The sequence below is a fragment of the Phyllostomus hastatus genome, unplaced genomic scaffold, assembly GCF_019186645.2.
Source record: "Phyllostomus hastatus isolate PE091 unplaced genomic scaffold, TTU_PhHast_1.1 phas_scaffold_12, whole genome shotgun sequence".
Classification (NCBI taxonomy): domain Eukaryota; kingdom Metazoa; phylum Chordata; class Mammalia; order Chiroptera; family Phyllostomidae; genus Phyllostomus; species Phyllostomus hastatus.
In genome coordinates, this window is record NW_025334007.1 from 3460469 (window position 1) to 3532557 (window position 72089).

Below are 72089 nucleotides of genomic sequence, written 5' to 3' on the forward strand. Positions count from 1 at the left end.
TGCCTTCACACATGCTCATTTTATTTTCTACTTTATTATTTTTAAGATGCAAGCAAAACATTCATTATAAAAGATAAAATCCTCAGAGAAGCAAAAAGAGAGGGGAAGGATTTTTTTTTCAAATAACATCTTTTAAAGTTAATTACTGTTAATTTTTGGTGGCTACCCTAATGTAGATAAACATTTTTCTTAATAACCTTGCTTATAACATAATTGAGTGGAAAATAACTTTTTTCCTACACTTTTCTCATAATTTTATTTTTTTTAAAGATTTACTCTCTTTTGTAGAAAAGGTAATATACACTATAGAAGTTTCAAAAATTACCAAAGGGTATGCAGCGTCTTCCATACACTCCCAAAGACAAACATTATTCAATATCTTGTTTTTTTACTTACAATAGAGCTTGGAGATCTATTACATTTCAGTTCCCTGAAATTTTCTATACTTTTGCAAGGTGGCAAGAACTATTAAAGTCAAACATATCTTTTTTCAAGTAAGACTAATTTAAACAAACAATTGAAGAGACCCTCATGCCTTTTGAATGATACTCAGAACTTCTAATATCAGGAGGCACAGAGAATGGGGATTAGGCAAAGAGCAAGAGCTATGGAGTGGATGCTAGGGAACTGACCAGAGGTTGAGGGATGGTAGGGGAGGAGTTGCTCAATTGTAGCTGGGAAGAGAGAAGCCTGGCCAGAATGGGAGTGGTCAAGTCGCTGACCAGAGATAAGAAAGGAAAGAAAAATTCATGGGAAGAGTGAGAAAAATACTATTGAAACCCAGAAGAATCTTTGGTTTTGTTTTACTTTGTATGTGGAAAGGCGAAATTTCTGCCTAGTGACAATCCTAGTGTATGCTTCATAGCACATCTTCACAGCCTGTCTATCCCAGTCACTGTCCTAGTGCGTTGTCTTGTCTCTTGCTATCCTCTTTTCCACCTCAGGACTGCCCTGATGTGAAGGGACTCTCAAGGCCCTTCCGGAACTGCTCTGTGTGGCTCTGCTTGAGGTGACTTCTTTACCATGTGTGGGACAGATGCTAGGAGGGCATTAACTTCCTCATCCCCTGAGGGTCTTTTCCTGCTCTCTCAAGGGTTCCAGAACCCTCACTCAGTACCTTTGCTAGCACCAGAGCTTCTGCTGTTCAGAGATCCTCTGCTCTTTGCCTAGAGGTGGGAAGTCTTGAGAATTAATGGCTGCTCCCTACTTTCGAAAGGAACAGGTTTTCTGTCAACCTTCTGAGGTGCCCAGGTTATACTTTGTGTTATAATCCTTGGGCTCAGGCAGGGATTTGTACTTACCTCCAGTGATAGCCATCAAGTTGAGTTGGAGCAATGGGTTGGTCTCCTTTAGCAAAGTAGGGAATTTGTATTGTGTAATGCCTAAAACAGTTCTTAGGCTCTGTGTTAAAAAATATATTGAGTAGATAGAGATGAGTAGAAAGAAGAAATGAGCAGATAGAAATGTGACCAGGTTCCCAGGCCAGCACAGAAAGGTTAATTTAAGCAGAATGGGGGTAGAATCAGTGTTAAGGGAACTATAGATGAGACCCACTAGGTGTAGCAATACTTCCAAGGGAAATGTCTTCAGAGGTTCCTGACCCCTTGAGGCAGCTTTAAATGGGATGGTAGGTATTTCCAGTGCCAAGCTCTGGGTAGAGTCCATCTGGACAGGGACTGGAATTCTAGGATTGGGGAATAGGGATTCTAATGAGGAGTGGGAAGGCCTTAGGAGGGAGAAACCCACTTTGGGTTTGGAGCTAGTGGTTGAAGTGGGCATGAGGGTGTTGATGAGCCCTGGGAAAGGAAGGTTCCCACAGAGAGGACAGGTTGGTTGTCTTCTTTTCTCATCTGTATCACCACAGAGGCTCGTGTGTGTGATAAGCAGAGACTGAAACCTCTGGGTGGGGAGAGGAATGAGAGAGAGGAGGAGGAACAACAGCTGAAAAGCTTGGAGTCCTTGGTTATAGATGGGGTTTTTGTCTTCCTTTCTTTCTTGCTGGTAGATGTTGTTGCCCACCAAGTGACGTTTTTCCTGCCCCTGAATTCCCTTCCCTTCTTGCAGAGACTCGCCACCCTTCTTTGACTTGGGAAAGGCAAAAAGGTGCTATCAGAACTTGGGAACAGAGAGTGAGAAAAGTGGAGGTGTGGCAGGGAAGTAGAGTCAGCGTCAGACAGCAGGTGCTACAGTAGGTGAGGGGGAGAGGACAGGAAAGGAACCCTAGGGTTCAGAAGGTGGCAGTTTCCTGAACACACATGGAAGAGCCAGGTGAAGAGCCTGTTTGCATTTTTCTGGAAGTCATAGGTCAACTCGAATAACATTTCTTTCTAGATGAGGAGTCTCCCAGGGGCTGGAGAAAAGGGGTTCCACTTAGGAAAAAGGGCTCTTGTCTTGGAAGTTAATCTAAAAACTCATGTTAGTGGATTAACAGTACCACTGCCACTATTTCTAGAAAAAGAAAATGCACCCTATTTCTTTTTTAGAAAAAGAAAAAGAAGACTAATGCTTGTGGTGGTAGATGGTGAAGGAAATGGTTCTGTTGGCACACTCATGATCGTTTCAGTGCCCTGCTCTCCTCCAGCAGCAGGTGTGCTCTTCGACGGGTGTGTGTCATGTGCTCAGGATGACATAGACCACATCATTTTCCCATCTGCAAGACTTGGCCACCACATCCTGATCTTGAAAATCTGAAGTGTAAACTGAATGATGCTCCTTCCAACGCTCTATTCTTAGTGATGTATGTGAATTAACTTCCTGCCTAAATTTCCACACACTTAGGAAGGTGTTTCCCACACAGGCTTTTGCGTCTCCTTGAGGAAATGAAACAAACCAAGGCCTTTTGGTCACATGGTACTTTGTACGCAAATTGGCAAAAGCATCTGTTTCATGTATTTAAGTATTTCTTTTAGTCAAGTCATGATTATAAGCACGGTGTGTGTGTGTGTGTGTGTGTGTGTGTGTGTGTGTGTGTGTGTGTATAAATAATTTTAGGTTTCTCATTAAGGAATATTTTGGCAAAATGATTTTGAAGTCTTCTTAGGTTAAAATCCTAGCTCCCTAGTTATTAGCTCTGCATCCTTGGGAAAGCTAGGTAACCTCTTTGTGTCTCTTTCCTCATGTTAAAACAGGGCTAACATAGGCCTGGTTGAGAGGATTAAATGAGTAAATACACTTAAGATTCTCAGAACACTTTTTAGTGCACAATAAGTGCTCGTTAAGTCTTAGTAGCTGCTATTTAAACCCAAAACAGTTCAATGCAAGGAAAATGGCTTGGTGTAGTGGCAGCTTAACATCAGTAAGATATAGATTTGCATCTGTAAGTCCAGGTCCTTGCTTGAGTTAGAAAATTATTTAACCTTTTTGAGCTTCAGTTCTACTTCGTGAATGTTACTGTGAGGCTTAAATAAGACAATGACACATAAATAACCCACATGTGATAGATATTCTAGTCTCAGCAATACATATGTAAATGAATGCTAAACTTGTCTCATGCAACTCCCTCACTAAGGCAGCTCTATGCGGTCAGCAGTTCTCAAAGCATGGTTCCTAAGACTTTTTCAGGAAGTCCATGAGGTAAACACCATTTTCATAATACCTTCAAGGCGCTATTTGCCTTTTTCACTGCATTAACATTTGCACTGATGGTGCAAAAGCAAGAAAAAAACATTGTGGCTCTGTAACACAAATCGAGGCATTGGCACCAGACTGTATTAGTAGTCATTTGATTCTTTACCACCACACAATCACAACAATAAAATGCCTATGTAATCTAAGAATGTCCTTGATAAAGCAGCAAAATAACATTAGTTTTATTAAATCTTGGTCCTTGAGTATCCTTGAAAAAAGATTCTGTGTACTGAAATGTGAAGTACACATAAAACACTCTTGGTACATATGGTAGAATTGATGCCTCCGGCAAAAGCACTGGGATGATTGAGCTGTGAGTGGAATTAGCAGATATTCTCATGAAACACAATGTCTACTTGGAAGGACAATGGCCCGATACACTATGGCTATTTCGAGAATTGGGATTTTGACAGACATCTTAAAAATGAAGGAAGGGAGTGTCTCACTTTGATGAAAACAATTGACAATATATGTTGTCAATGATAAAATTGAAGTTTCCAAATGAAAATGAAAATTTGGAAAAACTTGATCTACTCTTAAGATCTTGACAGCTCCCAACACTGAAATACTTTTCTGATGAGATTCATCATGACATTAACAAATGTGATTTTTTTGATAATACAATATGAAATGTGTCAGCATTTGGAAGGGCTGCATAACTCAGAGAGATTTATTTGATCAGATCACTGGGGAGGAGTGGGGAGGGGGCTGTAGGTGGAAGTTGCCCGAGGCGATGGTAAATAGTCTACACCATTGGCTGAGAAGCTGAATGCCTCCAGAGCACATGGAATTATGGGCCAGAAGATTTAAAATAAAAGGAGGGCAGAGACTGGCTCTTGGGCTCTCTTCCTTGAGGATGCCTGGATGATCGTGGTGCAGCTGCCTGAATTTGCCAAACGACAGTATTTTGGATGGGAGAAGGAACTCTGCCAGCAGCCTAGGATTGGGTGGCCTGGCAGAAGATGGTTATTCTTCATTGGGCATTTTAGAGAGGGCAGGCTCTGAGGCAGAAGCCTGTCATTCTTCCAGAATTGTGTAGCTTTTTAATCTTATGTTGTTTTAGTGTGTAAACTAATCCTATAGAAAAAAGATAACTGGAAACTATCAGGGGGAATGATAAGGGAACTCAGGAGTTAATTATTTTGGCCTTGATTGATAGGTGTAAGTGATTAAAGTTGTAACTAAAGAACTGAGGATTTTAGTCTTAGTTGATAGGCTTAGGTGATTAAAGCTATAATTAAAGAGTTAAAGAGTTTAGCCTTAATTGATAGGCTTACATGACTAATGCATGTGGAAAGCTGTTATTCCAAAATTGTGTAGCTTTTGAATAAAGACTCCTTTACTTTATCACCAAGCTCTTGCCTCTGGAACTTTGACAGGAAGGTTTCAGCAGGCAGCAGGACCCCACATGTTCTGTAACAAGTGAATCAGTAATTTTTCTAATGATGAATACATAATACTATAAAATTACACATGAGTAAAAGATACATTGAAAGTACAAGGTAGATCAATGGATTTTAATATAAGTTCATTGATATGGTTTCAGATTCCACATTACAAACAACCTTTAAGAAATTATTGTTTGAGCTTTGGTGTTGTGTCAAAGAATATCCACAATTATCTGAAAGCCTATTAAAATAGTTTCTCCTTTCCAGCTGCATATTTCTGAGAGGTTGCATTTTCTTCATATACTTTAAATTGAAGTTTTCAGCCCAAACAACATACCCCAATAGAGTAAACACAGAACCTAGCTGTCTGTCTTCTACAAGCCAACATTAAAGAGATTTATAAAAATAGAAAACGATTTTATTCTTCTCATTAGTGCTTTTAGAAAATATTTTTTCTTAAAAACTGTTATTCATATTACTAATGTGTCTATCATTGGGATTTTTAAATGACTTTAAAGTATTAAAATTTTTCTTAGTTTTAATTTATATTATGGAAAATATCCTCATAACCCACCAAAACAAAAGTTCTTTGGCATCCACCATAATTTTATGTGTGTAAAAGTTTTGCACAATATCAATGTGTAAACACATCAATGCACAAACAAACAAAAACCCAAAACCCCAAAACACAAATGCCTGGCCCCACCATAGATAAGTTAAATCAGAATCTATGGGTTTAGAGTCTGGGCATTAATACACACGTGTATATATTTTCAAAATCTCCAGGTAGTACTAGTGTACATACAGGGTTGAAAAACTATTGCCCTAGTGTAGTGTTTTCCAACCTTGCCCAATCATAAACAATCGTCTGAGACATTTGTTAAATATAGCAGTCCTAGTTGCCACCCTAGATCTAATGAACCAAATCTCTAGGGCAAGTGGCTGGAAAATGTGCCTTTTTAGTTTTTTAAAGATTTTATTTATTTTTAGACAGAGAGGAAGGGAGGGAGAAAGAGAGGGAGAGAAACACCAATGTGCAAAAGAAACACAGATTGGTTACCTCTTGTACGCCCCCGACCGGAACTGAACCCGCAGACTAGGCATGTGGCCTGACCGAGAACTGAACTGGTAACCTTTTGGTCTGTGGGAGTATGCGCTACCCACTGAGCCACAGCAACCAGAGCAAATCTTCCATTTTAATAACCATCTCAGGTGATTCTTAAAATGAGACAACTTTTGGGAAAAAATGTACCATTCTCTTCCTAACCCACTCATTCTTGATGGGAGTTAGGGCACTCATCAGTAACAAAGTCATTACTCAACTACCTTCAACCCACAAAGTTTAGAGTACAGATCTTAAAACTTTCCCTGGGAAATCACCTTTTAATGGAAGATTTTGCATGCAGAAATGACTTTAAAATGTAAAGGAATAAACACAAAGTAGTTGATTATGTACTATTCTTGTATGGAGGGACATTTCTCCCAGGCCACTCAAATTTCACACAGTCTTGTGGGAAGTAACTTTATAAATTTGGATTGAGTGAGTGTTCAGAGGGACTTATTTCAGAGGACTTGCAAGAACCAGTTTTTCTGGATTGTCTTGTATCCAGGATAAAAGCTTTGTAAATACAATTTTATTTCCTCATGAATTATAAGAAGGCAAATAGATCCAAGGAGGGTTTCAAATGAATTACCTTGGAGTGCAGACTAGAAAGTGGTTTATAGGAATCACAGTGGAGAAGTGAAACTTGCCTGAAGAGAATATACCCTCAAATTCCTACTTTTTATCTTTGGGTGAAACAGGAAGAAGGCTCTGCCAGTATTAAATAGTAATTTCCTGTCTGCAGCACCACAGTTATTCTTTTTCCTGATCAGAGAAATGGAGAAATCACTGAACTACACAAGTGAGTGGAGGTAGAGATTGAGATTTACTAGTTCTTATGGTCTAACTGCTTAATGACTGGCTATAATAAATGCTCAATAATAGTAGTGATCACTTGTCTAGAGCTCAGTGGGAAAAATGTACAAAATATTAATACTTCTATATAGATACTTCTTTCATGGAATGTGTTCAACAAGGCTGGCAGTGAAAATTTGTAAAAACCTATAAGAAAAACTTAGTTCTGCCAGAAAAGATAAACATATAGCTGAAAACAGCATTTTCCTCTGGGGAATGGAAATGAGGGAGGAGACTTTTTCCTTCATAGCTCTCTACTAGCATGTTTTTAAACCATGAACAACTAGTTTATAGACCTTTTTAAATAACAAGTTTAAATTTTGAATTACATGATCATACAAGTGAAGAATTTGAAGTGACCATGGAGACCCCTCTCTCCCCAACAAGAGCAACTCTCAAAATAGTTCCAACTTCCTCTTCACTGTTATTTGCAAGTGGTAGTTGTTGGAATGCCTACAATTCTCATCTTCTATCAAGACACAGAATCTTTTGAACATGGGCCATGTGATTTGCTTCGATGAATGGGATGTTAGCAAATGTGATACAAGCAGAGGCTTGGAATACACAGATCCACTGGGGCCTTCCACCTTGGTGCCCTTATCACTTGTCTAGCTTGCTGATGACAAACTCCCATTAATCTTATAACCAATCACTGGACACATTAGCAAGGCCACCAAATGCCAGTCAGCCCCCATCTGACTCTCCAACTGACTGCATACATATGAGCAATCCCAGATGAGGTCGTACCAGCCTCGCCCAGACCAGAAGAACACGCCCACAGAATGGTGAACTGAATAAATGTTTGTTATTTTAAATCACAAAGTTTTGGTATGGTTTATTATTCAGTAATTGGTAACTTGATACAGTCTCCAAATTAAGAATTCTCTGCTCCATTCTAATAGGTCCAATCAATCTCCATGAAAAACCATTGTTCATGTGTCTTTGTTCATACCCTTTCCTAAATGAACTACATTCCTTGTCTTCACTCTTTATCCAACACCTATCTCTTTTCTTTGAAGGTTATCTTCAGTTCTCCACCTCTCCATGACCAAGACTTTTCTAAACTCTTGAAATACGCTTTATATCTGTTAAGTATGCCAGTGCTAGTTTAAAAATACTATTAGAAATATTTCTATAATTTAACACAACAGAAATTAATGAGAGTTAATCCAAAGTGATTTTACAGAAATATGTTGTTGATTAATTTTTCCTTTCAAATTTTATTACTATTTAACTCAATAGTCTATACTTCTTCGATACTTGCACAACATTTAAAAACTGTTATTTATCTTCTTATGTACAGAGGTGGGCAAAAGTAGGTTCATAGTTGTGAGTATGCAAAATTATTTATTAATTATTATATTATTTATTTGTATTACAACTGTAAACCTACTTTGGCCTACCCTGTATATGTCCAATTCCTACCATTATACTACTATTGACTTCCAAAGGGTGGAAGCTCTTCCTCATGTCTCTCAAAGTGCCTTGTACAGGACCTTGTATAGAGGTCTGTCCAGAAGGTGTCCATCCATGTAATATGAAAATAGAGACATTTACTGAAGAAGATACATAGGACAACGATGTCTCAGTCCCCTTCAAAGTAGGCACCTTGGGACCTCACACAGTTCTCCCACTCACCATCAGATGGCCCATTGTATTTTCCTGAATCTTATCAGCGGTCTGAAATCTTTCCCTTTCAAAGGTGATTTTAGTTTTGGGAAAAGCCAGAGTCACAAGGCACCAAATCTGGGCTGTAGGGGGACTGAGTCACCAGGGTGATTTGATGTTCGGCCAAAAAACTCTCCACGAGATGTGATGCATGAGCAGGTGTGTTGTTGTGATGAAGCTGCCAATCACCAGCTGCTCATAGCTGCATCTTTCTGAATCATCTGAATAGTTTCCACAGAGAAATGTTCAAGCTCAAGGCAAAATTTTGTGCAGATTCATGGATCTACTTGGTCAGTCATATTGAATGTGACGGCCACACAGTACACATGCTCACTCAACAGCATCTACCACTGTCACTGACTAGTATAGTGAAGTCATAATTGTTCACGCATGCGCATTCCACTCCACTCTCCTTGGCTGCCAGGTTACATCGATGTTGTGCAAACTGTTCTCGTTACATTAACAATGGCTGGACTTTTTCCAGGCAGATCTCTTATAATGCATAGAGAATAGTGTTCTAGGTTTGTTTTGTTTTTGTTTTTGTTTTGGATTCAGAAAAACCTGGGTCCATATGCTTGGCACTTAATGTGTGACTTTGGGCAAAAGAATTAACTTTTCTGAAAGCCAAACATTTTCTATTTTTAAAAATCATACTTCATAGGATTATTTTGAGGATTAAGTGACATAAATAACACATTCTAGTCCACACTGCCCACACAGTAGGTATACTCTACATAAAAACTTTTGCTATGAATAAAGCCTCATGTTAAGAGGCAAAACACAGGTGCATTAAGACCTGGCTACTGAAAGTGTGGTCCCATACAGATGGGTAGCACTGTCACCCCTTGGAAAACTGCTAGAAAACTAGAATGTCAGGCCCCACCGCAGACCTACTGAATCTGGATTTTAATAAGATTCCTAGGTGATTCATCTGCATGCCAAAGTTCAAGAAGCACTGCCTTTAAAAAACAAAGCAAGCCAAGAGACCTGTACATTGATTTGACATGATATCTAGGCAATAAAGCATTCACATCCCATGGATTAGATTCTCATGTAGTTTCATTATTTAATGGGAACTTCTGATAATGAACCCTGAAAAGAAAGCCTGCATCATTACACACATCATGTAATTCCTCCAAGGGAGTTGGTAGAAAAGATTTCTTTCTTTTTCTGAACTTCAAAACCAGTGAATTATTTTTTACTAAATGTGAATATAAGGAACTTGTGGTCTTAAAACTTATTTTGAAAAGCTTTTTTTTTCCATTGGCCTCAAAATGCTTCTTTTCATCGCTAGGAGTTAAAGAGCAAGGGAAAGAGTTACAAAGAATAGAAATTACTTCGTTGTTGCAAACGGTACCTGTAAATAGAAGTTGCTTAAACACCTAGCTCTTAAATCTATTGATACCATACAATATACACATTGCTTGACATTTACTCTACAGGCACAGGAATCAAAGGACGGTTTGATATGGCCAGTAGGAGACAGTGGTGGAAAACTTCTATGCCAGAAGTCTCTCCACAAAGGGAGGAAATTTGGAAACTTAAGGGCTCACTATTTTCACTTCCCTGTTGATTTGTGAAATAATGTTATTTGGACTGAAGTTTTAGTTTCTTATCCTTAGTTCTCATGTGTCCCTGGTTACTTTTATAGACATGAGTCAGTACAGTGGCATGATAAAAATAGAATCAGGGGGAAAAATTAAGAAGAATCATTCCAAAGAGAATGTCAATTTTTAAAAATCTGGAACTTGCCTTGGTTGGTATGGCTCAGTGGATTGAATGCCAGCCTGTGAACTGAAAGGTTGTCAGCTTGATTCCGAGTCAGGACACATGCCTGGGTTGCAGGCCAGGTCTCCAGTAAAGGGTGTGCAAGAGGCAACCACACATTGATGTTTCTCTCCCTATCTTTTTCCCTCCCTTCCCCTCTCTCTAAAAATAAATAAATAAAATCTTGAAAAAGTTATGTGCTTGGGACATGAGTACTCATCACGACCCACACATTTAAAAAAAGTCTGGAACTTTCTCTGGGGTGGTAGAAACTTCTTCTTGGCTTTGGAGTATGTAGTTCTTCCTTTAGAAATCTACCCAAACTGCGCAGTCTGGTGGGATTAGAGCTCAAAAGATTATTCAGATTTATTTTTTCTAGGCCCTTTTATCTTTTGGGCCAGGGTCTTTTAAGAGCTGTTCAGTTGGCTCTCATGAAGTATCCTATGGACTTCTAACCACTGCTTGGTGATAGAAACTCACATTTTTATTAAAAGCATGGGTGTAGAGCAGTGTTGCACCAGTAGAAACTGCCTTGGGCCTTTGCCCCCCAAACCACTGTCCTAAATTAGTCAGGCTAGGAGAGAAAGATGAATTTGAGGAGCCACTATCAACTTTGGACTGAAGTTATACTATGCTCATTCTTTGTATTATAGCTCAGATTATCAAAAATATAGAAAAGAGGATACTAAGGGGAAAGTCCACCTCATATCAAAATCAAGTTTTACCCTATTAACTAATATATTCTTTTCATTTAACTCAGTCTTTTAGGTAGGCACAAATAAGAAGGGATACTGAGAGATTCAACTTTCCTTTTGTCTTCTTTCTTTTAAAAATCTGAAAGGCAGACAAAAGAAAGGATAAAGAGATAGATTTGGGTTTAGGATAAAAACTGATGCATGAAAATCGAGATTGTTCACAGATTTGGTTGAGTCTTTGGCCTCCTGGTCTTAATAGAAATACATTCTTATGAGGTTAAAGCACAGTAAAAACTAGGTAAAGAACTGTGAAGACTAGGTAAACATACAACATCAGTAAAATAGAAATTCTCAGTTGCTCAATTAAGGAACAAAACTAAGTTTTTTCTCTCCCAAGACCAATTTCTAAGAGAGGAAGTGGAGCATTATCTTGACTTGAGAAGGAAATGTCTCTGTTCCTAAGACCTGAGCATCAGATGGCAGGGAGAGATAATGGACTAACAGAGAAAAATGTAACACTAGGAAAGAAGGGGAAAGGTGTGTAAAAATGGGCAAAAGAAAACAAACAAACAAGGACTTGTAGCAAAGCTCTGTCAAATGTTTCCAGAGGTAATTTATTTTAGAGTTAATAAGAGAGATTTGAGTTTTGGTGTTAGAAATTTTTGCTAGATCATTAAGGCAGAGAATGTCAAGTATAGCAAAGACTGACAATTAGAAAGCAGAAACTAAAATAGTTCATGGGATTGTTATTTCCTCAAGTATTTTGGTACTTGCCTTGCTCTGGCACTTGCCTTTGGTACTTGCTCTGATTAATGCTAACTACAGGGTAACAACCAACAAGGATGAGCTATGCTGTACACTATACATGACCTTCAAATGCAATATAAGGGATTAAATTCAATTTGCTTCTTTAATTTACATCATACTTCAATTTTGAGTTATTTTTCAACTGGAAAAATTTCAAAAATGCTTCAGAAACTTCACAAATGCAGTAATCATATTATTTGATGCCAAATGAAAATCTCTAAGGTGGAAAATGAGAGTTATTCAAGAGCAAACAGTATATATTACAATTAATTATATTCTAAGTAACAAAATCTCTAGTGCACAACAAGCCATTACAGCTTCATAGGAAATCACAATGTTGTAGTTAATAAAGCAATTATAATCTGTCATCCCTTCCTCAAGATAAGCAGTACTGCCCTGGAGCTTACCTTATGGATTTTTTTTTTTTTTGGTATAAATTAGACCTACTGAAGTATCACTAAGACTCTTAAATGTCATATTAATTTTACTCTGAGGAATATGTAACATGTTCCTAAACTCCAGTATGTTCAAGTTAACTTTTATAGAGTATCAATTAAAATTAATCTTCTGCAGAGGAAATGCATTAAAATTTTCTATATAATACTATAATTGTGTCTGCAGGAAATAGCGATTATGGAAATGATTAAGATAAACTGTGAAAGGTGAGTATGGGAAAATGGAATTGTATTTTTAAAGATGTTATAAGTTAACATTATTGTGAAAAAGTTTATTTTTGAAAAGACTTTATTTATTTTATTTTTTAGAGAGAGAGGAAGGGAGGGAGAAAGAGAGGGAGAGAAACATCAATGTGCGATTGCCTCTTGCACACCCCTAATGGGCGCCCAGCCTGCAACTCAGGCATGTGCCATGACTGGGAATCAAACCAGAGACCCCTTAGTTAGCAGGCTGGTACTCAGTCCACTGAGCCACACCAGCCAGGGCAAAGTTTATTTTTATACCATTATGTACTGTTGTATAGGCACTAGAGCTTTTGCTTTGCTCACTTTTCCTACAGGTACAGTTATAAACTATTCCGGTTTGTTGAGTCAACTTGGCAAGCATTGGTGACTAATTTTACAGATCAGGGATAAGGTGAAATTAGAGAAGACTTCACCATACTGAGCTTGGGTAATGCTATAAAGATAAGTAAGGCTGTAAATTTGGGGGTCAAAAGATTAAATTTTTAGTGTCGCAGGTTCGATTCCCAGTCAGGGCACATGCCTGGGTTGCAGGCCATGACCCCCAGCAACCGCACATTGATGTTTCTCTCTGTATCTCTTTCTCCCTCCCTACCCTCTCTAGAAATAAAAATAAATAAAATCTTTAAAAAAAGATTAAATTTTAAAAAAGAAATTATATGAGCTTTGCATATGTGAAACAGTCAAATATTCACAAATGAGAATTTGAAAATAATACTAGAAGATGCCAATATTGGAGGTACAGATTCACAGACCATCCAGAGAAGACATACAAGGTATGGAAAATGATGGGTTCACTAATAATATACTAGGGCAAAAAAGTAAAAATTTCAGTTTTAGGAAATAGAAAGTTGATAGGAAATCAATGACAGAGCTTGGAAAGGTGGAAGTGGGGAGGCAGGAGAATAACTATCAGTGTACAATGACACAAAATCCACTGGGTGGTGGGAGGGAAACCTTCCTAAAGGAAGGGCTGCATCAATAAAAATTGGGTAAATACATTATTACTGGACTATCCATGCATTGGAAGTCTACGTAGTTATCAAAAAGGTTGAGGTCAATCTGCATGTAATGACATTTAAAAATTTTTTTATTGAATTTATTCAGGTGATATTGGTTACTAAAATTATATAGGTTTCAGGGTTCTATAATACATCATTTGTATGCTGTATTGTGTGTTTGCCACCCAAAGTCATTTCCTTCTATGACCATTTACCCCCCCCCCCCCCTTTACCCTCTTCTATCTCTCCCCAGCTCCCTTTCCCTCTGGTAATCACCATATTGTTATCTGTGTCTATGAGGTTTTTTTTCTTAATCCCTTCATCTTTTACACCCCAACCCCTCTCCCCCCTAAGAATCTGACATTGAAAAATCGATACAAGAGAGACAAGGGACAAAATAGTATATATTGTATCCTAACACTTATATACAAAAAAGATATACTTTTTGAATTGATACACAAGAAACTGACAATCATAATTGCCTCTGGGGAGGGGACCTGAGAGCTGGAGATCAGATAAAGGAGAGAGGTTTAATTTGCACTGCATACATTTTTGTTCCATTTATACTTTTTATCTGTATACAAATCTTAAAAAATAAATTATTGAAAAGAGAAGAGATTAGTGACCAGTGTAAACTGCTATGGAGATATGAAACAAGTTATAGATGGAGATAAAAATTGTTAGACTTAATGACTAAGGGGCCTTGGTATCTTTGAAAAAGTAGGTTTAGTTGAGTCATTTGATATTTTGAGAGAAAACTGTATTATAAGTGGCCAGAGAGCACAGTTTAGGAAGACAAAGGATTTTTCCTGACATAGTTGAGGTTTGATGGAATAAATTTGTGAACCAATCAGTTGTGTATATATACATATATGCATATATATTTAATATATACACATATACCTTTCTCTAGTTATGGGAAAGGCAATAACGGATTTTATCTGGGACTGGCAACTGGCAAGTATGATGTGACAGAGAGAGAACTGTTGAGGAATTTGAGAGTGCTGGTAAGAGCACTTGAAGGTGAGTAGAGGGTAGACTGGGTAGAGAAAATATAGTGAGGATTGGGGGTAAGCTAAGTATGGGTGACATCACAATGGAAATAGCTTGAAAAATTTTGACATCAGTAAAGGTAATTGAATAATAGGAATTACATGAATTTAGAGGCACAGAAATCAAGGCAATAATTGTATCCAACAGATTAATACAAAATCATGTAAGTTTTCAGCTACAAAGAACAAAATTCTGTTTTATTACAGCCAGGAATACTATACTACATAGCAATACATACTTGGCTATGGTTGAACCTACATGAGAATGAAATAAAACAATATTTGGCCCTGAAATTGCTACAACCTTTAGCTAACAGCTAAGATCTTGATGGGCTACAAAAGTCTGGAAACAGACCTGGGCCTGATTTTATAGGATTATAGCTGCAAATAAACCTGCTCCTTGGGCAATGAGTCTGGTTATTCTTACAGTAGCAGGTCAAGTGAGATTCAGCACTAATTGAGAAACTGTCTGTATTATGGCTTATAAGTGGGAATCTGCCTTTTCAACAGAATCTAAGTAATATTCCATGCAATAATACAGAAAATCCTGAAAGACTCCAACAGAAGTAAAAATACTAGTACACTTTAAAGATACAGCTTTTAAAAAAATCCTCACCTGAGGACATTTATTTTAATTGCTTTTAGAGAGAGAGGAAGGGTGAGGGAGGGAGAGAGAGAGAGAAAGAGAGAAAGAGAGAGAGACATTGATGTGAGAGGGAAACATTGATCGGTTGCCTTCTCATATGTGCACCAACCGGGGACCAAACTCACAACCTGGGTATATGCCCTGAGTGGGAATCAAATCTGTGGCCTTTAGGTCTAAGGGACATTGCTCCAACCAACTGTGCCACACCACAGAGCAGATACAGCTTTTTAAGATGTCATAGAACAAAGGTAAACAAAACAAACCCATTAAGTGGAAATGTTGATGTATCAACAATATATCAACAATGTTGAGTTGGGGTGTTGAACTTAGCTTTGATCAGTTAGGCAGAAAAAGAATAAAATTAGATATTATCTGGGCAAGGTTATTTGTTGATTTACTTGAGGCAATCAAGGTAAGTTCTCAGAACTCTAAACATTTTTCTGCTTTTGAGCAACAAAAACTGACTTGTCTGTCCTCCGAAAAGGACATAGATTACAATATATTTGGGCTGGAGACTCAAATAAAGTTAAGTATTACTTGTTGTAAAAAGATTGAAGAGAAAAAAAAAAGATTGAAGAGGAGAGAAGGCTCCCAAACTCATTTTATGAGGCCAGAATTATCCTAATTCCAAAATGAGACAAAAGCATTACCCCCAAAAATATTATGGGCCAATATCTCTGATGAACCTAGATGCAAAAATCTTTGACAAAGTATTAGCAAATCAAATTGAACAATACATTAAAAAGATCATACACCACAGTCAAGTGGGATTTGTTCCCAGGGTACAAGGTTGGTTCAATATCTGTAAATCAATTAACATGATATACTACATAAAGAGAATGAAGATTGAAACTCATATGATTATATCAATAGGAGCAGAAAAAAATTGACAAAATCCAGCAACTAATTATGATAAAAAACTCTCAGCAAAGTGGGAGTAGAGGGAACATATCTCAATATAATAAAGTTCATACACGACAAATCCATAGCTAACATACTCAATGGTGAAAGGCTAAAAGCATTTTCCTTAAGATCAGGAACAACACAAAGATGTCTACTTGTGCCATTTTTACTCATCATGGAAAGGAGTAAGTGAACCTATCATTATTTGCAGAAGACTTGATACTGTATATAGAGAACCTTAAAGATTTCACCAAAAAACTATTGAAACTATAAATGACTTTAGTAAAGTAGCAGATAAATAATTAATATTCAGAAGTGAGTGCATTTTTATATGCCAATAATGAACTCTTAGGAAGAGAAATTAAGAAAACAATCTCATTTACAACTGCATGAAAAAACTACAACTTGTAATAAATATAACCAAGCAGGCGAAGGACCTGCATTAGGAAAACCATAAGAAAGAAACAGAATATACAAATATATAAATGGAAGCATACACCATGCTCATGGATTAGAAAAATTAACATTGTTAAAATGCCCATATAACCTAAAGCAATCTATAGATGCAATACAATTACTATCAAAATACCAATGGTATATTCTCTGAACTAAAACAAATAATCCTAAAATTTATTTGGAACCACAAAAGACCCTGAATAGCCAAACTAAACTTGAGAAAGAAGAACAAAGTTGGAGGTATTGTGCTACCTGATATCAAACTATACTATAAGGCTACTATAATCAAAACAACATGGTACTAGACTAAAAAGAGACACATAGATCCATGGAACATAGTAGACAGCCCAGTAATAAACCCATGCCTAATATAGTCAACTAACCTACAACAAAGGAGGCAAAAATACACAATGGGATAAAGACAGTGTATTCAATAGATGGTACTGAGAAAACTGGCAAAAATTTGAAACTACACCATTTTCTTACATCATCTACAAGAATAAACTAAAAATGGATTAAAGACTTAAATGTGACACTTGAAACCATAAAACTCCTCGAAGAGAACATAGGCAGTTAACTCTCTGAAATTACTCTTATTAATATATTTTGACTACATCTTCACGGGCAAGGGAAACAAAAGCAAAAATAAACAAATGGAACTACATCAAACTGAAAAGTCTTTGCACAGCAAAGCAAACCATCCACAACACAAAAAGGCAACCTACTGAATGGTAGAACATATTTGCCAATGATACATATGATAAAGGGTTAATATCCAAAAAATACAAAGAACTCATACAACTTAACACCAAAAAACCAAACAATCCAATTAAAAACTGAGAAGAGGATCTGAATAGATATTTCTCCAAAGAGGACATACAGATGGCCAATAGATAAAAAAAAGTGCTCAACATCACTAATCACCAGTGAAATGCAAATTAAAATCACAATGAGGTATCACCTTACACTTGCCAGAATTGTTATCATTAATAAATTGACACACAACAAGTGCTGGTAAGGATGTGGAAAAGGGGAACCCTCATGCACTGTTGGTGGGAATGCAGACTGGTGCAGCCACTGTGGAAAGCAGTATGGAGGTTCCTCATAAAATTAATAATAGAACTATCATATGACCCAGCAATCCCACTTCTGGGTATTTACTCAAAGAAATCCAAAACATTAATGTGAAAAGATATAGCCACACTTATGTTCATTGCAGCATGATTTACAATAACCCAGAAGTGAAAGCAACACAAGTGCTCATAAATAGATGAGTGGATCAAAAAGCAGCAGTACATATTATTATATAATGGAATATTACTCAGCAATAAAAAAGAACAAAATCTTACCATTTGCAACAACATGGATGGACCTAGAGGGTAATATGCTAAGTGTAATGTCAGACACAAAAGGATAAATATCATATGATTTCACTTATATGTGGAATCTAAAAAACTACATAAATGAACAAACAAAACAGAAACACATTCATATACACAGAGAACAAACTGATGGTTGCCAGATGGCAGGGGAGTTTGCGGGGCTGGGTGGAAAAGGTGAAGGAGTTAAGAAGTACAAATTGGTAGTTACAAAATAGTCATGGGGATGTAAAATACAGCTTAGAGAATATAGTCAATAATATTGTAATAATTATGTATGGTGCCAGAAGGTTACTGGAAATATCAGGGGGTCACTTCTTAAGTTATCTAAATGTCTAATCACTATCCTGTAAACTTGAAACTAGTATATTGAATGTCAACTGTAATTAAAAATAAAAATGGAATAAAATAAGACTTAAAAATAATAATAGTTAATCTTCCTTTTTAAAAAAGATTTTATTTATTTATTTCCAGAGAGAGGGGAAGGGAGGGAGAAAGAGAGGGAAAGAACCATCAATGTGTGGTTGCTTCTCACACACCCTATACTGAGGACCTGGCCTGCAACCCAGGCATGTGCCCTGACTGGGAATTGAACTGGAGACCCTTTGGTTCACAGGCAGGTACTCGATCCACTGAGCCATACCAGTCAGTGCAACATATGACTTATAACACAAGTTTTTAAGTTGAAAAAGTAATACATACACATAGTAGAAATTTCAAAAAGTGTAGAGTATAAAGTAAGATTCATTCTCGAAAGGCAATTGCTTATTTCAAGTTTTTTGTCTGTGTATACCTGTAGAAATATTCTAATTATAAGCAAATATATAGATTTCTTCCATATATATGCTTTTAAAAATACAAATTGGAGCATGTTATATTCTTGCTAAAGAATGTATATTGGAAATCTTTTATCATTTGATGTTAAATTACCTCACTCTAACAATAGGGATATTCTTTCATTTGTTTAGCCAATATCCTATCTGTGAATTTTTTCCAGTTGCTTACTTCCTTAATGCAGCAACAAATATATTTTCATATGTGCACAGGTGCAAACGTATCACATGGATAAATTTATAGAAATGAAATTGTTGGGTTAAGGGGTATGAATATTAAAAAAACTTTGACAGATACTGGGAAATTGCTCTAAAAATGTTTACAATTTCACCAACAGTATATGAGAGTGCCTGTTTCTCCAAAACCTGGCCACAAAACATATTACTGAATTTTTTCACCTTTGCTAATTTGAGAGAGAAAACCATCTTAACTTGCATTTCAAAAAATGTATGAGTACAATTGAGAAATAATACTTCTTAAATATTATATTTAGTGATGAAACCAAGAATTTTCTAAGTCGTATCTGACTTTGGCTTTTTTTTGGGAGAGGGGTCCCAGAGAATTTAGTTATAGGAGTAAATTTATATTGACAGCGTTCTTACATAATGTGTAGTAATAAACTGTTTTAACAAGAGACAGTTTCATAGATAGGTTTCATTTTTTGAAAAAGGGGAAGAAACACCATTCTGTGGCTCGATGTGGGTTTGTCAGTTATTGCCAACCCCCTTTCCGGGACTTCCCACTGTTCTTTAGAACAAATCAGATGAGCAAAAACAACTCTTTTTCCATTGGATCGTTTATAAAGAAAATGGAAATGCAACAAGCAGCTTAGCTTCTTGGTTTTTAGGAGTGAAAGCTATACTCACTCACCAAAGGCTTGCAAACATTTCTGGATAAAGCGCTGGCTGTCTTATTCATCTCTGTATGGTCAATCGTTGTGTTTCTGCAGGACCGAAGGAGCAGATTGGTTAGTGAAGGTAAGAAAAAGGAGGCAACAGGCCCTGCAACTGCTAACTTTTTCTGCCATCTCTCTTCTCACCCTTACTTAGTTCCTTTAACGTCAGAACTCAGATTTAATCTTATGACATGTAAAATGCTTTTTTAAGTTTACCAAATCAGAGGTGAGTGGGAGTTTAAGTGAACATTCAACGGAACTGGTCATTAAGAGAAGTTAAGTCAAACACTTCTTTCTCTTATCTCCTCATGTTCACATTTGGGGCATTTCTAAAATATTTTTTTAACCCTCCAAATTGACTGGTCTGATCAAATATTTGTTGTGAAATTTATTCATTCCTTGTTCACTAATTCCTACACAGGTTTAGCTTCTGTGTTTTTAAAAGAAGGTCCACTGTACTCCCATAAAAAATAAAAAAATAAAGAAGGCTGAAAAACCTAGGCGGAATTTTGCAGGGACAGCACAACACTTGAGTTCAGTTACAGTGATGCAGTTTAAGAGAGAAATACAATCACAGTAAATTCCAATTGGATTTGACTCTCAATTATTCATCCAGCAAGCTTGTAATAAGTGTTTTCCTGCATAGCAGGACATACTCAAAGTGAATGTGATTTCAGTGATGCTTTTCAAATTGCCATCTGGGTGATTAGGGAAAATCTACTTGTTGGTATTAAAGACAGTGCATGCACATGCAGGCTTTTGTTTGAATTATCTTTATACTTGATTTTACACAAGAAGCAATTGTTTGAATTGTCTTTAGAGTTGCACATTCTTTTTGTGTATGCGCATTTATCTGTGCTTGAATATAGACCTGGTTTGGTCTGTATGCTCATATGGATATTTTTAGAATGTTGTTTGCATAGGTCAGTGTAGGAACACTGTGTTTCTAAACTTGTGAAGTTTTTTGGAGTAGAGAATATTTAAAATCTGTGTAAAACATTCATTCACATTATAATGGTAATTTGGGAGATATACAAAGGTAGTGCACTCATTCTAACATCACTTTGATGTGATGTTTTCAATAGTTACTTCAAGTTACTGAAAGATTTTCAATCACATACCTAATGATTATCTTAGATATCTAACGTATTGTCCCTCTAAGCTTTTCACAAACATAATAGAATGTACACTTGCTAACAATAGTTACTATTCCCTCCAATTTTTGTTGTGCAAAGCTTCAAACCTATATAAAAATGGGAAGAATAGTATAATGAGTACCCATATTTCCATCATGTAGGTCAATTAGTTGCAGCTATTTGCTATATTTAAGTTTTTCTTTCTCTTTTTCTGTGTGTGTGTGTGTGTGTGTGTATATATATATATATAAGTACATATACACATACACACATATACATGGTTTCTTTCTGAACTGTTTGAAGGCATATTGTAGGGCGCATGGCACCTCCAAATTCTTGAGCATGTATATCTTATGAAAAAGGGCAGACTTCTACACAATTATAATGCTAAGGAAATTTAACATCAATAGAATCCTGTTCTATAGCATATAATTCATATTCAAATTTCCCCAGTTACCCACATGTTTGTTAGAGAGCTTTTATTTTTTAAAGTCCAGAATTCAGTGAAGTATATTGCACTACATTTGGCTTATATGCCTACAATTAAATGAATGTTAACATTAATCAACATAATTGACAATATAATTCATAGTGATTAATGATTATAACACCAAAGAAATTTAACACCAGTCAATATTATTATGAACATTTTTCTTATATTTATAGTACTCTCATTTTGTGTCAAAATATTTTAAGAGCAATTCAAAAAATGATCTGAAATTTTAATATTTCCATTTGAGATGTAAAGATAGAATATGAAGAAAAATCCAAACTATGAAAAAATACATTTATTAATATCTCTGTACCAAAATTTACATGTTCTGAAGTAAGGAAATTTACATATCCAGATAAAGCCTTTGGAAGTAGTTGTTACCTTTGGTCATAAAGATCTAAGTAGAACCAAACAAAATTATTTACTTATTTGGTGATTATATGGAAAACAGAGGCCTTTCACTTTATGATGTTAGCCATCAAATTTAACTTTGAGAAATTAATTCATTAAGTAAGAATCACTTAACATTTGACAGAAGAATAGACAGTGCCAAATTATGTTTTGTAACAAGAATTAAAATATGGATGAGTGATACTTTAGAGCATCTGTCAACATAATGCTACAAAAGATTAAATAGTAGGGATATAAGACAAGGTATATGATTAAGCAAATGGTTATTTCCAGCTCTAAAGACCATACACTTTCTTTTTTAAAAAATATATTTTATTGATTACAGTTGTCCATTTCCTCCCCTTTATTCTCCTCACCCTGTACTACCCCCCACCATCATTCCTGCCCCTTAGTTCATGTACGTACAAGTTCTTTGGCTTCTCCATTTCCTATGCTATTCTTAACCTCCTCCTGTCTGTATTCTACCTACTATTTCTGCTTCTTATTCCCCGTATCTTTTCCCTCATTCTCCCCCTTCCTGTTGATAACCCTCCCTGTGATAAAGACCATACACTTTCCAAGACTGAGGAAATTGCAAATTTTTTTAATACAGGGAGATCCCTCTTAAGGAAACCTCTTGTTTCGGGTAAAGTTCTTATATCATCCATTAAAAAACAATTAAAACATGTAATACAGACTTGATTACAGTATTATGACTAGATTATGAACAAAATAATATTCAAGTTTTTCAATGATAACCTTTCAGTGATTTATCTGCAAGGCCCCCAAATCAAAAAGCTCTTGAAAAACAGGTTGGAATGATAGACTCTATAATTTAGATTACAAGGGAAGTAGAGAAGTGGAGAGAAGAAATAGAGTACTGTACTTTGTGAAGGTGGAAGTATTAAAAAATAACATCCCCTGTATGTCGTCTACAGATAGCGTTAATAAGACAGTTTGCTTCACCCTCAACTTTGAGGCAAAAAATGAATTTGCTTACCTGATTGCAAAGTTAAAAATAATAATAATGTGTTGGAGAATGTCAGTGGAAGCAGTTAATCTCAAACATTGCTGGTGAGAGAATCAATTGGCCCAGGCTACTTGAAGGACAATTTGCAATAGCTGTGATCTAGTAATTCGGCTTTTCCAAATCAGGCCTAAGGAAACATTCACGGAAGCACATGCAGTGATTACACATAATAAAAAAGCAAGAAAAATCAGAATGTTCACCATGAGAAATGATTTGCTAACATAAGCTGTGCCTATAGGTATATGATTTTGTAACTGTTAAAGGGCAGATCTATATAAGCAGACATGTTGACAGGTGGGAAACAAATTGCACCCCAGCTGGCTAGGCCCAAGATCTTCTATGGAACAGCAGATGCTGTCTTCCTGTCTTTAGTTCCATAAAGCTACATCCCATGATGGGGGAGGCAGCCCCATCCCACTGCCTCCATTTTTGTGTGGCTGTGGTCTTCCTTGCACCCTTTCTCCACCTAGCCTCATGGATGTCTTAGTTCGCCTGCATGCAAATTGTTCTTCCAGAGACTGGATCTGTTCTGCTGCCTTATCTCCTCCAACTCCCCCACTGGTTCCAATCCCCAATCTTCCTGCTTGCCTTTTGCTATTGCCAGTTACCGCTTTATTCAAAGGACTGTCCCAGTGATTTATTTCACTGTTTAAGGTAGCAGCTGAATTTTGCTCAAGTTCCACATAATCCTGATAAATACAGGCATGGGCAAAAGTAGGTTTACAGTTGTTCAAATGGAAAAGGACATGCAGGTTATGATTATCATGCAGCTTTATTAACTCAAAAGAACATCACAATGGCACAGTGCACTTAAGTACAGTCTCATAGAGTTCGAATTGCCAGCCTGCATTATTTACACATTCCTGCAGTCTACTTGCTTTACTCAAGCACACTTGGGCACAGAGTTCTTTACTGCCATCAATTTCTTGACATGGTTCTCTTAGGCAGTGGATCCTATCACCCAGCATGTGTGGTGTTTAGGAAAAGACTTCATCTTTGACAACACACTGAAAGAAGAAGTCCATGGGGTGAGGTCTGGTGACGGTGGTAGCCGTTCCACTAGCCCTTGTTGACCTATCCACCTGTTGTTGGGTCATTGTTCATCAAGAAACACTATTAATGGTACAATGTGGAGGAATTCTGTCTTGTTGAAAAAACAAGTCATTGTTATCATGCCATCTCTGTAACTGTAGTAAAATGGTGTCCCTTGGCATGGTGACATACAGGTCATGTGTAACAGCTGTATGGGAAAAAATAGGTCCAAGTAGCCCTTTACACAAAAGACAGGCCTGAACTGTTATCTGCAGCTGATTCACTGTCTTTCTATCATTATATGGGGATTTTTTTTTCTTGAATGGCAGACACAGTTTGTGCCTATTTACAGCACCTGAAAGTTTAAAATGAGCTTTGTCAAACCATGTAATTTTATCAATGATGACATTGCCTTGTCTGTCTTTATTGAGAAGCCCTTCACAGAATTGTAAGCAGCGATCTGGATCATCCTCTAATAACCCGTGATACAATCACAGCAGATACATTTTCAAATCTAAACATTGCATTAGATGACTCAAAGATCTACAGGAAGTGCTTAGCTCAATAGTAGCTCTTTGTTTTGATTTTTCTGTGGCTCTTTGTAAATGCCTGACTCACTAACATTTCATTGTCCTGGGTGGTAATACTGACAGGTTGACCACTTTTTGGAGCATTATAGATGGACCCAGTTTCATCAAATTTCTTGCACATTATGTAAATTGCTTGTCTACTTAGTAAAGGTGTATCAGATTCTTCAGCCCATTTCTGTCAAAACTTTTTAGCATTCTCTGTCTTCCAGAATTATTTAAGAATCCACTTTCATTGGTTGTTGGTTAAATTACCAACCATCACTACTGAAAAGATAAATCATAAGTAAAAATAGGAAATAATAACAATAATAAGAAGACAAATACAAATAAATAATACAATAATTAATAAATAAATAACAGTACAAGAGTAACCGTTTCTCCTACTCACAACTGTAGACCTATTTTGCCCACCCCTGTATATTGGGGTCAGGGGGAGAAAAATCTAGAATTGCTTTCTATTTGATGAACTTGGGTTCTACGTGGATGGCTAGGGGCTCTGAAATGTTGATATATGAGATGAGAGTTGAAGGGTATGAGTGGTGGGATGGGGGGGGTGGATAGGGAACCAGGGCTCTAAGGACAGAAGAATAAATACATAAATACCTGCAATGGACATGGGGTTTGGGAGAAAGTGGGAGAAGTTCAGTGTGGCTGAGGTCCTGTGTCCTGTGGGGCATAGGCAGAGATGAGACTGGGAAGGCAGATAAGGATCATATATCATGAGGGCCTAACGTGTATGGACTTTATCCTGGAGGTGATTGGGAGCTGTTAATATTTAAACAGGGCATCTGTAATATTAAATTACTCTGGTTGTAAAATTAAGGGTGAGATGATGCCAGGCTATAGCAGTGGAAATGGTTAAGGAAAGTATTCATAAGCTTAGATTAAAAGACGAAAGGATAAATTATTTGTATATGCCAAAGACATAAATATTGCTACACGGTTGGGACATATATGTAGCCCTCTGGGCCACCCTCTGGGGTGGGCACTGGCTGTCTTCCTGGCGCTTTTCTTTCTGAACTTCATTGTGTCTTCCTTCTTTTATTCGGCAGTACTCTCGTTCATAAATGGAGTCAGGGCTGATACTCTTTTCTTGGAAGGATTAATTGCTTGTCATGACTGTGAAATGAACTGCTCTCAACTATGCAGTAGTGTGATGTGCTTTAAGATCAGACCATATGCTTTGGAGTTTGTAAACTTGCACTTGAATCTTAGTGCTACTGCTGAGTTGCTTTGTGACCTTGGGAAGGTCGTTTGTCATATCCAAATCTCAATTTTCTCATTTGGAAAACCCGGATTATGATATACAGGGTGGGGTGAAAATAGGTTTACAGTTGTGAAAATGTGAAACACAGAGTTTATTCTTGTGTTATTATTGATTAATTATTGTATTATTTTCCATATGAACAATTGTAAATGTACTTTGGCCCCGCCCTGTATACCTAAAATGAAGTATTGTTGGAAGATTGGGATTATTGTATAGAAAGCACCTGACACAACTGGTGTTATTATTATGCCCTATCCAACTTATTGCACCTGCTTTCTTAAAAAAGATTTTTATTTATTTATTTTTAGAGAGAGGGGAAGGGAGGGAGAAAAAGAGGGAGAGAAACATTGATGTATCCATTGGTTGCCTCTTGCATGCCCCCAACCAGGGACCTGGCCTGCAGCCCAGGCTTGTGCCCTGACTGGGAATTGCAGGCTGGTGCTCAATCCACTGAACCACAGCAGCCAGGGCTGCATCTGCTTTTTTACTTAGGTTAAACGTAGGGAAGCCATGGCCTATGGGCCAAACTGGCCATCTGCCTGTTTTTATGAATTAATTTTTATTGAAACACAGCCACATCCATTCGTTTACTGATTATCTCTGGTGGCTTTCCTGTTATGGTGGCAGAGTAGATGTAACAGACACCTAAAATAGTAAATACTTGGCCTTTTATAAAAATCATTTGTTGATCCCCAACTTAGGTTTTTCCAAATGTTCTCACTTTAGGTTTTTTAAGTTCTTCCCACTTTAGGTTTTCTCTTTGAATCCATGCTTGTGTTGTTTGGGTGTAAATTAAAAGTGTGTTTATGCACAGAAGCTATAATAACAACAGTTTTCCAAGAAACTATATAAATGCTAGTGTAGAAGGATGAATTTATATTGCAATTTCTCCTGAAATCCAAATAAATGATTTAACAAAGTGCTGTACTTCAGCACATATTTCTAAGTTGTGAATTTGCACATAAGGTTAATTTTGGTATTCCCCTGTCTAGTAATGATTAATGCAGGCTAAATTTGCTTAGAACATCTCATCTGCAAATGTCCTTGGGTGTCTTTCCCATCACACTTAACCAGTCACTAAGAATTATAAATATATTTAGATATTTTATATATATTGTGAATACACATACACAGCTTTTCTCTGATGAGAAACAAAAATTCAAGGTATACAATATCTTTGAACAATTGAAGTAAGACATTGGATCCAGTTTTAGTGTCTCACATGAAATGAAATTTAATAAATGTTAACAATTGTTTGAAGTATACACTTTATAGTATCTTTAAAGAGACTGAGTGACATCATAAGACTTACATGGATAATCACTGAAATGTATTAAGAAAATATGCCAACAGTTAATCAAAATAAACCAAAATAACTTTCTCTATTTTTTTAAAGTATTGCTATTTATTTATTTTTAGAGAGAGGGGAAGGGATGGAGAAAAAGAGGGAGAGAAACATCAATATAGGGTTGCACATCCCCTACTGGAGACCTGGCCCACAACCCAGGCATGAGTTCTGACTGGGAATCAAACTGGCGACCTTTTGATTCGTAGGCCGGTGCTCAATCCAAATGAGCCACACCAGCCTGGGCTATTTCTCTATTTTTAAATTTTACAATGTCATGCTTTACAATACTGTTTTCATTGTAAAGGTACATTAAAGAGTTTTAATGATGATTAAATTAGTAAACATACATATAATTTTTGTTTATAAGTTTCACCCAGTATTTATTACTCTGCTCCTACCTTTAGACTAAAAGTCTTTGAAAAGCTGCTTTAGCTTGCTCTCTGCTGCCCTCTGCTGCTAACTTTTCAGAAATGAATTTCTGAGTAATGCTCACCTAACCCTTTCTCTTCTCTTAATAGTCATAAAGCCCTGCAATATGAAAGTTTGAGGGGGCTCTATAGATTATTTAATACCACAAATGAGATGTTGAGTCTCTGTGAGGTTAAGCGACAAGTGAGTGTGGGCTCTGTTTTCTGACCGTCAGTGTTTGAATGTCTGGTAACTTTGGACACATTATTTAAGTTTGACAACTATAAAATGGACAGAATAGTACCTACATCTTAGAGTCTTTCTGGGGATCCATTGACTTAGTACATAAAAAGCACTTAGGATAGTATCTGGGTTGTAGCTAATGTTAGCCACTTTATCAACTTGCCTTTCAACTAGACTAAAACCACAGCTAGTAACAAGGTCAGAACTAGAATTCTGGCCCGTTGACTACCAGTTCAATAATTTTCTTGCCCTAGTAAGCCTGAATACATAAGTACATTTTACCTGTGAATGTGAATTTTTTAAATGTGACCTGTTTAATACATTTGACGCTCTTATAATCTTCACAAAGTTATGTCATACCGCAGCTCTTGCTTCCACTCATTCCTCCTCGTACGGTTCAAGGTAGGCTCCCCACAGAAATGATGAAAAACACTCACAAGCTCCTCAAGCCTCCCATATAAATCCCTAGTGCCCGTACTTAGAAGATGATTTTACCGTTGACTTTAAATAACCTCTCTAATGAGCTCCCTGCCTGAATGTCCAACGTACAACTAGACACACTCAGAGAGTGTACCTCTTGTCACACTCAAGAGAAACTAAATTAAACCCAACAGCTCCCTTTCCAGTTCCTCCTGATCTCCCCATTTTGGTCAATGCTAGTACCATTTCCCACCATGCCCAGACTCAGAGTTACTTTTGGCTGACTCCCTTCTCTCATTCATATTCAGGTCCAAGAGTCTTGGCCTCTCAAGTTCATTCCTTCTCTTCCTTTTCTGCTACCTCCCTCCCGGTTCCTGTCCCAATCATCCTAGGATGCTGCTGGATTCATCCTCACCTAACTTGAGTCCTTAACCCCAATCTCACTTTGCTGAAATTTGTTTTGCACTTAACTGATCGATTACATCAAGCCTTGCATCAGCTTAGTCATCTGCCAGAGCTTTGTATTGTCTTCAGGGTAAATAGAATGGCTTCAGCCTCGCATGACCCTATTTACCTCTCTGACCTTATCTCTCACTCTGCCCTCACGGGAATCTTGTCCTTTAGCCATCAGTTTGTCTCTCCTTACACATTAGGACAAACTTTCTATCTTCCCATCATTGGACCTACATTGAGCCCCACATAACAGAATGGCAGGGTTCTTGTTCTACCAGAATAAAAGTACCAAGACAGTTCTCAGTTAATGACAAATAGGGCAAGGCATCCATTAGTCAAACCAAAATTCTAGACCTTCTTCCTTCATTATTGTGAAGGAGTGGAGATTATTTCGAGTACTCATAAACATCATTCGTGTAAAATAAAACAAGAATCCATTAGGGTTGATTATATACTATGAAAAGAAATAGGATAAGTTGTGGTAGATTTGGGATATATCTGAAGGGGAACCCAAGGGTAATAAAGAGTGATTATGCAAATTGTAACACTTCAGTGAAGTCTCTTAGGAGACCATGATGGAGAATATCACTTGCATCCCACTCAGACTGGCATCTATTACTGATCCACAGGAGAATGATGACACAGGCCTCCTTACTTTTGTTGACCTTCTCTCCTCTGTCTCCAATGCTTCCTCCTTTCTCACTGCCCATTCCAATTTGCCTTGTTCTTTAGGGCCAAATAAAAATTCACTGTTTCCACAGTGATCTCTCCTTCTCTTCTTTGCCCTGAGAAAAATGCAATATCTTTAACCACAAACTCAGCTGTGTAGGAAATGTCACTTTCCTCCCCCACCTTAGTTACTTGAAAAATATTTAATCCTTATTTTAATGAAAACATTAATGAAAGTTATATATGCACACAATTTGGGTCCAATAATTCAAAGATGTTTGCTAGGAAGCAAGTCTCCACCCCTTTTCCAAAAGCAACGACGTTAATCTCCTTTGACTGACTATTTGATATTTAGTACCATTTCTTTTTTTGTTGTTTCACAATTGATATCTCTATATTTTTATTTATTTATTTATTTTTAGAGAGGGAAGGGAGGGAGAGAGAGAGAGAGAGAGAGAGAAACATCAATGTGCGGTTGCTGGGCGTTATGGCCTGCAACCCAGGCATGTGCCCTGGCTGGGAATCGAACCCGGGACACTTTGGTTCCCAGCCTGCGCTCCAGCCACTGAGCTACGCCAGCCAGGGCCCATTTCTTTAAATAGCATGTGTGTGTTTCAACTTTTGGATTTTTTAGTTTTGGATATTATTTGTTGACTTGTCACCATGAAAATAAGATTTAGTTTCCTTTCTTCCCTGGCTTTCACTGAGTACGTACATCCTCTCATTGTGTGGACTGGCTATCCAGTCTGGACACATAGGCAAATACCCAAGACAATTTTTATTGATATTACATTGATGTAAATGATAACACATTATCATTTTTTCTGACTTTCTTGTTACCCTGTGGTTATACTTTAAATTTGGTTACATCCATTTTCAGTGGTTTATATATTGTTATGACTATGCAAAAGCCATTTACAACTTGGCCATGTAGTGAACCTCAGTTTTTTGCTGCACAACTTTTTTTCTTAAATTATGGGTTGGAAGTTATAATTGCCTAGCTCTGTGGTGTGCAATATTGTAGCCAAATGTGGCAATTTAAATTAAATTAAGATTTCAGTCACACTAACCATGTTTCAAGTACCTACTAGCCACATGTGGCTTTTGGCTATGGCACTGGACAGCACAAGTAGTGAACATTTCATCATCACAGAAAATGGTATGGACAGCACTTTCATCACCTCAGAGACAACCTGCAGAACCACACAATTAAAACCAAATTTGTTTGAACCATTCACACAGGCATTCTAGAGTTCTCCCAATAAAAGCACCCCCCCCAAAAAAAAAACAGAAGAAAAGAAAAGAAAGGAAGTTCTATAAAGAGACTATTTCAAAATAGCTAAACAAAATGTTTTAGCTAAGGGTCCCATTTCGTTACCACACATCTAAAAGTTTATGCTTGTGGTTCCCCATAATTTTAAAAAGATTTTATTTCTTTATTTTTTTTAGAGAAAGGGGAAGGGAGAGAGAGAAGCATCAATGTGTGGTTGCCTCTTGCACGCTCCCTACTGGGCATCTTGCCTGCAACCCAAGCATGTGCCCTGACTGGGAATCGAACCGGCAACTCTTTGGCTTGCAGCCGGCACTCAATCCACTGAGCCACACCAACCAGGGCAGATCCCCATCTTTTGATACGCCTTGAAAGGAGCACAGAAATGAATGAATTAATCAGATGTTACTCTAAAGTTATTGCAATGACAGTGATCATCCAGTGAACTGTAAATTGCAATTATCATTACCTGCCTTCAGTATTTTACAATCCTTTATGTTATCACCTTTACTATCTTCTAAGTCCATGCTGTTCAGTGTAGTGCTGTGTGGTGTTTTTAATTAATTTAAATTAAATACGCCTTGGCTGATGGGGCTCAGTGGATTGAGTGCCGGCCCGAGAGCCAAAGGGTTGCCAGTTCGATTCTCAGTCAGAGCTGGTTTGCGGGCCAGGTGCCTAATAGGGAGCATGAGAGAGGCAACCACACACTGATGTTTCTCCCCCTCTCTTTCTCCCTTCCTTCCCCTCTCTCTAAAAATAAGTAAATAAAATCTTTAAAAAATAAATTAAGTTAAATTAAAATTTAGTTTTATTAGCCATATTTCAAGTGCTCAGTAGCCACATGTGGCTATTGGTTAAATTTGGGACAGCACAGATATAGATCATTCCATCATTTCAGAAAGTTCTGTTGGACAGTGCTGGTTTAGATTTTTCATTTGCTTAGCTTTTCATAATTCACCACTAAAGTCTATAGGCAATTGTATAAATCTTACTTTGTGATGGACAGACTTACTAAGTTGTATTCCATTTCATCTTTATCTTCAGAAAGCTTCAGGTCTGTAACAACCAGTTAGGTTGCCTTTTGAGCTTATTACATAGTTTTCATCCTGGAATGTCCTTTTACTTTCAATATGGCTCAGACTCTCTCTGACACTTCTTGGACCTAGGACAAAGAAAGGGGAGCCTCACTCTGCAGCCCTTCCATCTTCTCTTCCTAGTGTCGGCCACACCTCATGTTCAGCCCACATATCCAGTTTCAGTCCACAGCTCCAACAAAAGGGCGGGAGGAAGAGAGGGAGAGAAACGTGTGAGAGAAATATAGATTGGTTGCCTCTCACACGCCCCCAGCTGGGGACCTGGGCCACAACCCAGGCATGTGCCCTGACTGGAAATCAAACTGGTGACCTTTCAGTCCACAGACCAGCACTCAATCCACTGAACCACACCAGCCAGGACATAAATAAAATCTTTTTAAAAAAGAATTTTTAGACATTGTTATATGATCATTTTGTTTCTCATGTTGTTGAGAAGTCCGAAGATTCTAGTTCTTGGACTTTTTTTTGTCCTTTTCCTCTCTGGAAACTTCCAGTATTTTTTTCTTTGTCTCAAGTGTTCTACCATTTCACAATAATGAAACAAGGTATGATCTATTTTTACCCGGTATTTTGGGAACTCATGTCCTTCAGTTCTAGGAATTATTGTTGAAATCTTTGGATTTCCCCTCTGTTGACTTGGTCCTCTTTCTGAACCTTCTGGTATTCAGATAATGGATCTTCTGGACTGGTTTTCTAATTTTATCTTTTCTCTACTATTTTCCACCTTATATTTTTGTTCTAGTTTCAAAATGGGAGCATCTAAATGTATGTTTATTTAATCTATCTATTATTGGTTTAGTAATTATACCCTCAACTGGTATCTCATAACTCATGGGTTTTGTAACATTCTTCCTTCTCAGGTCTCCTAAATTATTAGCCCTCAGCCTCCTACTCTCCAGTTTCTAAAATATGTGCTTTTGTCTCTTCTTCTGTTTCCCATTTGCATGTGTGTGTACTATATCTTAAAAAACCACTTACTGTTGTTTAAGTGAACTTTAGGGGGTGGGAAATACATGCATATGCTTAACCAGCTATTTTTTTTCTTGAAATCTTTGCTTTTCTCTGCCTCAATTTGATCTCACTTTTGAGCTCAGCTCACATTCTCCTGAGTAATCACTGTCAGTCAGGATTTTCTCGGTCACTTCAGGGCTCTGTCCTCTCTGGATTTACTAAGTTCCAGCTTGCTTCCATAGAGCCACAGGGTCAGTTGGGGATGTGCGAGTGGAGGCATTTTTGGTTGTTATCATTCACTCACACTGGCATCAATGGTAATTTCTTATCCTTCCTCTGGCCCCTGGCGAATGGTCTGGAGAGATCATGTTTGTAATCATCTCATTCCAGATCTAGGTCTTCTCCAGGATTGCAGACTCTGGTCAGCGTGCTGGTGTTGAGCACATTTGATGAGCCAGCCTCTGATCTGTGCTCCCAGGTAATCTATGTGGCTGGTTCTCCTCCTGTTCCTGCTCCGTGCTGAGCAGGAGAGAATTTTGTGAGACTTCCTGCTTCCTCAGATTATACCTGGCACATAGGGCACACACCTGTTCTATTTTGGGCTCCCAAACCTATCTGAAGCCATACTGTTTGACTCCATGGGGGATTCTATCCACTGAGTATATTGCTAATGCATACATAAATATTATGCTCTAAGTTTTGTATGTCTCTTCATTCTGAAGCTTTAAAGCTCAGGTAATGTATCTCAGAAGCCATTTCTCTAAAACTATGGTTTCTGCTGAGAGTTTCTGAAGCCAGTTTAGCAACCCAAAAGCAGAGAGTTGCGCTTCTGCTTTAGTGTTCTACAATAATGTACTGAGGACTTGAAGGGGGAAGGTCTTGGCTGCAGCCTGGGAGGGATGGAGTGGTAGGGTCAGGACAGAACTGCCTCCCTATGAAGCCTTTATGCTAAACTTTGTTGCTCTGTTAATTCTCTTCTCATGTATATAAAGATTTGCCTTTCTATCTGGGGGTTCAGTTTGAGGGCAGAATGTACTTAGAGAGTTTTTTCAGGAAAGAAAAGCCATTTTCATCATCTTTATAAGTGTGTCCAGCATACAAGAATTACCCCATGGATTTGTTGAAGAGTTTTAATTTTGTATCTTTATGGCACATCACTATGCCTAGAATTGATAAATTTGTTGAATATATCTTGGAAAAGTTCCCAAAAGAGAAAACCAACATTGAAAATATTATGTTTATACAACTAAAACAATTATATTAATTATATTTATAAAATCTACTTTATACAATTAACAAATTTACTTGGGAAATAACTGCATGGATATGGAATAGGTGCTAAGATTAAAAAAGGAACCTTATGTATAGTTAAAATAATTCTTTTTTAATTTTAATTTTTTATTATAATGTTTGAATCTATTTTCCCAACAATAAAATAATCTTTTTTAAATTTGACTTTTCAATTCACGTTCATGTTCACAGGTCTCTTTCAGAAACCCAGCTTTGAAGGACAAAGAGGACTAGTTTTCCTTGTCGTCTGTTGCCCAGCGCCAAGACTGTCTGTGTGTTCCTTTTTTAGAAAACACAGCTGCTGGTTTCTAGCCTATTCTAGTCACTCCAGACTCAGGTGACAACTGCTGAGGGTGGAGAGGAGACGCAGGTGTAGCGAAAGCCCATGGTCAGAAAAGCTCTTCGGTAACTAGAGTAGAGGTAAACACATCAGTTGGGTGCAGAGACATTTCCAGGACTTATTGTGAGAAGTGGGTGGGCAGAACAAGAAATTCGTCCTGGGCTGCAAAAGTATGTGTGGCTTTGTGGTCCCTCATAATGGGTTGATAGTGAATTAATTTCATACCATGCCATTGTTGTCAGTTATTTAATTCAAATTAACAAAAAATATCTTTTTAGTCCCTCCTAAATGCAAACAACAGTGTTAGTTCTGAGGGATAAAATACAAAGATGGGTAAAATGCTGCTCTATTTTCAGGAGAATTTGCCTCACTGTTTTTCTCATAACCCACTAGCTATGTTGCTTCCCCAGTTTGCAGTTTCTCAATCTCCATTTCCTCTGGGCAGCATGCAAATGCCTTTGCTTCACTCCTAAGGCCCTTTACGACCCAGTTCCAAACTATTTTCCCAGCCCCTTCTGCTTATGCTTAGCATCTTGGTAGATGGTGAATGTACCACACCATCATATTCTCTTATAATTCTGTGCCTATGGCTGAGACTGTTATTTAGTCTTCACAATTTAGCTGAATGTCATCTTCTCTGTGACATACCCTATAACTCCTCCCCCTTATCCCCAGGTGGTATTAGGGGATCCTCTTCTGTACTTCCTTTGTAACTATCACTATTTGAACCTGCAGTGATGTAATATTGGAATTGTTTTTTATCTAGTTTATTTTCTCCCATAGTGGGAATTTCCTGAAGGATGGATCTATGTCCTATTTATCTTTTTTTAAAGGAACATTTTATTTTATTTATTTATTCTTTGAACCCTTACCTGAGGACATTTTATTTATTTATTTGCTTTTTAGAGAGAAAGAAAGGGAGAAAGAAAAAGCTCAATGTAAGAGAGAAACATTGATTGGTTGCCTCCCATACACAACCCTACTAGAGATCAAGTCCACAACCTAGGTATGTGCTCTGACTGGGGATCCAACCTGAAACCTTTTGGTGTACGGGATGATGCTCCACCTAACTGTGCCTCACCAGCCAGGGCTGTGCCTTATTCATCTTTATATCTACAGCACATGCAATACTTCTGGTACACAGCAGGCTCAGAATTAGTAATGGCTTGCTGAATGAATGAAATGACATCATTTATTTCCTTTACTTTTTTTGATACATCAACTGCCAATTTAAAAAATCCCAGTCTTCATTTTCCCCATTGTTACTCACCAATTCTCTTTCCAGAATGCTGTCAGAAGGGTACCTCAGTGGACTTGCCTACCAGAATGACATCCCCTGGAGCTATGCATCTTACAGTGAGAAGGTGGCTGAGGAAAAGGAAGAAGAGACAAATTCTGCTGCTCTTTCCTATTCCTCTGTGGATGAAACACAGGTCAGAAGTCTCTACCTGAGCTGCAAATCCTCTGGCAAGTTCATTTCTTCACTGCACTCAAGAGAGAGTCAACACCGTAGAAACCAGAGAACGACAGTGCTACAGACAAAGTCCAATCCTGTGTTTGAAAGCCCAAACTTGGCTGCAGTTGAAATTTGTAGAGATCCCAGCAGAGAGACCTACTTGGTTCCCCCTTCCTGCAAAAGTATTTGCAAGAATTACAATGACTTACATATTGCAGGAGGCCAGGTGATGGCCATTAATTCAGAGACAACAGATTTTCCCTCCGAGACAAGTTTTGAATATGGCCCTTTGCTGAAATCATCTGAGATTCCTTTGCCAATGGAGGATTCCATATCAACGCAGCCCAGTGATTTTCCCCAAAAACCTATTCAGCGATATTCATCCTACTGGAGAATAACCAGTATCAAGGAAAAAAGCAGCCTGCAAATACAGAAGCCTATTTCTAATGCTGTGCTGAATGAATACCTGGAACAGAAGGTGGTGGAGTTATATAAGCAGTATATTATGGACACTGTATTTCATGACAATTCCCCTACTCAGATTCTGGCATCTGAACTCATCATGACAAGTGTGGACCAAATTAGTCTCCAAGTGTCTAGAGAGAAGAACCTGGAGGCCTCAAAAGCCAAGGATATAGTCATTAACCGCCTATTACAGTTGGCATCCACTGAAATCAGCACTCCTAGTCTCCATATTTCACAGTATAGCAATGTGAATCCATAGAGAGGATGCTTCCATTCCTCTTTCTCAACTACTCACAGCTAAAAGAACACTTCATTCATTTATTCTGAGAATGTGGAGGAGGAGTTTGGGAAGGAGTCAAGAGCTAGAGAAGTCAATGTTGGCTGGAGGTCAGGTGTGAATTAAGAGGAAATCTCATATTACACATGATGAAAGAATGTGGAAAGAGGTGCTATAAAGAATGATTTCAAAGCAAGGGTTGTACAGCAACAAAGCAAAAAACAAAAATGATCCAAAAAAAGGAAAGGTAGGATTCATTTCAAGGAGTATAGAAGTTGAAAAAGAAGACAAACCAAAGAAGAAGAGCACACATCCTGGCAAAAGTAAAAAGCCAAAGGTTTCAGGGCAATGCGTTAAGGATATGCTTGTTACTCAAATAAATTCCTCCAAATTGATTTTTTCATGAGGGAAATGAACTGTGGAAGGCTGGTATGTTTGAATAGAGACAAAGCTTCAAAAAGTTTCAAAATATATTTAACTTTCCTTTCTATTCTGTATCACTAGATCACTTAAAATATATTCTTTATAAACATGAAAACAGTAGCAAATTGCAATTGTATTTTTAGTTTTGAATCATTACTTAGCTATGGCTATAGCCACAAAGCACCCACTCAAATCTCCTAATTCTGTTTTCTAGTGGAGATGAAGTTTCTAAGTGGAAAATACCACACAGTGAATGTTAAACTATTTTGATTTTGCTACGTATGATTTTCTTGGCGATACAGATTTATGAATCTTCTTTTCCCCATATTTTTCTCTTCCTTTTCTCTATGCTTTCTTTACCCTTCTGGAGTGAGGAAGGGGTCTTCTGTATCCTGAAAACAAGGTTACAAGGTCTAGGATCCTTTGATGCCAAATTCCGTAAATTCATGCACCAAAATGGTGGTTTTATGAGGGTCACGCTACTCTATCCCCTTCCTCTAGTGCAGAGATTGGCAAACTATGGCTATTGGTCAAATCTAGCCTGCCACCTTTTTTTCGGAGATAGAATTGGCATATAACATATTAGTTTCAGGTGTACAACATGATTTGCTGTTTGTATATTTGACAAAATGGTCACCACAGTAAATCTAGTTACATCTCTTTTGAAATCCCATGAACTAAGAATTTTAAAACATTTAAAAATGGAAAAACCAATCAAAATAAGACTATTATGTGACATGAGAAAATGATGATATTCACATTCAGTGTCCTTAAAATAAGACTGTATTAGAACACAGCCACACCCATTCATTTATGTATTTTCTATGACTGCTTTCACACTAGAATGGTAGAATTGAGTAAACTTGACAGAACAGATGGCCCACCAAACCCTAGCGTGCTATCTGCCCTTTTAGAGAAGTTCCCCAAAGCTGCATCACAGCAGTGCCTTGCTCATATAATGGCTGCTTAACTTAATTTGGCTTTACTGGAGAAGCTGACTGAAATGGAGACTGGTGAGCAAGTTTATTGGGGACTGTTGTGAACAACCTCTGTGGTGGAGTGAGGAAAGAAGAAGAGGTTTCCACCTTCAGAGAGCTCCGAAGTTGGGGTGGTCCTTCAAAATAGATCCAAATGAAAATTGGAGGGTTGGCTTTGGTTCTCCAGCTTAGGTAGGAGGCATCACCTTAGCTGAGGCAGTTCAGTGGGGGGCAAAATTCCCACAGTGGAAGTCAAGGGTGAGCCTTCTACAGCCAAGCTCTGAAAGCTGCTGGTGGAATAAGTTTGTCATCCAGAAGGAGGGACCTGTGGAGCCAAACAGCATCCTCTACCTGTCTCAGCATATGTATCTGTAAAGTGAATGATTTTTCTTTACAATATATAATATTATATAAAGAAACCTGATTACATAATAATTCAGAAATGTTATTCACAATTTTAAATATATCATAATAATAGCTGCTGTGTTTTAATTACTTTCTATGTGTCTGGCACCATTTTTAGCATTTTGTATGGATTATCTTGTATAATTCTCAAAATAACCTTATGAGAGAGAGTGCCTTTTTTTTAAACAGAGGAGTCAGCTGGGTTCAGAGAAGTTAAGTAATTTGTACAAAGATACACATTGGGTGGTGCAACTGGTAGAACTGGATTTGAAAATCCTGGTTCTTAACTACCACCACTTACTCTTGTGTTGACCACTGTGTTTATCTCATTAAAGACCAAATTCTTTGTGTTTTTTACTCTTAGGGAAAAGAACTCAATCTCATGTTACTTCATTTTTTCTTTATAGTATTTTGCTTGATGATATTTATTTGCATATCTTCTCCCCTCCAGAAGATAAGCTTTGATTTATTTTTTTCCATGTCTGAAACAGCACTTGCACATAGTAGGCACCCAATCAATATGTGTCAACTGGATGAGTGGGTTTTGGTTATGTTGGGTACTGTATCTGGTGGTTGAAGTGCAAGACTAAATTATGAAAACCTGATAATTGTGACTAGAAAAGAACACTATCGGGAGTTGCCCCTCCAGGAGAAAACTGACTGAATAAATGAGCTTAATTTCTTATAGCAAGTTAGTAAATAGTATACTAAAATGCATTATAATAAAATATTATTGTGGATATTTTCCCTTTTGCTTACTTACTGAAAAATAATTTGTTACAAAGTCCAGACATACCTTGGAGATATTGTAGGTTCAGTCTCAGACTACCACAATAAAGTGAGTATCAAAATAAACTGAGTCATAATCTTTTTGCTGGTGGAGGGTCTTGCCTTCAATTTGTGAAGAATGTAACATCTGTGAAGCACAATAAAGAGAAATGCAATAAGATGAGGTATGCCTGTAGACTGTTTCATTTTTTTCAATGAGCATTTATTTGATGTTGGGTTTTTTTGGGGGGTGGAACATTGGAACACTGTGTATTAAACTTATGTAGGGAAGACACACCTGTGTGTGTACACACAGAGAGAAGTAGGCTCTGTTCTTTGCAAGCTTACTGTGTTGTTGGTGAGACCTACCAAATAACTAGAGAACAAGTACCAAAGCCACTTATCAATCAAGAACTTGACAAAGTGGTACAAACAGGTATACAATGATCAGTGATGGCAACTCAAGTGTGGTAAGTGCTGAAAAGGAGACATGTTAGAAAGCACTGGACAGAGAAAGATCCCAGCACAGGCAAAGATTGCAAGGAGAAATGATGGGTCTAATTACTCTCAAAGAACAAGATTGGATCTAGGCAGATGGATGGGAGACATGTTCCAGGCCAAAGCATGAGAGGGTTTGGTGTGACAGGTGGATGATTATAACTAGAGCTGAATGAATACACGACTGGTCAGTATATTAATTTGCTATTGCTATTATAACAAGTTAGCACAAAATTAATGGCTTAAAACAACACAAACATTATCGTATAGTTGTGGTGGTCAGAAGTCCAAAATCATTCTCACTGTGCTAAAATCAAGGTGTTGGCAGGGCTGCATTCGTTGTGGAGGTTTTAGTTTTCAATATCACCTTCATGACAAACATTTTATAGTTCATGCTCTCTGTCCTTTTAAAATTATACTTACAATTATTACAGTTTTATTATTGTAAAAGGTACAAATTAAAACCTGTCCAAGGCAGAGAACATAAGCAAGGTCTGAGAAGGTTTCACATAGAAAGCTTCTGTCATCCTCAGGGACACATTACCCTTCTGGAGCATCAATTTGTGACAATACATTTAAAATATTTACAGCTTTTATTTCCATTGATAGACTATTACTCTTTGTTTGGATACAGTTATGAATTTTGTGTTCACTGTGACTTTTCGCATTATAAGGTCTCTTAATTTAGTGAAAACATTGCTTTCACCATGATGTAGTGCTCTACCAAAATTAGTAATGATTTTATCCTTTCAAAAGTAAAAAACTTTGTCTTCAAAGTTTAACTTTTTGGTGGCTCTCTCAATGGAGCATGCCCACACCTTTTCCCACCCCCTTTCCCCCGGTGGGTTTTCCTTGTCTGTCTCTCTCCTAAGCTCCAAGGGCCCTTGTCTGGCCTCTGTAACTTATCTCCTGAACCAATTTCTTCTATGGGTCACTTCTTGTACCTCTGTGACTTTCAAAAAAAGAACTTTCTCTTATAGTTTGAGTCTTAGCTCTGAATTCCTAGCTAGAACTCAAGTACTGAGGTTGCTGAACTGAGGTCTGGTTTGATTCCACCAGTCTAACACCTGGTGCCAGTCCATCGTCAATACTTTTAGCATTAGATGAGGCCAGGGAGCTGGGGGGGGGGGGTTTGTGTGTGTAGCTTGAGCTGCTGGCTCCTTTTCCAGTTGGTCTGTCTGCTCTCCCTGTGATCCAGTATGCAGGCAGCCCCTGGAGCTGCCTCCCTTGCAGATGAGCCCCAGAGCTTCTCGGATTGGCTGGTGAATCTCATCGTCTAGCCTGAGAAACAATGACTGAGGTAAACCTTGGCACCACAAACTCTGCAGCCATAAATGTCACTTACATCTAGTAAAATATAAGCATCCAATTAAACCCATAATCCTCTAAAGTTGCTAACAATCAAGACAAAAAAGTTTAACTTTTTAATTGAATTTGTAATAACATTGATATTAATGTCAGATGTTTTATCTTCAACAGAATGAGCACTCAAAGCTTTATTATAATTACATAAATTGAATGGCAAAAAATGAACCATTGTTGGAATAAACCAATTTTCTCTTTGAAGCATCTGGCGTCATTTAACTTCATAAGAAATTCCTCTTTTGTTCATGGCACAAGCATATTTATAATGATTACATTGGTTCTTTTCTACAAGCACAGGGAAAGTCGGAACTAAAAATTAGCAAAATTAATTTAGAATGGGTATTTGATCTCAATGAAAAGTGAGGTATAACATACCTTTGATCTTTCTCGGGTACAGTTTTAAAATAATTATAACATTTTGTCGTAGATGTCGGTGCTTTTTCAGCAGATTTGTGTTTTCATGTAGTCAGTAATACTATGATCGCTGTGGCTGATGATGAATGCTGACAACCATTTTTTCTAAAGTTAACACATTCACCATTTTTTCTTCAGAAATGAAAATTCAGTCCTTAATTACACTTAATATTCTTTCTTTAAAAAAAGATTCTACTTTTTTTTTAGACAGAGGAGGAGGGAGAGAGAAAGAGAGGGAGAGAAACATTAATGTGTGGTTGCCCCTCATGCACCCCCTACTGGGGACCTGGCCCACAACTCAAGCATGTGCCCTGACTGGGGATCAAACTGGTGACCCTTTGGTTCACAGGCCAGTGCTCAATCCACTGAGCCACACCAGCCAGAGCCATTTTTTTCTTTTTAAAATAGACTTTGGACCCTGGCTTGTGTGGCTCAGTTGGTTGAGTGTTGTCCCAAAAAAAGCGAAGGATCACTCATTCGATTCTTGGTTGGGGCACATACCTGGGTTGCAGGCCCAGTTCCCGGTTGGGGTGTGTGGGTGAAAGAACCGATCAATGTTTCTCTCCTTCTCTTTTTTCCTCCCTTCCCTTCTCTCTAAAAATCAATAAATAAAATCTTTTTAAAAACTAGACTTTGTTTTTTAGAGAATTTTTAGGTTCACAGCAAAACTGAGCAGAAAAGACAGAGTGCCCATATATCACCTGGGCTGGCACACATACAACTTCCCCCACTCTCAATATCCAGCATCTGAGCGGTACATTTGTTACAATCTATGAACCTGTGTTGACATATCATAATCACCCAAAGTCCATAGTATACCTTAGGCTTCGCTCTGGTGTTGTACATCCTATGGGCTTTGACTAAAATACAATGATGTGTGTCCATCCTTACAGTACCATACAGAATAGTTTTACTTCCCTAAACACCCCCTGTGCTCTGCCTACTTATACCTCCTAATCCGTGGCAATCACTGATCTTTTTACTGTTTCCATAGCTTTGTCTTTTCCAGAATGTCTTATAGCTGGAATCATACAGTACATATTTTTTTTTTCTGGAAAGATTGGCTCCTTTCTCTTAGTAATATGTATGAAGATTGAGATCTTCAGATATCTTGTGTATAGCTTGTGCACTCATATTTCCTGCAATACAGGCTACTTCCCAGCAATGGCTATGCAGAAAGGGTCAGCAACCAGGTCTCAATCTGGGCCAGCTCAAATGAGTTCTAGCAGTTACTATGAGGACATACTATGGAGGACATAAACCCCCTAGAGTGGGGAGCCCCACATTTAATCACTCCTGAATACACCAAGGTATTTCTTCATGTCAAGGCTTTCCCCTTAACAACTCTTTCCCCCAAATACAGAACATTCAGAAAAGGTACCAGCCCTAGAGTTGGGGGTGGAGTGGGGGAGTGACCACTGGTGATCTGCCCCCGTTTTCCTCAGATCCTCAGTACTTCTTATGCACTGCTCTGATTTCACTTCTGAAAACACCCATACCAGGGGGTTGAATCTCTGAAGAGTTTCTCATAGTTTTCTCTATATGATAATATTATCTCTCAGAGACTGATCTTACCTAAGGGAACCAGTTGTCCTAGTTCAGCATCTTGACTGATACTCAAATGATCTTGAGGATTCATTTTGTAGGAATAAGTTTTATGATTACTGTATTTATTCATCTTTGCTGTTGAGAGTGTTCGAAATGTTCAGACTGCTGATAAAGTGTCTGAAGTATTCAAAAGCATTAGTTACACTAATTTGTTATTGCAGCTTAAATTATTCAAGGAAATTTAATTAAGACAGCATTTAATCTCTATGTCTTTAACACAAAGTGACTTTCCCAGTTTTGTTCATTATACATAAACATTTGATAAATTGAACATTCGAGTGAAGTCTAGGTGGTGCTGGGTTTTTTACTCTATGCACAAAAGTGTCTCAGGCTTTGAAGTCTCCATTAAGAAATGGAAATCCATTAGTCAAATAAATATTGTAAAAGTTCAAGTATCCCAGTGACCAAAAATGCTAATAGAGGCAACAAGAGACCATCACTTATTAATCAATTTAGCAAAACAAAACAAAACAAAAGGAAAATCCCAAACCTGCCCTGACCAGTGTGAGTCAGTTGGTTGGGTGCCATCTCACAAAGCAAAAGTTCACAGGTTCGATTCCTGGTCAGAGCACAGGTCTGGGTTATGGGTTGAATCCCTAGTCAGGGCACATACAAGAGGCAACTGATGGATGTTTCTCTCCTCCTCATTCTCTTCCCCCTTTCTTGTCTCTAAAAATAAATAAATAAAATCTTAAAAAAAAAACCAAACCTTTGTTAACATTCCTACTAGGGGGACATGTACAATGGATGATTGCTTAAAAGGAAACTTACATTGTGAGAGGGAACTGCATTGGCTCAAAACTATAGGAAATGATATGAAGTAAGTATTCACAGTGAAAAAATGTCTATGTTGCAATCTCATTTCTGGGAATGTATCCTAAAGAAATAATTTTAAAGTGTATATAACAGATAGGGTACTTTAAAAAATATCAATGTGGTTTTTATTTTTTTGTTTATATGTATATGACTGTTTTTAGTTGACCTGATGCATCTATATGTGTAGTGATAAGGATGAGGAGGTAAGGTTGTTGCAGCAGGAATGCAGAGATTAAAAATAAAAATCAATCTTCAAGCTTTGGCTACTAAAATAGAATTTTCAGTTGAGAAAAATTTTCTGTTGGTTTGGTCACCAGGCTGACTAGAACAAAAGTCACATAATATAAATACAAAAAAGAAGAGCACATTGATATTTTAGAAAAAGAAAAATATTTTTAAACTCTTTTATTCCCTTTAATGTATTGTTTAGGTCAGTGTCCAGTTGTACAGAACAGGCTGCACTTGAACTAGTTCAAGCAGGAAGAGACTAAAGATTTGTAGGAAGAGCTGAAGAAAAACACTTTACTTTGAGCTTACAGGAACAACTTCTACAGACTCACCACTACTGAACCTGGCCATCAAGATACCTGCTGCTTCTTATATAACCAGGAGGGTCCTGGCTCCAGAATTTGCTGTTATTGCCACAACCATGATCAGGAAACTGCTCCTGTGAGCTCCACAGCTGCATCATTTCTGCTATGATCCATGCAGAATGAATGCCCGGCATCTTGTCTTTCAACACTATGGCTGAATCCTGAAACCTCTGTTAATGCTGCCACAGGAAACCAAATGCCTACAAAACCATGTTTGCTACCCAAAATGGTATAAGCAGCAGAAGCTCAGCCTTTGTCTTACTTCCACTTTCTAAATTAAGCATGGATGCATCTGATGGCCTGATTTTAAATCACACCCAGAATTCTAATCACAAGGAAGCCTAGGTTTTGCTTTCTGGCTACTGCAGAACAGGAAGTGGGTGAAATGCATGTTGAATGCCAAGCTACTATACCATCACATATATTAAAATCCAGGTCCAGGGGACTGCATAATATTTATAATGAGGAATCTTAACCTCCAAGGTGATAGTATTAGGAAGTGGGACTCTTGGAGGTGATTAGGTCATGAAAATGGAGACTTCATGAATCAGATCAGTGCCCTTATAAACCCCAGAGAGCTCTCTCACCCTTTCTGCCATGTAAGGACACAGCAAGAAAACAGCTATCTACAAATTAGGAAGCAGGCCCTCAATCAGTCCCCAGAGACTGCTTGGAATTCCCAGTCTCCAAAGCTGAGAGAAATAAATGTTGTTTAATCTACCCAGCCTATGGTATTTTTGTTATAGCAGCCCGAATGGACTGAGACATGGTCCTTAGCCAGTAACAACTGAAGAACACATTGGCAGGAAAGCCTCGCCTCCTTATCTCCAATTGGGACAAACTGGGGGGCCATACACTTCAGTTGAACTGTGGGATCAGGCTGCAGCTGTCTTCCTAAGGATTTTGCCACCAATTGCAATCTTGTGTTTGCCTTCTCCTGCTTTCTTATCCTGCTGTTCTGTTCCCACTTTTGAAAAAGTTTATCCCAAAAGTACTTCTTCATACATTGCATGTGGATCGTCGCCTCAGGGTATGCTTCTAGAGAACCTAATCCCAAAATGTCTCACCCACCATTAAGGCTCAGTGCCCCTATGTGTACATCAAACACACATGAAAGAGAAAGTAGAAAGTCATTCCCTTCAAGCTCATGAGATTGTAGGAAGGGTAGGAAAGGTGGACAGGGGAAAAGCATGTAGTCAGTCATGCATCCTGATCACCCCTCTCTAAACTTGGAGTTTAGAATAGGAAGCTACAAGAGACACTGTAGAATTAGATCACTTAGCATCCGTTGCAACCACCCTCTAGCTTATTTTCCTGTACAAGCAAACCTGGAAATTTAAAAACAACATTTCTCACAGTTCTTTGCCTCTGGACTTCTGTATGTGACCCAGTTTCTTAAATCAGTGTTCAACTTGGAGGCAGCAACATGAGTTAATGGTTTCATGTGGGAAGTGTTGATAATCTGGAAAGTATAGGGGCTGATACATTCTGTCCTCACCCGTGGGGGAGTTTCTGGTATTCAGTGTCAAAGATCTGAGTGGTGGGTTTGGGAGAAAACTGTGTATTTTCCTAGGCTTCATTAACTCTTGATATTTTGATCCTGAGGATATAGCTTCTTTATATTTTGATCTTGAGAGTATATCATCTAGGTCCATTCAGAATATTTAATATAGTTTAATACACATTTTGTGCCAGATTAGTTTGTGACTCCTGTTCTCTACAACTAAGAATCCTGCCAGACACAGGAGGTGGTTAAGAGAGGTTGAAGATAAAGCTGAGATAGGGTCATTGTCCCACTTGCCCCAGAAACAAGGGACAATGGAGTGGTTAGATAGAGATAACTAGAGCTAGTACTCCAAAGCTGCCCTTGGTTCTTAAATGGCACCAGGAAATTTGGAGATTTCTGCATGCCCCCAGTGGGCTGGCTAGAGTCTAATTGGGTAGCACACCAGAGTGGGTTGCTATAGCACTGGTGTCTAAAATGAATGACAGTCACAGCATGTTGTAGATTATGAAAATGGCCACAAAATATTTCTTTCCACCATACATGCCCTTTGGTAGTGTACTCTTATGCTTGTTTTAGCCAATGGGACATTACCAAGCATTATGAAAAAATTGGCTTGAAAAAAAATTGCACAGTGGAGTTTGCTCTCTTTCTGCTTTTTGAAACTCAGCTGCTATATGAAAATGTCTGGATTTGCCTGCTAGATAACAAGGGATATGTGGTCTAGTAACCCTCATAGGCACTGCCTACCACCACACTTGTGAATGGGGCCCTATGAGGCACTCCAATCCCTGGCTGACCTGCCAGTTGACCATAAACACATAAGTAAGCCTAGCTGAAATCACTTGAGTTTGGCCCAGACAAGGAACTTCCCAGCAGAATCATGAGCTAAATAGCTGTTTTAAACCACTAAATTTTAGGGTGGTTTATTGTGCAGCTAAAACTAACGCACATATCAAGACTTCAGAGGTTTCTTAGGCACTGCTGGGAACTAAGATCAGGCCAGGTTGTCAGAAAAACAGGTCACAAATAGCATCAGCCAAAATTTCAGCAGCAGATGCCTGCAGAACACACATGGATAGCATCAGATCAATATCATCTTATGGACTCCATCTTTTTCCCCTAGTTCCATGAGGTAGAGTAAGCCCTGTAGGCTTCTTAAAGACAATAGGATATGCAAAACAAACAAACAAACAAACAAACAAACAAACCCTGAAACCTGGGCTCATCCAAATGAAACTCTGTTTAAATCATTAGAATTAATGGAATTTACCAGGTTGGACTAAAACTTAATTTTTACTCTATCTTGTGGAGTGAAGAGGAATATACCAGTTATTTAAAAAATGGAGTTATTGTAAGGCAACTCAACATAAGCAACATAATATTTTCTTTTTTTAATAATTGATATTTATTACATTTTTTCATTACCATTTCTCCCCTTATACCCTCTTCCACCTCTACCCACCCACCTCCCCACCCCCTGCAATCACCACACTGTTGTCCATGTCCATGAGTCCTTTTTCTTTTTTGCTCAATCACTCCACCCTGAACTCACCCCCTTCAAGCTGTCTCTATTTTGCTGGTTAGTTCAGTTTGTTCATTAGATTCCACATGTGAGTGAAATCATACAGTATTTTTTCTCTGACTGGCTTATTTCACTTAGCATAATGTTCTTGAAGTCCATTCATGCTATCACAAAGGGTAAAATTTTCTTCCTTTTTACTACAGCATAGTATACCATTGTGTTAATGTACCATCATTTTTGTTTATCCACTCATCTACTGATGGACACTTGGGCTACTTCCATATCTTGCCTATTATAAATAACACAGCAATGAACATAAGGGTGCTTATATTGTTTTGAATTAGTGTTTCCAGTTTCTTCAGATAAATTCCAAGAAGTGGAATTGCTGGGTCATAAGGCAGTTTCATTTTTAATCTTTTAAAGTAACTCTATACTGCTCTCCACAGTGGCTGTACCAGACTGCATTCCCACCAACAGTGCAAAAGGGCTCCCCTCTCTCCACAACCTCACCAGCACTTGTTGTTTGTTGATTTCTTGATGATAGCCATTCTGACAGGTGTGAGGTGATATCTTACTCTGGTTTTAATTTTCATCTCTCTGATGATTAATGATGCTGAGCATCTTTTCATATGTCCATGTGGTCATCTGTATGTCCTCTTTGGAGAAGTGTCTACTCAGGTCCTTTGCCCATTTTTTAATTGGATTGTTTGTTTTTTAGTATTGAGTTGTATAAGTTTTTTATGAATTTTGGATATTCACCTCTTATCAGATGTATTAGTGAGTATGTTCTCCCATTCAGTGGGTTGTATCTTTATTTTGTTGATGGTTTCCTTTGCCATGCAAAAACTTTTTAGTTGGATGTAGTCCCATTTGTTTATTTTTTCTTTTGTTTCCCTTACCTGAGGAAATAGATCAGAAAAAAATATTGCTATGTGCAAAGTCTGAGATTTTACTGCCTACATTTTCTCACTAAGGATAGGAGGTATTTTAGATATAAATACCTAGAAACTTCAGTGTAGCAATACAGGGAAGTTCATAAGACAGGAGCATATGCATACACATGTATATGTGAACAGGAATTACTTATTCTCAAATTCATAGTACCTCAAATTGTGGCCTATAAACCTCTGGTGGTCTGCAAATTATTTTTAGTCCAAAAATAGTTATAACTAGTTCAGGCACTTGGTGTAGGTTTGCCTTAATTGATCTGTGTTTATTTTTTTCTCAATGGTTCTTCAATGTTAATGCTATCTCCGAAGCTAACGTATATACCTATTAGTTCAGGGGCTCTCTCTCATCCATTTTTGTATGGCCCCCCAGTTACTTCCCCAATACCCCCAATATTCCTGGAGACGTTAATGTAGCATTACTTCTTGGCATTTTGTAATCTCCACTATGTGTGTTGCCTTCCATCGGAGGGATACAAAAAGTATGGTCCAAATGGCCCAATGTTTTCTGGGATTAAAAACAATCATTTAGATTTTCATTACAGCTACTTTTCCTCCTAATGACCCAAGAATCCTTCAGATGGAGGGGTAAATTTAAATGACTGCCAGTGTACTGTACTTAGAATCACTACTGCCTCTCAGTGACCAAGGCTTTGGGTATCAATTTCAAGTCTTTATGATTGAGATTAGGTTTCTACATTCTCCAGCTGCTGCAACATTAATTAATCATCTTTAGTAGCTTTGTTACTGTGTCAAATTCACTGTGCTTCCTTCTATCTTCAAAATGAGGTCATTCCCAGGAGCATCTCAGTCTCTTATGCAAATAAACTTCTGACCACCTGTTCCAACAATTACCCAGACATGACCAGACAGGCTTGTATCCTTGATTAGTTTTATCTGGTGCCAGGAATATTACTACCATGGCTGATGTGGCTACTCTCCATACAATAATACATAAATGTGTATAACATTTTACAATTTAGAAGGGAATTTCCAATCAATGAACTTACCTACATATTTTCTAAAACCTGTGAGGTAGGTATTATAATCACTTTTAGAAGAATTTTTGGTTTCCTCTTGCAAGGATGTTGTGATGATTACAGATATAAAGAAAATATAAGCAAGAGGAGAGAAAGAGAGGGGGTGGAGAGAGAGAGGCATGGATTTTCTGATAAGCAGACTCTGACAGAGGTTGAAGAAATTATGAGATTAAAGAAAAGGTGCGCTTGTAGAAGATCTGTGATCTGGCATTGCTAGACATTGGAGAAGTTTAGGAAAATTAGATAAAAATTGTTTCAGTGATACAGGTGTGGGTTTTTTCCCTCCCTGCATCTCTTGTGCCATTGAGTTTCCTAAAAATGTTGCACCAGGAAGCAGAGGTGATGGAGGTACAAATATGCTATTTCATTTTAAAAATTGGTAAAGGGAAGGATGACTACTTAAATGTGGCCTCTTACTGTAATGCAAGGAAAGTGAAATCTTTGTGGCATTGGAGAAAAAGAATTAAGAGGATCTGAAAGAAGAATGGGCATAACCAATGAGTAATTAAAACTGTCAGCTTTTACTAAATAACTCATAGAGGTTAATTGATTTGCTATATGTTTTACAGCTACTAAGAGTTGAAGCTAAGATGTGAACCAAGGTATGTTTGCTATGAAAGCTGATTTTCATCCCAAAATATAATATTTGACAGCAGGATAATACTTAGAGGCAGAACCAAGATAGCTAAGGCATTTTACCTTTACTTCCTCATAGAAGTACTGACATTTCAGGACACACAGATAACAGAGCCAGAGTCAAGGCTTTTGATTTGAAAAACAAAGCCAAAGATATGGCTTAAGACAAAAGATTTTGAAGATTATACAATCAGTAACAGTTGTTTTCACCCCTGAGCCTAGATAGAGATTTATAGCCTGATGAGAAGGGAGATAAAGTCAGAAAATAGTAAGGACCTTGAGCATTATTGCAGTTCCTGGAAACACGCCCTTGGCCCTGCCAATCCCAGTGAAAACTGGGACAAGTTTTTGTGAGAGAGAGACTTGAAATCTCCCAAACCACTACAGGGCGTTTAGGTTTAGATTGACAACCACATTCAAAAGGTACTATCAGCTGCACATAGCTTCAAGTTTACCTAGCTTTACCAAAGGATGCAGGGCAGGGGAAACAGCATGCATACTGACAGCACTATTCCCAGGCATGGATTCTAATGTCTTTACAGGGACTTGCAAGGTCACAAGAGATAAGGTTGAGTATGTATGGACTACCTAATACCAAGGATGCTCTGTGGTCTTATGAACATTTATATTTTTACAGTATTGTAAACCTTTTGGAGTAGATGACTAGATTCCATTCTCTAATGCTCCTGAATCTCATCAATCATAGATTACACAATTAACTGATGAACAACCTCAATAACCATGTATAGCTTGCCCATATGACAGTGTTCAGTACATAGCAACCTCCATAAGACCGTAGTTTACCTTGGATCTAGTATACTTCTATACATCCTTTGAGTTAGGGTTGCAAGAAGTTAGGTCAAGGGTCAAATATTTAGGTGTGCCTGAGGTGGGGGAACTTATATAATCCACCTATTAATGGGATAGAGGCAGATTCACTTAAGACATCTTTATAACATTCAGGTATGACCACATAGGACCTATTATGGCCAAGATGACTTGATAGAGAACCAATCCACTTGTAAAGGCCTTTCCATTAGCCAAAGATGATGTAGAAGTGCTCTGTGTAGACTGATGACTAGAGACAAGAGTGAAATAAAGAGGGGAAGTAGCAGATGTGAGAATGGATAAATAATGACTATCCATAGAGGATTTCCCCACCTCACATGATTAAAATTATGAAATATGAATACTTTTACTAATGTATACATACCTGCGCCCCAAATAATTTTTCAAATGAAAATTCATAAGTATGTTATGAAAATTCTTTTAGTACACTAGTTCTATATGAAAAAAGAATGCATTGGGAAACCAGACAAAAAGATCAAGTCACTCAGCCTGGCCTCAGATTTCTCTGTAGTATCAGTCCAGGCTAAAAGACAATAGTGAGCTTCCTACAAAATACTCAAGGAACAAACAAATGAGCCCAGGATTTTATATCTAGCCAGGCTGTCCTGTAAGCATAAAGGCAACAGAAAATAATTATGAATATGCAAGAATATAAGGGGTTATTGTTATCATGAACTTTTCTTGAGAAAACTATGAGAGGATGAACTTTAGCCAACCAGCAGATGACTGGGGAAAGGACTAGTGGTGAGCACCAAATGTATTTAAACTTCAGAGATAAGACTAAAACACATGTGGGGATTAGGATGATAGATGACAAAATAAATGTTATATGTCCAAATGAGGTTTGAAATAATGCATTTTAAAAATATTGTGAGAAGGGAGAACAATAAGTTTTTTTTGATTACTTTAACTGGAAGTCAGAATACATCATTTTGGACTTTCAAATAAAATCTTGGAACTATACAAGGTCTGTCCAGAAAGTATCCAGCCATGCAATATGAAAAATAGAGACATTTATTGAAGAATATATAAGATACAAGAAACATTGTACATAGGGCAATGATGCCTCAGTCCCCTTCAAAGTAGGCACCCTGGGACCTCATACAATTCTTGCAATTTCTATCAGCTGCTCTGTGGTATTTTCCTGATTTTCATCAGTGGTCTGAAATCTCTTCCCTTTCAAACATCATTTTAATTTGGGAAAAGCCAGAAGTCACAGGGTATGAAATCTGGGCTGTAGGGGGACTGAGTCACCTAGGTGATTTGATGTTTTGCCAAAAAACTCTATAAGAGATGTGATGCGTGAGCAGGTGCGTTGTCATGATGAAGCTGCCAATCACCAGTTGACCATAGCTGCAGCCTTCTGAATCATCTGAATAGTTTCCACAGTGGAATGTTCAAGTTTCACATAGAATTTGATGCAGATTCATTGCTCTACTTGCTCAGTCATTTTAACAGCCACACAATACACATGTTCACTCAGTGGTGCCTACCTCTCCCACTGACTAACTAGTACAGTGAAGTTGTCATTGTTCACACATGCACATTCCAGTCCACTCTCCTTGGCTACCAGGTTACACTGATGTTGCACAAACCATTCTTATTATATTAACAATGGCTGGACTTTTTCTAGACAGATCTCATATACATGAATAACAATGTACAAAGATAGCATCAAGAAAGAATATTAACTATAAAATAAAATTTAAAAAAGAAAGATTATTTCAGAGGTAATTGGTGAAACACAAGAAAGGAAGAAGAAAATAGAAAGAATGTGGGTTATTTGCAAATGTCATCAAGATTATTAGTTTGAACAATGAAGTTGTTAAAAGTTAAAATGTATTAGAATCTTTAACAAAAACTCTTTAATTGCAACTTGTTAGGGAAGAGAATGTTATGGAGGGTGTCTAAGCATTACAGTATAATTGAGAAAGAACAATTTTATGAATAGATTGGAGTTTTGTCATTTATGTACCATTATATGAAATTTAATCCACATTGCTGAAAGAATATATGATTAAAATGGGCTCATCACACAGGAATTTACTTTTAAAAACTTATGCATATAGGAATTGTGAAATAATCTGTGATGATACTATAAATGTTCCTCCCAAGGAAGGATGAACATCCAGTTATCTAGAAGGGTACACAAGTGGAGGGGGTACACTTGCCATTTATGAGTATGTAGTTATTACAATTGTGCTCACTTAGAGTGCACTATAATGATCAATCTCATAAATTACTTTGAGCTAAGCTATCTCATGGAAAAAAGTACTAGAAGATTAACAGCCTCCATATGTAGAATGCATAACTAATTTCAAATTAGCTCTAAGAAAATTCATAAACTCATTCTGTAAGCAGCTAACCTGGATACCTCAGAAGATTCAAGAATAAACACCTCAATTGAAAGAAAATTCTTGCTGAAAATGTGCTTTATATAATTTTCCTTCATAGTGTTTCCTGCTCCCTGGAAAATGCAATGTTTTGTGAAATTTCTTAATGGGCCAAGAAAACTCACTTAGCTACTGACTTACAGGCACAGAAAGTCCCAAAGCAGCCATCTAAGGCATCATACTCACCACACTAATCATCCAAATTGAGAAACAGAGACTTTTTTTATCCATGTACTTGATCTATATCATATCAATTTACATATGCCTATAGAAAGAAAAGTTGATAGAGATTCTCAAGCTTTTCAAATGCAGGGACCCCTTTTTAAGCACCAAAGCATTTTAAGATCCACACAGGTTGAGAAAAATACATTATCGCAAACTATGACTATGGATTTTGTAAAGCTATAATGGCCATTCATTAATTTTACTGGTCAGCATCTGTTCCAGAACTCCAATTTTCCTATGGTGAACCATCATTATTTTTCTACTCTCAATCCATTCATATCAGTTGATTTTGACTCTATTCTTGGTTCTATGTATGGGCATGTAACCTGGGCCTGGCCAATCAGAGCATCCCATTTCCCTTGCCACAGTAAAAACTTCCAGAATGGGCATGGACTACCCAGTTTGAGATGGTCTTTGACCCTTTACTGGTACTGTTGTGAGGCAGTCCCTTTTGTTCTGGACTGTTAGGATTTGTGTGTATAGTATATAAGCCTGTAGCTATTGGCAACCACCTTCACAATGGTAAAGTATGCATGAGAATAAGCCTCAATGACAGGACATAAAGTTGATTGCTACATTTAAAGAGATAGAGTACCATTTTCATTGTTTGGGTCCCTAGAACTATTCATGCCTGGATTTATTCTATACTTTTCAGCTATATGAGCCCATAAATATAATTTTTTAGTTTAAATTGTGTTTTCCCTACTTGAAAGCAAGATTCTTTGCTAATACAAATGCTTTGAGATGACATTTTATTAATCCCTAAGAGCAAGCAATATTTAAAACATTGGCACAGATATTCATGAGGCATATTATTTTGTGAATGAGAAATTAACATTCTGTGTGTATATGAACATGAAGAGTTTTGGCAACTGACTACCACAAGGGGTCAGATATCTCTGGGTTTGGAACCTTTTAAATCTAAATTTTAGAGGTCACATAGATATAGATTAAGACCACATTTATACAACTACAAAGTAGAGAAGATGATTATCTTGAAAATCTAGTGGGGCTTAGAAAGCTAATCAACACTGAATTTTCTCTCAGCGTAGTTTCAAAGTCAAATAGGGCTTGCATCTAAAAAATATGCACTGAAGTTAGATAATGTTTTACAGTGATTGAAAATGCTCCAGGGAACATACTGCAATTTTATTTTAGCATACAGAATACTTAGAACTTCAATAAGGAAACAAGGTATTATTCAGTAAAATAAAATAAGTTCATTTTTAATGTCATCTTAAAAAGAATCATGAGTACATGTATATAGCTATAGCTATTTTTTCAAGCATCATTTTATTACTTTGTAAGTTTGTCAAGCTAATCTACTGCTTTTCAGGTGCCTCCAAACACATTATTTCATTTAATTCTAACAGAAATTCTGTAAGGAAGTGAACTAGAAGTTTTTGAGACTATGCTGAATTCTATGGTGCATGAGGCATAAGCACATGTATATAAATATATTTCAATTTAGAGTAACACCTTAAGATGAGTGCTATTATAACTCTTATAGACAAGAAAATTAAGGCTTAAATATCTTAGTTCACATAGTTAATACAAGGCAAAGCTTGAATTAATATAAAAACTTTCAGGACTCTAGATCCTCTATTTTCTACCTTGTTTTCTGCTTCTAATAGACCTAAATAGGATGTATATGTCTGAAGCAGAATAATGAGTGTAACTTCATCTAATTAATGAGTGTTGAGGGCTGGCATATGTGGATTTCTTGCTTCTAGGTTGATTTAAATTATTGACAACAATCATTTTTATGTGATTCTACTGCACCTCAATGAATTCAATAAACACATTATGCTAAGCAAAATAAGCCAGGTGGTGAAAGACAAATACCATATGATCTCACTTTTAACAGGAACCAAATCAACAAAACAAACAAACAAGCAAAATATAACCAAAGACACTGAGATAGAGAACAGGCTGACAGTGACCAGAGGGGAGATGGGAGGGAATTTCAGGGGAAGGGGGAAGGGTTTGCAGGAACAAGTATAAAGGACACATGGACAATAACAAGGAGGGATGGAGATGGGAGGAAGGAAGGGAGGGCTGGGGGGTGGGATGGGGTGGGGTAAGGGGCAGAAAACTGTACTTGAACAACAATTAAAATAACATTCTTTCCTTCATTCTTCCTTCCCTCTTTACTTCCTTCCCTGCTTATTCTTATTCTTCATTTTTCAACCACCTCCTCTTCCTCTTCTCCTTCTGCTCTTTTCCCTTCTTCTTTCCTGTCTGTGGTGATTATGTGAGACAGGGAAAATATTGTTTTAATAATGTCAAAATTTTATTTCATTCCTTTGACAAAAGTGAACTTTTTTTTTTTTTAAAAAAAGCTCGCTTTACACACTGCATTTTGGAAACTCTGATTCAATTATACCATTGGGTATAGTTATCTACAAGGGCTGGTGGCAAGGTGACAAACTAGAATAGATCTGAGAGGCTTGAAGAAAAAGATGCAGTGATTCTAGGTAACAAATAAAAAGCCATGGAAATCCGGGGAAGGGAGGAGGTTTCATATAGGGAAATAAACCACAAGGTCTCTTTCCCCTGTCTTGTTCGGCCTATGTTCTGATCAGCCATTCAATATTACTTGTGCTAGTAGTTTGAAATATTCTTCTTGACCTCATTCCAGATGGGTCTTGTTCTTCAATGAGGTCTGGACTTCATTCCAGGTGGATCTCATTCTCAGATGGGTGACAATTCTCAGACTGTGAAAATCTACTGTGTAGGGCAGGGGTGTCAAACTCATGTTCATCAGGGTCCACATCAGGCTCGCGGTTGCCTTCAAAGGGCTGAGTGTAATTTTAGGACTGTATACATGTAACTACTCCTTACTAGGGGCCAGGAGCTCTACATTTGGCCCTTTGAAGGCAACCACAAGGCTGATGTGGCCCCCGGTGAAAATGACTTTGATACCCCTGGTGTAGGGTTTCTGCTCACACACAAAACAGAAACCACAAAACTGAATGAGTCGGCTGAAGTTCATGCTACTGAACTCTACTGAGATTTCCTAGCTGATTGTTCCATAGGGGCCTCAATTCAACACATTTAAACTTGAACTAGTTATTTCTCCTTCTCCATATGTCCTACTTTCTTGGTTTCTACTTTGTATTAATTTCACACCATTTTCCCAGTCACATAGGCTTCACAGCTAATTAATTCATATTTGTCTGTACTTATTTAGTCTTCACATCCCAGCACTTCAGATACCCTGGAGAGTATGTCTCTCTTTATTTAAAGACATTATATTTTTTAAAAGATCAGTTTTAAGTTTACAACAAAATTGAGAGGAAGATATCAAGATTTCTCAGATATCCTCTACATATGCATACTCTCTCTCATTATCAACATAACTCACCAAAATGGTACTTTCTTCCCCCAAGAATGAACCTACATCAACACATCCTAATCATCTAAAGATGATTAACCCTAGCTTGTGTTAGGGTTCACTCTTGGTGTTGAACATTCTATATGTAATGACATATGCTCATTATAATATCATATAGAGTAGTTTTATTAACCCCCAAATCCTTTGTTTTCTGCTTTTCATATCTTCTCTGCTCTCCTCCTTTACCTTCCCCATTTCCCTGAATTCACTGTTTCTATGGCTTTGCCTTTTCCAGGATGTTATGTAGTTGGAATCATACAGTATGTAGCTTTTTCAGACTGGATTTCTTCACTTAGTAATATGCATTTAAGCTTCCTCCATGTCATTTCTCTGTTTTGAAGCATTCTCAGTGTTTACTTTATAAAATCTAAATTATTAGCCCTGACACACAAGGTCACCCATTATTTGGTTTACATTTTGTATTTTAGACTGTCTTTCACTGCTGTCTTCACTCCCAGGGGAACTGGACTCTTTACCTCTTCTTGAAAACCCCTGGTATTATGTTTATCCCATTTTCTTTGATTAGAATGGTCTCATGTTCCAAGTCCTGGTTATTTTTGAAGTTATTTCTTCTTTCTCTTAGCATTGTTGGCACTTTTGACTACTTTCTAGGATCGTTATTTTACTATTCTGTACATTATAAGTATTTGTGCACATTTCTTATTGTCCCTGCTATATTGGTATTTCTCTGAGAAAAAGGATTATTTATATTTGCAATCCTTATATGGGTCCCTTACATTTATTTTTATATTTTTGATTATTTTTTCAATTACAATTTACATACAATATTATTTTGTATTAGTTTCAGGTGCACAGCTTTAGTAGTTAGACAATCACACACTTTACAAAGTAGCCCCCCTGAATATTTCCAGTACCCACCTGACCCCATATGTAGTTATTACAATATCACTGATTATATTCCCTATGCTGGACTTTACATTCCTGTGACTGTTCTGTAACTACCAATCTGTACTTCTCAATCCCTTTACCATTTTCACCTAGTCCCCCAACCCCCTTCTCTTCTGGCAACCATCAGTCTGTTCTCTGTATCTATGAGTCTGTTTCTGTTCTGTTTGTTCATTTATATTGTTCTGTAGATTCCACAAATAAGTAAAATCAAAAGGTATTTGTCTTTGTCTGATTGATTTATTTCACTTAGCTTAATACCCTCTAGGTCTATCCATGCTGTTGCAAATGCTAAAATTTCATTCTTTTTTATGGCCAAGTAATATTCCACTGTGTAAATGTACCACAGCTTTTTTATCCAGTCATCTACTGATAGGCATTTGGCCTGCTTCCAGAGCTTAGTTATTGTAAATAATGCTGCAATGAACATAGGTGTGCATACATCTTTTTGAATTAGTGTTTTGGATTTCTTTGTATATATTCCCAGGAGTGGAAAGGCTGGGTCATAGATAGATAAATTTTTAATTTTTTGAGGACCTTCCATACTGTGTTCCACAGTGGGTACATCAACTGCATTCCCACCAACAGTGCACTATGGTTCCCTTTTCTGCACATTGTTGAAGGGCTCCTTACATGTAATTTATGCTTTTTTTTAAATGAAAAGTTATTAAATCTTAGGTTTGGATTGTTTCTCTTATGGTAACTGGAAAATTGGAGAATAGTTGTATATGTGTGTGTGTCTTGAACTTATTTCTACACACTAACTTAATTTAGGATTGTAGGTAGTTAAGGAATAGGAAAATTTCTTTTTTCTTTTTGCTGTTAAAGCACTGTTGGAAGCTGTTTCCAAAGAACGAAGATAGATATAAGGCAGTGTTCTCTAATATTTTAAAATTTAGATTGATGCAGTATAAATCATTTCTGGAGGTGACATAGCAGCCCACTGTAGTACTATATCTGAGAGGGCTGTTAGATGAAAGTCATCTTTTCTAAACTCAAACTGACATGGGAACAGTTAAGTCTGATTTGTGAGCTACTGAAGTGTCATCTTTTATTCTTCTCAAAGTTCTTAACAACTTGAAGGTGAGAACAAAGAGAAGGAAGGAAATGGAAGCTCATTTATTTTTCTTGATATAGAAACTGACGTTCATCAAAATCTTCTCTCTAATGACTTGCAATGATACAACTGATGGGTCGTAAAAATGTTCACTGAGTTTTGACATACTGGGTCACATTTTAATTTTATTTCTGCTGGATTTTGGGATTCAGCTGTCTTTCTGTGGATGGGATTATACCTAACTACTTAGCAGTGGGGGTATTCATGACCACTTATTTGTACCACAATTTGTCATAATTTCCCAGGGCTCTTCCCCACTTTTTTTTTCGGGGTGTATGAATCTAATCCCACATTTTGTTTATTTATTAAAAATAGTTCTTTCTCACTAGGTACAAGAAGGAGGGAAAGCTCAATGTATATGCTCTTTTAAGAATTAAAACATGTTCCCACTTCTAGTGGAACTGAATAGTGCTTTGAACTGCAGAAATGAAAGTGGGAAGGAAAACCCAGATAATATGATAAAATATTTATTATTATTTTTTATTGCAATCATATGAGGGATGTCATTAGCACTTCCTTAGCTTTTCAGAGACACGTACCACAAGAAAGTCATTTATGTTTTCTTGATATCTACTTTTCCTGTTTCTTTTTATTCATTTCATTGAACTATCTATCAAATATCCTCTGAGTACCACTCCATGCCAGGTAGAGTTTTCTGTTCTGGCATTTACTAGTGGGTTCTTGCCCGGGCTGGTATGGCTCAATGGTTGACTACCAAATCAAAAGGTCACTGGTTTGATCCCCAGTATAGGACACTTGCCTGGGTTATGGGCCAGGTCTCCAGTAGGGGGCATGCGAGAGGCAACCACACCTTGATGTTTCTCTGCCTCTCTTCCTCCCCTCCTTCCTCTATCTAAAAAAAATAGTGGTTTCTTAATTGATGGGGTGACATCTTCACTTCTTCTGTCATCTTTACCTACTACATGATATCCAGCACTGATTATGGAATTCTAACAATGTATTTCTACCTGTTTTTACAGTGTTTTGCCTAGTACATGTGTGACAAAGTGATTCTCAGAAACTTATCATGGTGTGAAGATGTAATTCTAATGCACATGGAAGTTTCTCTTTCCCATGCCAAGAGGGCAGCTATTTCAAGTAAGGGTTTCCATGAAGAATAACACAGTAGTTCTGTTTCAATTGAGAATGTGAGTTGCCCTATGACAGGACTCATGTTTTGTCTCTAGCAGCTGCTTGACTAGTCATGAAAAAGTTCTTGGTTTCTTTCTTAGAGGGAAGAGTTATTTGCATAACTACCACAATGCATGCTAAGCATTGGCACATTTTAGTGTTTCATTTGTGAACAAGTGATTTTTTTTTACAAGTGATTGGTTTTTACATACTTCTTGTTTGAGTACTGAGCTTTCATTATTTCTGTCTCCTGAGGTCACCTGGAAGAAATCCCTGCCCTGTCTCCAAACTCCACATTTTATTTGGTCTTTTAATAGCTGTTGACAGACTGATTTTTTAAAAAATATTTTGCTTATTTTTAGAGAGAGGGGAAGGGAGGGAACAAGAAAGGGAGAGAAACATCAACATGAGAGGGAAACATCCGTCAGTTGCCTCTTGCAGGAGCCCCAACTCGGGACCGAACTCACAACCCAGGCCTGTGCCCTGACCAGGAATCGAATTAGTGCCTTTTCACTTTGCGAGAGGACATTCAACCAACTGAGCCACACTGGTCAGGCCCTGACTCATTTTAAGAACCACTTACCTAGTTTGACTGCCTTTTCCCCTCTGCCTCAGTGTTGTTTCTGAGAAAATTGTTCTAACCATGCCTTTCTCCAGCCTTAAGTCTCCAATGGTTTTTCAAGGCTTACCTTAGTTATAGAACCTCCCAAGACCTGACCTTTTCCCTCCCTCCGACAGCCAGAACCTAGATCACTCTTTCCCCTGCTTATTCCCATACTATTCTCTTTATACTGTCAATGTAGCACTTATACACAGTAATACACCCATTTATATTTCTGTCTTCCTCACTTAGGTTTTAAGCATGTTGAAGAACAGAAGGAATTTCCTATTTCTCTTTGTATTTTCAGCACCTCACCAAGTGCCTGGCATAAAATAATTATTTGTTGAATTGAATTAAACAAATACAGTGAAGCTCTGAAGTTCTGAAGAATTTCACAGGACATATTAAATTCTTTTTATGTCTTATAAATTTCTACCTTTTCAGCAACTACCTGGGGCTTGGTAGTATATTCTAAGTCCAAACAATGTCATCTTATAGTAAATCAATGAGTTCTTATCTTTTTCCTCTTGATGAGGCACAGTTGACAACTTACTATATGATAGAATTTAGAAGATGTAACACAACCAAGAGATAACCCCCATCTATGCCAATTTTTCCCTATTTCTCCTTCCCAGCATTTATAAAACATATGATATGATGTTGATGCTGTTCATCCTTGGGCAATTTGAAAAAGGTATGGCTTGAAATTGGTGTTTTGAACTCTGAATCAATCAGAATTTTAGCAAATCCTACAATTAGAGTGGCACCCATAGGAAGCCCACCTACTTGGTTTTGCCCACAGAAGGAGGGGGAAGTGAACTTCCTAAGGGCTTTGGGTTCAGAGAAAATGAGCTCTTATATGGTACTTGCTGGAGCTCACTTAGTGAAAAAGTATTCCTCAGACAAGGCTTACTTCTGATTTGAAGTCACCTCACCTTTCTGCTTTCATCTCCCTTTTTATTGTTTTTAATTTTTTTCTATGCTAAGATTTATTTATTTTATAAAAAATTACTTATTTATTTTTAGAGAAAGGGGGGAGAAAGAGAGGGAGAGAAACATTAATGTGTGGTTGCCTCTGCCACACCCCCTACTGGGTACCTGGCCCACAATCCAGGCATGGGCCCTGACTGGGAATCGAACGAGTGACCCTTTGGTTTGCAGTCTGGCACTCAATCCACTGAGCCACCTCAGCCAAGGCTATCCCTTTTTATTTTTCCTGATCATTTGTTTTCAGAGCTTCTCCTGGCCCCTTTTCACTCTTGGATATCTAGGTCTCACAGTTTTTACCCTGGCTACATGTGCAGCTTACGGGCCATCCAGAAAAAGGAAAAAAAAAAACTATTCAAGCTGAGGTCTTCGTGGACTAATGGATTATTTCTCTAAAGAGGTTTTACACTTTTAAAAGGACTCCTGGACAAGAAAATGCCTTAGACCAAAAGAGTAGCACCTCTAGTCATAGATATTCAGACACTGTGGCAGACTAGAGAGAAAGAAAATTTCACATGCACCTCAGACCACATCACAAAGGCCCTGGGACCAAGAGAGTTTTATGTTTTAATAGCTGTGGGAGGCTCTGTGGGGTCTGAAAGATGAGACAAACCTAACATGACAGTTCATGTTAAGGGTTTTCAAATTATGTTTCTCAGTACCTGGGGATTCTGTGGAAGACCTTCAGAGATCACCAAAGTGACATGATGGGCAGACGAAATGGAGAAGTGGGTTTGTTTCTTTCTTGCTCTGTACATGAACCAATACTAGTTGACTATCAATAATTATATTAATATTATTTGACTAATAAGATAATTGTATAGCACCACTATTATCCTCTAATAAATTAGATTTTAATTAAGTTTATTTGAATGTAAAATAGTTTAACTTTCAAGTTTTTTGACAACTGCTATTTAAGCTCACACACTCTATGCCTCAGGAATCCCCAGTCAAAATGTCTTTAAGCAAAAACCTATTCAGTTGTCACTATCTAGGGGTATTAGTTATCAGATACTTAAGGTTTGAAATGAGGATATGTTTAGGGAGAATGGGCTACAGGGATGGAATATTTTGTTATGGAGACAGGAGAAATAGATAAGACAGAGGCATGAAAATAGGGATGATTAGAGGTGAGATTAAGGAGTGTCAAAGGCAAATTGGCTTGTTTTATGATTTTGCCTATGATGGGTCTTGCCAATGATGGTAGACTTCAGATTTTCAGAACTTAGAGACAGATCATCTGGGTCTTGCTTAATTGATCACATTTAATGTTCTGTCAGCACCTCTGAGGTTATCAGGAAGATAGCTCATTTCTTACCTCACTACAAATACACATACTTCAATTTTTTATTTATGAAAGATTATGGGAGCCCACAGACACAGTGAATGGGATATATTAAAATTTTGTTTCCAATGTTCATCCTTTCCTGTATCTACTCTCTTTGCCATGTAACTTTGCATGTTCTTTCACTAAAAAAGGAATATACTCCCATGTCCCTTAACTTTGAACTTGGACACATGACTTGCTTTGGTCAGTAGGATGTGGGTGCAAACAACACTGTACCAGAATCGAGTTTAGGCCTGATGAGGCCTTGTGTGTTCCACTCACCCTTTGCACTCTGTCATCACCATGAGAAGGCCATGGTCCAGCTAGTCTGTTGATCCAAGAAAGTTGAGAGATATATGCAGCAGAGCTAGATCCAACCTGCATCTTGGAGCCATCTGGTTATGCCCAACCAAGATCAGCAGAACTGCCTCACTTAATGTGCAGACATGTGAAAAATACAGAGTTATATGCATGCCATTGAGATTTTGTGATTGCTTATTAGATAGCAATAGGTGGCTGATACCATAGGTAAGAGCTTGAGTTTTCAGACAGATCAGGATTTGGGCAACCTCCCTAAAGACTCAGTATTCTCATCATAGTGTTATAGACAGTAAATAAATTAGTATATGTAAAATACTAGGCAGAGTGACTATTAGTATTATTTTTAAAAGATTTTATTAAAAATAAAATATTTTATTTATTTCTTTTTAGAGAGAGGATTAGGAGAGGGAGAAAAAGAGGAAGTGAAACATTGATTGGTTGCCTCTTGCATGCCCCCCACTGGGGACCTGGCCTGAAACCTACTGACTGGAAATTGAACTGGCGGCCTTTTGCCTTGCAGGATGATGCTCACCCCATTGAGCCACAGCAGTCAGGGCCTCACTATTAGTGTTATTACATTTACAGATACAAAGAAACTTTGGGACTCATAAATGCAATGAAGTAGGAGATGTGCATGCGTTTCAATATATGGATTAGATATTAGAATACATGGTGGTTAAAAAAGCATTTATTCTGAAACTTGGGGCAGATAAGTCCTTTTTCTTTAGTTTAATGCCTGTTAAACTTCATAAATTTACTACAATTAATAATTGGCTTGGTGATGGTTTTCTTTCAAAAGGACATAAAAACATGACTTTACCAACATCTCTTAGTGTATAAAGTGCTATTAGTCACATGCCATAGTTAGCAGTTTGACTTGCTTGTGACCAAGAGTTCTGGTGAATACATTTGAGATTCATTTCATAATTTCCAACATGTCAGTATAGAACAGCTTTTTTTGGCCTCTCCATTGCCATCAAGTTGGAATAGACTCTTGAAGCAAAGTTGTGGCTAGGGGTTGAAATTTACATGTGACTGATGGTCAAAGTGCTGATTAGCTGCACCCACCCCCTTCTTGTATATCACTTCCTGGATTGGGACCGCCTTGTGTAAAATATTGAGATACTCTCTGGCCTCTCTGCCCCTCACATACCCTTGAAAGTGAAGAAAAATAGCTGATTAAAATGGATGTTTAAAAAGAAAAAAAACAACTCCTAATGAATAAACATGTTTTGTAAAATACATTTCTCATTCTTGGGTTTACAAGTATACAATTTTAATATATTATTTAGTAATCAATTAGTAAATCAATGTATCCAACCAGCGTTTAGCACCCAGTTCAGCTTTTCTTGCATGGACTTGAAAATGGATACAAAAATCCCAGCAGTGGAGGTGCTGCCTTTCCCTACTGAGACAATTCCTGTAAGTTGAACTTCCATTCCCACAAAGAGAAAAAGGCTTTCTGATTGCAGTTAAACCAAAATGTGTTAGGCTTGTCTTTTTTTTTCATGTTGGTATTTTGCTAATGACACTAGTAAAAATGCTTAAAACTAATTTTTCTCCTTTTGAAACATGTGTATGCAGCACAGGTAGGTACCTATATTCATTTGGATTTCTTCAAAACTTGTTCCTGAGACAATGATTTGGGTGCCCGTAGTTTATGGGGTGGTGACTCCTGGAAGCATGGTGAGGGAGTTCGGAAAAGAAAGGAAAGAAAAGGTGCATTAAAGAGTGAGTTATTGCTATGGGAGACTGGCGTCCAATCCTACTGGGGACCCCATGAGAGAGCACAGGAACACACTCAGAATTGTCCCACTGATGGTCTGAAAGCTGAGGTATTTATCCTTCTGCCCTGCCCTCTTGATTGAAAGTGGCTCATGGGGGCATTGACTTCTAGGCATTTCCACAGTGCCCTGAAGAGGTTAGACTTATTTTGGCAGCCACAGATAGACCTCAGGCAGAGAGAAGGCATGTGCTATAGAACTGTCCACCCAAGCTGTAGGTGACTCTGGGGTTAGCATAAGGAACCAAAATTATCAAGAGCATCTGTTGAAGGCAGTGGGAAGCATGCTTCCTCTAGTTTCAGCTGAAGTGTAAATGAAACAAAGTTTTTCATAGTCCATAAATTTCGTAAATTTAAAATGTAAAACATTTTTATTTTAACCAAGAAGTTTATAGAAGGACCCTGGCTGGTGTGGCTTAGCGGACTGAGTGCCGGCCTATGAACTGAAAGGTCACAGGTTTGATTCCCAGTCAGGGCACATGCCTGGGTTGCAGCCAGGTCCCCAGCTGGGGCATGTGAGAGTCTGATGTTTCTCTCCCTCTCTTTCTCCCTCTCTTCCTCTCTCTAAAATTAATAAATAAACTCTTTAAAAATAGAAGTTTATAGAAGGAAATATTTGCAGGGTCCTAGTCTATTTCCATAAGGGTTTTATTATTTTCTAAACTAAACTCCTTTGTCTCCATTGGAATGGGCAATATAAGGCAGAAATCCAGAATTTTCTTCTCACAGCCAGCCAAAAGATAGAGTAAGAAAAAATCATTGTATCTGCAAGAACAAAGGTTTAGTCAGGTTTGTTTTTTGGTGTTTTTTGTTATTGTTGTTTGTTTATTTTCTAAACTTGGCTTCTTAGCCTTAACTTTTTCTAACTTTAGGGATTTTGTTGCCAATTCTCACCACAAGATGTCGCCATGTTACCAGACTATTATCTAAGTGCCATTTCTGCAACCTTTTAAACATACCTCCTTTGCTGATGTTTCCCTAACTTACTTGAAACACATCCACTGAAATTGTCAATATTTTTATGGTAGAGAAAGTTCTAAATTTCACTCAAATAAATATCAAATCACAAATGATCTGATCCTTTCCCACAGAATCCAGAAACTTAGAGGGACTCTGAAATAATCACTCCTCCACCCGCTACACTTTGGATATATACAATTATCATGGTTAAATGAAATGTTTTACTTTTTAATTATTTGCTTTATTTTATGCTCTTAAGATTTACAAAGCTGTCTTTTAACTCAGCACCTTTCAAGTATTATGAAATAAAACCGCAAATGGTGTGTTTCTGGAAAGTTCCTTTTGAATTTCAATTTAGCTAACAAAAGGGGGACTCTTCTGAAGTGTGGATGAAGAGTGTACCACATCTATACTACAAAGAACTACGTGGAATTATTAAACCTTCAGGCAGAGGCTGGACTCCTTCACAACTGTGCAATGACTTCATTAAGGGTGGCCACTTTTAGGCTTATAATCTCTCTCCATGGAGTTTTCATGCATAATCCATTTTTGATGGCTGCTTTATAACTGTATTTCCCAAACCTATAGACACAAGTGAGTTTAATTTGGAGTATGAAACCCCCTTATGGAAACAGACTAGGGCATTGCCAGTAATTGATTCGTTCACCTCCCTGTTCAGAACAAATACTCTGTATTTGAAATGCATATAATTTGGGACACTTTGATTTGCTGCTTTTTTATTTCTAAACAGAGGAAAAAACTTTTGGTATAAGACAGTGAAATGTGCCTTGATGGTTCCTATGAGCTACTACGATAGACAAGATTGGTCTGTGGGCTTCAAGTCAGACCTAGTCACCATGCTTCTCTCTATCATTCCCTGGCTGTGTACACTTGCCTATTTTTCTCTTTATTTTTGTTGTTGACACTATTTCACATGTCCCCATTCCCCCCACTTAGCCTGCCTCCACCCAGCACACACTCCCTTCCCTCTGGCCAACACCACACTCTGGTGTTTATGGCTTATGCATATATGTTCTTTGGCTAACCCCTTCACCTTCTTTGTTAAATATATTGGGGTGACATTGGTTAATAAGATTGTTTTTTACCTCTCTTCATGTTTCATATTCTTCATCTGATAAGTGTGTGTATGTGTTGCAATAATACCACTTCCACAATAGTTTTAAAATTAGAAATTGTGTAGTCTCTTATTATTGCTGTAACTGATTACCACAGATTTAGTGGCTTAAAAGAACACAAATTTATCTTCTTATAGTTCTAGCAGCCAGAAGTCCAAAATTAGTTTCACTAGACTAAAGCCAGTGGGTTGAAAGGCCTGATTCCTTCTGGCAAGTCTAGGGGAAAATTGGTTCCTTGACTCTTTCACCTTCTAGAGACTGCCAGAATTCATTACCGTCTCTGTTTTTTTTTTTTTAATTCTTCCTACATCTTCAAAGCCAAGAGCATAGCATCTTCATTCTTTGTTCGAATCTTCACATTGCCCTTTCTTTTATAAGGACTCTTTTGATTTCCTTGGATCCACCCAGATAATCCAAGATAATCTCTCCATTTTAAAACCCTTAATTTAATCAAATCTACAAAGTCCCTTTTGCCATATAAATAACATTCACAGGTTTCAGGGATTAGGACCTGAGGGAGCTGTTACTCAACAAAACACAGAAATATTATATATGAAGGCCCCATCACTGATTAGGTATTCAACAAATAGAACTATTTTTATTATGATAGGACATGAAATGTTAATTTAGCAGCGTGGTGCTCTGTCAGTGAATGACTTGGTGATAAAATGACATTTTTCTACATTCTGGAGTTAGTGAAAGGACATAGGCATTTATTTTTAAGTTCTCTCAGGGAAGAGGTCAATTATAAAAAAGCTATTTATTTAGCATGTAGAGTAAACTGTATATTTCTTCTATTGAATTGAATCATTCTCTCCTTTGTATTAGAATAAAAGACAGCATATTTTTACATATCAGCATATAACTTACTGATCAACAGAAATATTGTGTCTTTATATGGCCTTTAAAAATTTGTTTACATATTTATTTACTTTTAGACAGAGGGGAAGGAAAGGAGAAAGAGAGGGAAAGAAGCATCAACGTGTGGTTGCCTCTTGCACACCCTCAACTGGGGACCTGGCCTGCAACCCAGGCATGTGCCCTGACTGGGAATTGAACCAGTGACCCTTTGGTTTGCAGGCCGATGCTCAATCTGCTGAGCCACACCAGCCAGGGTTTTATGTGGCCTTTTTGAAGGAACTTTCCCTTGTTCTTCAAATTGAGCTGAAAACTATGCAGGATATTGGGTAACCTGATTTCATAAGGAAAAATAGTTTGTAAATCTATGGAAGAAACTTGGATAAAAATATAAAGTTTTAATTTTATTATTTTCATCATATTTCTCATATCTTGTTGACATTTTCTGTGTCATCTAATCTTGAACATACTTGAAACTATTGTTTTAAGAAAATAAAGGACAACATTTTGTCAGCACTCCAACTTTTGTGGAATAATTATATTGAAGAGACTATCACTTGAATGATTCAGTTTTGTACTCAGTTTAAATTATACATTTCACCAATATGCAATTAATTGAAGTAGAGACACCTGCAAGCTAATGTCATCAAATCAAGTGTGTAAGTAGAATGTACACTTAAGTGAAGTGGCCTATCTTCCTGTATTTACATATTGTATATTTATAATGACAGCAGAATTAAATACTGCTCAGTTAAGAACAGGCCGTTTAATGGATTGCAGCTTTGGGGAAACATAGGCAACAGAATTTCGTTCAGGTGGGTGAACATGGTACACTTTATGCAATGTGGTGTTTCTTAAATGTCCATTGCCGTTTGCCATTCACACACTTTTCATTAACTGTTTTTAATAATGACTAGTTGCTCAAACTACCTAGATTAATAATTTTTTAATATAGAATTTGGATAAAATGGAATCCAATGAAGGACCATGAATCCCTTGAAATTGTGCAAGAAATTGTGTGTGTGCATGCACACTTTTTGTGGTGTGGTTGAACGTACCAATGGATAGCCAATATCCATTCTTCCCTTGTTCTTGTAACCACAAACACTGATTTTATTTTGTCTGGAAGGTGCTTGGCCAAATAATTCAAGTGCCTATTTTCACACTTCTCTTCCAGCTAGGGTTGTCCACTAAAAATCAAGTGTCACTTGGGAAGACCCAAGATGGTGGCAGAGTAGGTGGAAGGTACACTCATCTCCTCCCAGGACCAAACTGGAATTACAACTGAATTATAAAACAAGCAGCCTGAATACCATTTATAGCTGAGAATTGGGAAGGATATCTCAGCTATAAAGGTTCCCCTTGAAGAATGAGAGATCTCAACCCCATGCCAGGCTCCCCAGCCCAGAGCACCAGAGCTGGGAAGAGCAGCCCACATAACATCAGGCTGTGAAAATCAGCAGGGATTCTGTCTGCCAGGGAGATACGGACATCTGCTAGAAAGTCAAGTGTCAGTTTAAAGGGCCAATGCACAAAATCTCATTAGCACCCACTCACCCTGGGATTTTGCAGAGAGAGAGAGAGAGGCTCAGAGACGACTAGAGTTGTGTGAGGAGAGACTGGGATGAGCACCATAGGGGAGAGAGCTGAAGGGACCAACTCCAGGGTCCCTGTGCTGAGTCCCTCTCCCATACTGCCCACAGATACCATATTTCTTGGGTCAAGCCCTCCTCCCACACTTCCAAACTGCATCAGCCCTGGAGGAATGCAATAGCCCCACTTTCCCAAGGAATGCAATAGCCCCACTTTCTCAACTCTCTGTTGCCCTGTCCTGTTGAGCTCATACCCTGCAGAGGAGTCTGCTGCCTGAGTCAGTGGTATAAACTTTCATGAAAAGATCCTGGGGACAAACTCAGGGAGAGTCAGATTCTGCATTATGTGGCCCCAGGGAGAGAGTTGAAGGGACAACCACCAGGGTCTCTGTTCTGAGTTTCTTGCCCACAGAGCTCACAAATGCCACCTTTCCTGGGTCAAGAACTCCCCTGCATATGGCATCAGTCTAAGGGAATGCAATAGCCTAACCCTCCTGACTCCATGTTGCCCCAACCTGCCAAGCTCATGTCCTGTGGAGAAGTCAGCTGCCTAAGTTCAAGGAGTAGAGGTCTAGGCAGACTTAGAGGTATCAGAGACTAAGTTGTGTAGCTCTGGGGTGGGGCCATTCCCCCACTTCCCATGAATCTGACTGGTACTGCCCCTCTACAAGATATCCACTAGCTCCACCTTCCTGACTCCTGCTGGCCCTGCCCTGATGAACTAGGGCTCTTTGAAGGTCTGGCCAGAATTGGGGACAGATTGAGTTGTGTGGCTCTAGGATAGGGGCCACTTTTCCCTCATGTGCCCAATTGGTGCTGAGTCCTCCTTTTACATAGCCAAATTTTGGGCTTTTTAGGTCTGAAAAACTCTGCTGGCCTCACCCTGATTATTCCCTGGGACCCTGCCCACGCATAAAGGTGCACAGACACCCAGCAGGTGATGGCTGTCCTTGGTGTACCCTGGGACTTTTGCTGAGTAGCCTCATGCCCAGCACCAGCACTGAGTTTGAACCTATATTATTCTGGTGAGCACCACTCACCCCTACCTGGTGACTCACTGAGAAGCTACCTCATGTACCTTGAGTACTGCCAGAGGCTCCTTCAGTGATTGAGCCTGACAGGTGACTGGCAGGTGGAATAAGGTGAACATAGATCTTGGGGTGCCTTGGGACTTTTACTGACCTGCCCCAGGCCTGGTGCTAGTAAAAGCCAACCTTGGTGTACACCTTGGCCCCTCCCATACACACCCAGGCCCAGCTGACATAGCTACGAACTGTGGATTGCTTTGTAACTCCAAACAGGTAGCCTAGGGCCAGCTACAGGTAGCATTTGACATTGAGCTGCACCACAGTCCCTCCCAAAGACCTCAGAACCAGCAGACCCAGTGGCAAGTTTCAGACAACATCAGAGCAGGATCCAATTAGCTCCACAAGTGGCATATCCAAAAGGAGATCTCTGCAGGCAGCCAGTCTGAGAGTCAACTCCACCCATGGAGGGGATGGAAGCAATAAAGACTCAACTAAAACTGGGGGGCTCATACAACAGACTTTCCTGGAGCACCATGCTTGGATGATAAAGGAGACTAAGCCACTGAGGCCCACAGGATACCTACTACCTGAGGCCACCATATCAAGACTGGGAGACATAGCAGATCTACCTAATACACAGAAATGATTACAGAGAGCAGCCAAAACGGGGAGACAAAGAAACATGAACCAAATGAAATAACAGGGAAAAATCCCCAGAAAAAGAACTAAATAAAATAGAAGCAAGCAATTTATCTGAAACAGACTTCAAAACAATTATTATAAGGATGCTCAAGGAAGAATGGATGAATTTAGTGAGAATTTAAACAAAGAGATAGAAAACATAAAAGAGGGCATAGAGACCATAAAAAAGAACCAGTCAAAAATGAAAACTACAATTTTGAAATTAAGAATACACTATAAAGGATCAATAGTAGGTTAGATAAAGCAGAAGGTCAAATCAGTGATTTGGAAGACATGGTGGCAGAAAATACCCAATCAGCATCAAAAGGCAAAAAAATTTAAAACAATTAAGATACTCTAAGGAACCTCTGGGACAACATGAACCATAACATCCATAACATCATAAGGGTACCAGAAGGAGGAGAGGGCAAACACTCAAAAACTTATTTGGAGAGATAATGACTAAAAACTTCCCTATCCTGGTGAAGGAAAAAGACACACAAGTCCAGGAAGCACAGAGAATCCCAAATAAGATGAACCCAAAGAGGCCCACACCAAGGCACATCATAATTAAAATGCCAAAGGTTAGAGACAAAGAGAATCTTAAAAGTTGCAAGAGAAAGACAGTTAGTTACCTTCAGGAGAGCTCCCATAAGACCGTCATCTTACTACTCATCAGAAACATTTCAGACCAGAAGGGATTGGCATGCAATATTCAAAGTGACGGAAAGCAAAGACCTACAACCAAGACTACTTTACCCAGGAAGGCTATTATTTAAATTGAAGGAGAAATAAAGAGCTTCCCAGACAAGAAAAAGTTAAAGGATTTCATTACTACCAGCCAGTATTATAAGAAATGCTAGAGACTTCTTTAAGAAGAAGG

General features: G+C 37.9%; 1 protein-coding gene across 2 annotated transcripts; it reads left to right on the top strand.

Moving 5' to 3' along the window:
• Nucleotides 1-19645: 19645 nt before the first annotated feature.
• TASL (TLR adaptor interacting with endolysosomal SLC15A4) lies at nt 19646-39143 on the top strand. 2 transcript variants are annotated; one of them, XM_045856006.1, is made up of 2 exons: nt 19646-19855; nt 35483-39143. In XM_045856006.1, the coding sequence occupies exon 2, from the start codon at nt 35484-35486 to the stop codon at nt 36375-36377; it is 894 nt and encodes a 297-aa protein (XP_045711962.1). In that variant the 5' UTR covers nt 19646-19855; nt 35483; the 3' UTR covers nt 36378-39143. The 2 variants fall into 2 exon arrangements, with proteins under 2 accessions (XP_045711962.1, XP_045711963.1); XM_045856007.1 differs by lacking the exon at nt 19646-19855 and adding an exon at nt 35143-35203.
• Nucleotides 39144-72089: the final 32946 nt, after the last annotated feature.

What these genes read in the sequence shown, in the direction of transcription:
- TASL (XM_045856006.1), top strand. Translation starts at nt 35,484, where the DNA reads ATGCTGTCAGAAGGGTACCTCAGTGGACTTGCCTACCAGAATGACATC.